We start from the raw sequence: 62,748 nt of genomic DNA on the forward strand, positions 1-62,748 counted from the left end.
GGGTAGAGCCATTAATATGTAAAAATTGTAATAAATATTGTTGTTGGGAGTGTTAGTGGACCATTAATAGTGGTTTAAAGATCTATTAATGATAATGTGCATTAACGAAACCTAATGAACCCATTGGGTAGGTATGGGTAGTGAACTTATAGGATTGGTTGAATAGAAAATGTGGAATTAATGTTGATTAATCCCTAAGAGTAGGATTATGATAATATTCTTGATTGTGATTTGTAGTATGATTCATATTGACATCATTCAAGCTTGTAAGAAACTTTAAAAGTTGGTATTCTGAGGGGTAAAGTTTTGACCTCTCAAAAGTTTGAGGTAAACGAGAAAAATGTAATTTATATAGTTGAATATTAATTGTTTGCTTATTGAAATGGTTAAAGTGAGATATGATTCATATTTTTAAATTTTGATATAATTTGGCATGTTTGAAATGGTAATGAATTGATGAATTGGTAAGAAACGATTTTAGAAAAATGGCGAACCTTATATAGGTTTGCATTTAGTGAGCAATAATTTTGATTAATGATTTATTATTATGAAATTGATGATAATATGGTATTTGGCATGTGGAGTGAGTAAGTATATGATTGTGGATATGTAAATCCTTAGTATATAGTTGATGATTGAATTGCATGAATATGTGTTATACATGCATCGTGTGATCATTGGCGGGAGTTCGCCTAGGGAGAGGAGTTAATGGTCAAATCCACGTGATATTAGTAATGACCATTAAAATTGAGAACTTGCCTTGGCACTGATCGTTGAAATCAGGAGGTAGCCCTTGTCTCATGGTTGATTCGAGACTGTCCCAGTTGTTCTATAAGGGAAAAGAATCTAACTAGTCTCCACTGATTCATGAGCAATATTAAGGTATGATACCTCATGATATTGGGAGAAATCGAATTACATAAGTGAGTGAGTTAATCCTGGCCCGGTAACTCCTCACAAGTAAAAGGCTGGGTTAGTTCGTGAAGGACATAACCACGTGATAGTCGCCAATTTCATGTCAAAGGTAACATGAGGGTATAAGGTTGACATATGATCATACATATAAATTCGGGTATATGGTTATTAGTATTATGGTCTAGTATATGTTAGGGGCGTGTGGTTGGTATTATTGCAATCCTATGTTATACATTATAAATTGATATGGTTAGATGTGTTTTTAGGCTCGGCCATATGATTGTTAGTCTTGTGAGCTGTGGCCATACTTACCATATGCGCTATATAATTATTATGTTTGCCTATTTGCATATGTTTATAATTAATATGCAACTGTATAGATTAAGTAAAACTTAGTTACTAAGTGATTGTACTCACCCCTTAATTCTCAATATTTTCAGGGCTTAGCTCATTGGATCTAAGTTAGGGGAGACACACAGAGGCTTAGGATTTGTAGAGTAATTATTTTGTATGCCTCTCTTTGTTGTTTTATGTGTATAAATGTTGACGCAATTGCCAACTAGGTTTTATATGATATTTTGTATTACTTGCATTATTATAGCATATAACTTGTGCATTTTGTGCCTTAGGTTAGTGAGTCTTGGTTGTAAACTTGTGGATAGGGTCAAATACTTGTGCAAGTAGAAACATGTGTATTTTGAATGACTTGAAATGGAAATGATGGTTTTGTGTAAAGTTTTCCTTCCCCTTATATTTTATGTAATTTGGGGTTAAATGATAATTTTGAGATTTAGGTGTTTTTGGTTGAATATGGTGTGTTGCATAGGTCCATTAGAGTCCATTGAGTTTGGTCAGAGGGTTGATATAGGCTTTTGGCACTTGTAGCTGAGTTAGGACACCAATATTATGTGTTTTGTGTAAAAAAATAGTAAAATAGGGTTTGGTATCCAACTTTTTATAGAAACTGATTTTGAGTGTGAAACTTATGCCATTAGAGAGCTAGGAGAAAGCTCGGTGTAGACGCCACAACTACCTCAATTAGATATCAGATGGAGATTTGGGACATGTTTAAAGTTTTCTCCTTGTGCTGTCAAATGACAACAGCTATTGTTGTCAAATTTGTGCAATGCACCACGGCATATGGCACAGAGGCAAGTGAGCTATAGCGCATATGTCTTAAGTTGTGACACATGGGATGTTTTCTACGCAAAACATAGTCTTGAGTTTTGAAACTCATTATTTTGGGTTCCTAAAGATTTCCAAGCTTCCATATTATTTTAAAACTCTGATTTGAGCAAATTCAGTAATTTTTAAAGATTGAAAATGTAGAAATTTGAGATTCCATTGTAAATGATTTGAGACTTGTTCTTACTTATGTAATTTACAAACTTGATAATCCTGTGAGTGTTTAATCCCTTAATTACCTTAATGTTGGAGTTTATTGTGATTTAGTAAGGGAAATCTTACAAATGAAAGCAACCTATAAAGAAATTAAACTTAAAGAAGTGATTATGGCCAAAGAGAGACCAAACATAAACATAGTGTCTGATTATTTCAATAGAAAAAACAATGATGATTTTTTTAGTTGAAATGCATTGTTAGAGATATAGAAGCATACCCTTCTGTGACAAATAATGATCATACTAGGGATAACAACATCTTTTTCATATAAATCTCCAGTATGATGCAAAGTGAATATTCAAATCCATTTAAATGAAAAGAGAATGCAGTTTGGAAAAAAATAAATAACACAAGACTGGGTTTCCATCAAAATGAAAATAACTCGTTAACCATAAATTCAAGTTCCAGACCCACAAACATAATCCTATAATTACTGAAGTAAGAAGAGGAAAGAGGGAGAGTGGGAAGGAGTGAACCAGAATCAAGTGTGATTGGGAAGAGAGGGAGAGAAATTGTTGGACTCATGATGATGACAACATTGACACCCACAAACCCATAATGACAGACCTACTATTGGGAATGTTAAGAAGGTCAAAGCTACTAGAGGTGAGGCAAATTGCATATGAGAATGCTGATTGTCGAGCTATAGTTACACTACAATAGTGAGATAGTAATGGAGACACAGTTGAGGCAAAACGGTAATGGAGACAACACAGAGCATGAGACACAAAGAAAATGGAGGAAACGGCATCCATTAGTTTTTTTTAATTTGAATCAAGGGCAAAAGTGTCATTTCTTTTAATTCCTTAATGATAGAAAAATTCCTTGGGACTCTAAAAAATTATGCCATTTCATGGGACCAATATGTCATTTAGATAATTTAAAGGGATTTACTATCATTTTCCCTAAATAGATAGATATTGGCAATTCAAGTTATAAATTTGATTACAATAATTAAGCTAGTAACAATCCCCATAAATATAATATATTTTACACTATCATTGTCTCATAAAAGCTAGAGAAATGACGGCAGAGATATTTAACGACAACAAGATGAAACCTAACTAATACGATGAACGGCGGTGAATAAGCCAACAAGAAAATTGCCTGCCAAACAATGTATATTTTATAGATGAATTCTATAGTATACTAGTGTGCTATTGATGGCATTAATGATAGTCAAAGATTTCTATCATTATAGCTGCTAATTACCTTGTTAATTTTCTATGTCTTCCTAATTTATCATAACTAGTGGTTGAAAGTTGTTGCCCATAATAGTCAGATCATGCTTGTTTGCAGAAGGATCACTTCCCATTGTGCTTACTAAATGTTAGGAGGAACTTAAGAGTGTTTTGTTGTGGAGCTAAACCTCTACAATACTCTTCCAATAGGGGATAAAGTAGCAAAAGAAAAGTAGTAATCATCGGCTCTAGCTGGGCTAGCCTTAGACCTACTTATCACCTCTATAATCAGGTCTTTCATCCTTTTTAATTTCCCTAGTTTTCTTGACATACGTTAAGTTGCTTCTCAATTTCTTCAGTCATTGTATTGGATTCTATTTCAGGGCTTTAACGTCACCATTCTTGAAGGCAACTACGGTTTCGGATATCCTGATACTACAATAATCTAAGGTAATTCTTCTTCCATGTTCTTGAAGAAAAATCAAAAGGCCAAATTTAAGTTATTTTGATATCTTGTTTTGTACAATTGGTGACTAAATTGACCACTTTATAATAGTTTTTGAAAGTACTCCATGAATTACTTACCATCTACATTTTTGGAAGGGATGGTGATGAAGTTGAAATTGAATATTCATTTTAAGATAGAGGACAGTGAATTTCTTCCTCTATATTTAATGAATGAATGCTCATTTCCCTTCTCAAAAGATCATTGATCAAGGTTTATTTTGGATTTATTTTACTTTTAGTTATAGTTGTCATGATCTAGATCGTTATTACAATTTATTTATTTATTTATTTATTATTCTTACGTTATTATCATGCCTTTCAAAACATATTTAACCTTGTTGATGAGTTGGGCATTAAGCCTTTCACTAATTAGACAAAATCTACACAATATTCTAAAGAAGGATTAGAGGTAATGATAATGCTATATGCCATCATTTTTTTTTTGCGATAAGCATTATTCATCACTTTTAATACATTAAAAAAACAAGACTTTCTACTCTCCTCTGTTTCTATTAGATAAATGTCTTTGTATGGCTTGAGAGAAACTGCATCTAATATTTCAAGATTTGCCTCAATTGCTTACTCTATTAGGAAACCTTATATTATAGCCGAGTATACGCATACTTCTTTTTAGCCTCATGTCTTATTTCTTAAAGTTGAATCCTTATATGTTCTTTATTTTATTTGTAATTTTTGTAGCTTCCTTTATTGGATAGGTTGACTTTTCTACCTTTAATGGCTGCAAGAATATTATACATGAAGTATATTTTCCTTTGACCCATAATGTTGGAATTTTAAAAATAGAAAAGTGAAATGGCTAGGGATTTATGTCCACCTACATATTTGGGTAATTTCGTATAAATATGAACTGCTAAAAGCCCATGACCTCCTAAGTCATTACCCATATTACTATCATATTGACAATGAGTGATACCATTATTGCATGAGAAAGAAAGGAGTGGAAGATAGTGAAAGAAGGGATAGAGAGGAAATAAAAGGAAATAGAGAGGAGAGAGATAGATTGATGAGAGAGAGAAAGTGTGGAAATAAAATACTCAATTCCTCATTGTTCTAAAGGCTTCTTTACAACCCAACCTAACCATGTATTTATGGCTAAATTGATCCTAATCAACTAATTAATTTTAACTATCGCTTACCCCTTAACTAACTCCTTCTTCATTTTTTTATTACATGACATGTTTATTATGTAAGATTGTTATCAATGGTAGCTTAGTATGTAACACAATTTGCTTATCACCATCTTTTCTGCAAATTAGACATAGTTGCTGTGTATTGTGTAGAGTATGAAGAATAAGTGGTATTGTTCATGATGCATGGATAACATAGCTTGTCACACACACTCTCTCTCTTTCTCTCTCTTTTTATGAAAGATTAATTACTACAAGAACCTACTTTTTTATGTAAAACCAATTAAACTTTCTGTATTATGATTCCAACGTTAACTTCTTATTTAATAACAACACTTGACTTTCATTGGAGGACTCATTTTTATGCACAGACATATACCCTTGTACTAATGCATGTATTCCAATTCTTTAGAGCCATAAGGGAGGAGAATGCCTGAGAGATATATCAAAATTAAGCATTACCATTTTATCTTTACTTTTGCTTCAATTGATGAAACTTATTTTGACATTTTTCTAACTTTCCATTTGTATATGATTTAATAAAAAAAATCATTTCTAGGGGTTTACTTACTTGATTGACTTTTACAATTCACTTCCCTTTCCTTAATATGCTTTTGTTTATGCTCAGTCTGCTTCCCAACTCATAATCATTTTTATTAATAAACAGAATGGAATTGCTTGATCAAGTACATTTTTCCAAGTATTACTTCATTATTCTTGAAATTCATTGACAAAACATCCTCCTCATTCTAGTGATTAACTTTGACAACACTGACACAACTTGGAGGAAATATGATTCAAGATTTTTTTTTCAAATTCAAAATAATTATCTAATTTGTCATTTGATTCATTTAGATGTTCAATTGGTAGTTATTACAAGGGATATTTTCAAATAATTTGGTTGCTCAGAGAGGCTTTATCATGATATATTAGGGTTATTAGTTCATGAGGACTTGTTTGCTCCAACAGAGCAATGTAGTGCTATTGCAATACGGGATTGCTAAATTTCATTATCCTTGCTAGCCAAGTTTGTAATTGTAGTTAGATATTAGGATTACCCTAGCAATAGATCATGAAATGTGATAAATCCTACTCTCCTAATTAATAAGAGAGTGGGGCAACAAAAACATCTAAAAATTAGAAAATATGTTTAAAAAAAGTATAGAAAAAGAATGGAAAGCAACTGGAAAGAAAGGTCAAGATATAGGAAAGGTTTCTCTTTATATCTTTCATAACTTTTGAGACTGGCTTTGAAACATGGTTCATAAAAAATTATATTTATGATCACTCATTTGTTTGAGGAGCATATAAGTTGCTAATAATGTAAGATAACATAAGATAACACCAAGAGAGCACACTTGTTATTTGACCATGCAATAAGTACATTGTAAACATTATATGTTCAATTTCTATTGTTCCAAAATCATTCATTACATAGTTCATATTGCCATTGTACATGTTTTACCTATTATCTACCCTTACATGTACTTTAGCAGAATGCCTGAATAAGTTTACTTGCTTTGTGAATCCAGATAGATTTTGATATAGCATGGCCTCGTGGAGTTATAAAAGAAAAGATTTTTGAGTTGTGGATGGATTCCTAAGGAGCTAAGGGTTGTAAATTTGTGAAAAATAAGAGAGTGATAGACTTAATCTTCAATAAGGAAATAGGCTATGTTTCAGAGGTAGTTTGTGGTGGGTGACCTATAAAGTTGACGTAGTGATCATGGAAATGGCAATTTCTACTCTACAACAAATTATAAATAAAAGGTATGGTATTTCTAGATTTGGTAGCTTTTAATAATTTCATCTATACTTATACACAAATCTTGCAATTATTTTCAAGCTTTTTAATTCTACGTAGCAATTTTTAGTGAGTTAACATTATATCATAAAGGTTTTAAATCCATTCTTATTTTTAACCTGTTTAGATGAACTTAAAAAAAGTGGATTTAATTTTTTTGTGTTTTTGCTTTAGGATCTCATAAAAGTAAATTCACTTATTAATTTTCTTCACACTATTTTTAATTGCCATTACTTTTTCTTTAGTCTAACATTATGTTCAAGGGAGGACTTTTTGAAGGTTTTAAACTTCAAAAGTTTTTAATGTTCTCATTGTTAAACTTTAGCTTGACCAGAAGGTTTGGAAAAATAAAACATTTTCATTTTTGCTACTTTTATATCACGTACTAATCAAAACATACCTCAAAACATTATCAATCTTCCTAGGGGAACCAGACATGTATTTCCTTCATTTCTTTTTCAACATAAAACTAGCACATGGCTCACAATAAATGATTATATATCTTACATTTGTGTTGTTTTCTGTTCAAGTGCCATTTATACCTTTTGGCAGTGTATGAAACTAGTTTGTTAGCAATTATGGCCTTGATTTTTGTTATCAAATTCTAGTTTACTAGGTGAAGATTTTGATTGCCACCAATGCTTGCTTCGAGTTTGACAACTCATTTGCATGGACATTCTTTGACTTGAATGTCATTCAAGATGAGCACCAAAGTGATTCTATGACATTTTTGCAAGCTAACTTTATAAGTATTCAATTTTGTTAGGTTCATATGATGTTATATTAGTTAATAGTTCTACTTCAAGAATGAAGATTAACTCCTATGTATGGATATTCTACTGTAGATCTAAATACATGCCATGATTGACTATGGTAGTATTATGCAAATGAGTTGTTGCCATTGAAGGATGAGTAGATGGTTGTGAAATTGAAGTCTTACCTCTTCAAGTATATTCAAGAGTTTGAGAATGCTAGCATGGTTGATAAAGAGATTGGTAGATATTCTAAATCTTTGTATGTGTCCTTGTTCTGAATAGGTGGATTTCAGAGTCAGTTGATCCAACTTGTATACATGGTCCATCCAACCATATTCATCAAGATATATAAGTTAGATTTTATAGTAGACTATAATTTTATTGGGGCAATCAATTAACATCTTATTATGCTAGTAGCATTTACTTGAAGTACTAATAATCATATTAAGATTTATGGTACATGGTAGAGCTGCAACCAGCTTGATAACAAGATCTTATTAACTATATCTATGTACTTAATTCCTTAATAAGCATTAAACCCATATTATTAATGATTATGGTGTGTATTATTTCATTATTTTTATCCCTTATGTATCAGTTGTACATGCATTTTGTTGTACTGATATTATCCTATAATGTTTTGTGTGAGAGCTATCCCACTTATAATAAGGATTGTGCTTATTTATAGTGATTCCTTCCTATAATTTCTTTCATATGGTCTAAATAATCCCTACTACTGGTGTCAATTACTTTCATAGGTTTATACGAGAACACATTACGAGGGTCTACCTCTTTCCTAAACTTGCCCATGGCAGATGATTGGGTTGTTAATCAACATGGCTCATGGCACAGGTTGAAATTTGATATCTTCCTTTTTGTTGGTTGCATTAATTACAAGACAAGAAGTTTGTACTTGTAAGAAATATAATTTTGGTCTGACAGGAAAAATCTTATGTGATAAGACTAGAAGCTACCAATCAAGCGGTGGACTATCTTAAAAGGGAAGCTTTGCTAGGATACTACTAGAAGAAATTAAATCACATATTCAAACTCTTCATAATGCTAATAAGAGCTTTCATGATCTCAAGGCTTAACTTTCCTTATCTATTACCTAATTATTGCCTCCAATGAGCTAATTCCCTATCATCCTTTGACATCTTGAAGGATCAAGAAAGAAAGAGAAAGCGAGATGTCTTATATGAATCTCACATGAGTAGGTAGTGGCTACCACAACTTGAGATAACATCACTTCAAACTATATACTTCAAATTAATTGATCATCCAACCATGTTTCAACTTTTAATACATAATTGTAACTATATTGAAGAGAGAGATCGCAAAATTTTGAAATACCTTTAATTAGTCAAGAGTCAATAATATAATTAACTATTACATAGTCATACATATGGCTCAGCTGCAATCTAGAGTTGCAGGATTAATCTTTTTTTTGCTAGTTGTATCAATTTGTTTTATTGTTAAAGGAATAATATAGCAAGTATGTCTATAAGTTGGAAAAGGAAAAGAGATGTTGTATAAATATATTGTAACATTCTAAATTTCAATCATTGAATCATTAAGAAATTAATCAAGTTTGATTATAGTAATTAAGCGATTTGATGTTGTGTGTGGCTAGGGAGGTCTAATAAATGTATTCAGTTGTGTTTCAACCATAATTATGGGTCCGAAGTAAAGACATGCCATCCGGGCATTAAAAGAAGGAGAAAACATGAAGGAAGTATCTCTGTCATCTGCCACAGTGTATAGATGACAACAAACTCTATGCCATGTGCCACAATGCGTGTTATGTGCATAGCAACACACGGCCAAATTCTCTAATAAATTGATCACAAATTGAGACAAAAAAAAAAAAGAGAAAGAAGAGAAAAATTGAGAATTTTGTCCTTACTCTACTAAGGTTTGCAGCATTGGTTGTTTGAGAGTATTTTGTGTTAGAAAACAGTCAAGATAAGTGCCCTACACCCTAATCTTCTATTCTCTTCCACTTAAAGTTTTTAGTTAGGGTTTGATAATGAGAGATGATTTTCGATCTATATAGGTTATGGGTCTAAATCTATTGACTTAAATGGAGTTAATGGAAGTTGTTTAGAGTATTTAAACTTAGAAATGATGAGTTTTGACATCTTTGATTGGTGAGCCTCAGTAATACCTGAAAATGAGCATTTAATAAGGATTAATAGGGGTTGTTAAGACATTAATGACATTAGAAATGATTAATAATGCTACTAGAAACTAAACAAAGTTATTAAACCTAATAGGTAAGCTTAAAGGTAAGAAATAAGGGTGTTGGGTGTTGTCAAAGTGAAAGTGTGAAAGTTGAAATTGTGCTCTTGGAAATATTGATGAGTTTATGATTGATTAATTGTAGATTGGGAATTTAGGCACCATTTTGGCTTAGGAAATAAAGCTTGGAAGCTAATTATTGAGGGATAAACCTTTGGCGTCTCAAAAATTTGAGATAACTGAGGGAACTCTATTTTGGATAGTTATTTATTAATTGTATGTTAATGTGAAAATAGGTTTGTGTACGTGAATGATTGATTATGTTGATGTGATAACATGCTATGCTATATTTGTTAGTGCATTCGTTTTGATTTGAACCAAAATGTGAAGGTGTATTTGAAATATATTTCAAGCTACAATTTGTATGGAAATGTGGAATTAATATTTGGCATGAAGATTTTGAATGATGATTAAGCATAATAGAATATAGATGATTGTGTTGATTTTAAAAGTAGTTAATATATGTGATATATAAGAAAATGAGATTTGATACTCTCTTAGGTAGTGCATGATCATAAGCCCAATGTTTTGATTTTGAAAATGATATTGTGAAAAAAAATGAGTAGACATTATGTATGACATAATCAGTTGGCGGGAGTTTGCCTAGAGAGTGGAATAGTTGAAATCCATATGATATTTTCAGCTACTTTTTAGTGCATAAAGGTATAGCTTTATCTCATAGTTTATTGAGGAATTATAACTATCTATCTCTATTAGTTTATTGAGGAGATTAGCTATACCCCAGACGTTCGAGAGTGGGGGAAGCCGTGGTCTGAGAATGAGTCCTGTGATCTTTGGCCAGGTCATACCTCATAATTAGTGAGCTTAGATAGTCTAATCACATAAACAAAGCCCTATTTGATATTATAGCCTATGGTTTTAGTAAGAAAAAATAAAGAGGGTATAAGGATGGTTTGATCATGCATATGTATCATATAAGGTGTCACATAATTGTTTTGTGGCAAGTCAAGATAATAAATTGAATCATTGTCATATGTCTATATGTCTTGTGGCAATATACCTTGTGATCGAGATGAGAATGAGTTAATTAAGAAATAATAATAATTTGTGTTACCTATATTAATGTGTATTTTGAGAAAATCATCATCAATCTCATATGTTTATTTAATTGATATGCAACTGCTTACGGTAGGCTTACCTTAGTTATTGAGTGACTAGACTCACCCCTCTTCTTTAACATTTTATAGATTCTAGCTCTGGTGCAAAAAGGAAAAAAGCTCTGGAGGCTTAGAAATCTATGTATTCATATTGTAGTATGCCTCTATGATTAATTTATTTTGTGTAATAGATTAAATATTGCCAATTAGAATGCATTTTGTTTACGCTTATACTATATAGTTGTTTGTGATATCTGAAATGTCTTTTGAGCCTTAAGATATTATTGTTGATGAGTTGTGAATGTGATTAGGGTCAAAAATACTAGTGCAAGTGTAGTAAGGTTATTTTAAATATGATATAGATGATTTTTAATGAAAAATGCTAAAAACATCAGCCTTCTGTTTTTGGTATTAAAAGGGTTGAGAAGTGAAATTTTGATATAGTAGTGTATTTATGCATGTGGTGTGTTGTACAAATAGTTCTTAGTCTAATGAATATGGTTTAAGTGTTAGGAATAGCTTTTGGTACTTGTGTAGGGTTTTGGATACCCCCTTTATTTAGAAAGTTGAAAAAGTTAGGAAAATGTTTTTAGGTGTCCAACTTCTTGGTATGACTTGATTTGAAAGTAAACTTGTGCTATTAGTGAGTTTATAAAAAGAGCTTTCCATAAACACCTAGATCATCTCATTTAAATATCAAATGAAAAATAGGGTACGTTAGAAGTTTCTCGAATTTGTTGTTAAATGATAGTAGAATTTGCTATCATGAGTGTGCAACACGCCATGGCACATGGTACATGAGCCGCAACATACTGCTCTGTTTTCAATAATTTGATATTTTTCAACTACTTTCACTTCTCTAAGATATCTCATGCTTTTGCGGCATGATTTTACTCTGATTAAAGATCTAATGAATGTATTTGACTTTTTTTTAAATTATGAAAATTTAGGATCCTATTATTTCAAATTACAATAATCTCTTTATGAGTTAACCCCTTGATTATCATGGATTTGGAATGTTAATTGTAATTAGTAAAGAAGGATGTTTCACATATCTTATGTTATTTACTGGAGACAGCCACTATAGTGAACTTCAAGCTCAACTAGAGATTCCATTCTTAGAATTATGATATTGAAATCAACATATCATTACAAAAGGATAAATTATAGTAGCTAAATTACATGTATCATATAGTTGAAGAATAAATAATAGATATGCATGATGCAGATCGTTATCTTAAAATGAATTAAAGCTTCTCATAAATGTAGACTAATGTTTGTATTTTTGCTCAAAAATAAAAGTAAAAGTAAAGGTTATTAAGCAATAATCATATCATATCATAAGCATATTATAATGAACGTCATAACAATTAGTTCCCTTTTTTTTTCTAGATGAGACCTTATTCCTCCATCTTTCTTTTGATTCATATCATCTTTTGTTTTTGATTTTCTTTTCTAGAAGGGGGGTGGGAATATATAGCAAGTCATTGGGGCAATGGCACATGGTCCACTACTCTCAAGCTTGTGTGTTTGTATGGTTGTGCTGGGGCACTAGTACTGTCATGGGTCTCACAAAGGATCGAATGTTTCCTATTAAATAAATTAAATAAAGAAAAATTAATATTTTGATCCTTCAAAATGAGTTAAAAGTTGAGGAATTGAGTAACAATGAATCATATTTGAAAGATTGAGTTGCAGTAAATTATAATTGAAAAACTGAGTTACAAGTGAGTTAAAGTTGAAGGATTAAAAATTAATTTTTCATTAAATAAACAAATAAGTAATGAGGCAACATTAGGATCTAGGATTGTTATGGCACTGGCCTTGCATGATCGCATTGCCATGTCTCCGTTTCAACTCTCATCTACTGCGTCATTCACCATTCTGACATTAATTGTCACAGACTGTACGTTTCTGTCTACTAAGAATACAAATATGACTCAGCGATTGAGTTATTATATTATATAAGATATTTTTAATCGAATTTTATCCTCTAATAAAATAGTTATTTGTTTTTAAATTAATCATGTCTTTTCATATTTATTCATATTTAATATGACATTTTATTGTAAAATAAATGTAAAATGATTCATTTATTATAAACACTTTTGGAAAAATAATTGCAATGATTACACTTTAATGGCACGTTTGGTTTAAAGAATCTATGGGAATCGAATGTAATGTAATGTAATGTGATGATGATTACTACTATTTTGTTTGGTATGCTTTTAAGGAAAGGAGATGCAATAGGGTAAAAATGTTTGGTTCAATTACAAAAAACATGGGAATAGGCTGTATTAATGAATTAAAAGACAAAAATACCCTTGTATATAAAAAATCAATCAAAACACTTCCCAGCTCTTTTCCACTCTAGTCCCCTGTCCTCTTCAATAGCTTGGCTATTTTAAATGTGTGTGTGTGTATATAATGCCATCTAAATATATTAAAACCAAATTATAATATTTAAACCAAACATTAACATATGTGCGTGCGCACGTGTGAAACAAATTACCAACAGGTACAATTTTACAGCAATGAAAATGCTTCCTACCAATAGCATAAATTTATTAAATATGAAGATATTCATGAACACTAGTGTAGCTTCTTCATGTAGCAATAAAATGTTTCCTATCAAGTTATCATGTGGAAAAGTTGTACAGCCACATCCAAGAGGTAGAGTATAGCATATTAAAATTAAAAAAATACATAATCAAAATATAAAATCTACCTACTTGTATATATATACATATAATCAGAACAAGAACACCATTAATAGCAAAATATATAAACATCTTTAAATAATGGATTATCAAAAGCAGGATATAAAAGTTCATCATATGACTTTACAAAATGTTGAGGTACTAATTAATTATGACCTCCTAAATATTGACAAATGCAATACAAGCTCACTCTATGGCTTTACAAAAAATGATATTGAGGCACTGTCTACAATCTCTAAAATATTAACAAAAGAAAGACTTAAAATACATACTACTATACTTTTATATAAATGAAGTAGTATGTATTTTACATAGCCCATGGTCCTGCAAAGCAATCCATATAGAAGTCCTATAGAGCTAAATATATAAAGGTCCTACACATTTGTTCAAGAAGGCTACGCACCCAAGTAGTCATCTTGTCTTTAGGACTATTGTGAATGCAACCACTAGTGATGGAGACTCAGTAATCTTCATATGAGCCTTGTTTATCTCACCTCATGTGAGTCCCTGTACTCTCATAAGTTGCCTATATATTTCCTCTGCTCTATCTAAATCAATAGGACCAATCCTTCTTGACTCTTTTCGCATTTCAGCAAATTCCTTACATAAATTCTCTGAGAATTTCATCATTGAGTGGTCCATATGAGAAGATGAATCCTTTATAGCTTCAGGAAGGACCTCTATAATATCACGATTGCTCCTTTGCTTTCGTTTTGTAGATGATTGGACCTCAATTGACTGCACAGGTTGTTGCTTAGATGCATCAACATTTGTATTTGTGTTAATTCCTTGTTCAACATTAATCTCATGTTCAATTCTATAATCCTCTTCATCATTCTCAGCAAGAGATGAAGGCATCAAGGCAGTCATTCTAAACCCCATATATATGTTAGATCTTCAAAGTGAGGTAAGCATTTATTCCTAAAATTTTCAGCTTGCTTCTTAACCTAAAAATGAAGAATAAATGGTTCATATATATATATATATATATTAAATAAACTAAATAAAAATAATAATATAACATATAAAATCTAACTTTATATAACAGTGACTCTATCACCTTCACATATTCAGCCCATACATGATCTTCAGCTGTCACACACTTCTTTTCAGTATCCCACCCAAAACTAGAAGTTTTTTTATTATTTACCATATCATATACAACTTGCCATGTCTTCTTAAATGTTCTTAACCTTGAAGCAATATGAGGGTTAGCAAGCAATCCATAACCTAGAGCCTTTGCCTCTAGCATCTCCTCTAGCCTGTTCAAATATCCCGTACTAAATCCTGTATCCACAACAAACTTTCTATTAGTTTTTAATTGGACCAAGCATTCAACAAGCATGTTGTCTTCTTGAACTGTCCAAACATTCTTGCTACCCTTACTAATATCTTCTTATGTTTCCATTCTATGTAATAAAAAGTGAGAAAAGAGCAATAAGAGTTTATAAGATCCCAACTCATAAAAGATTTTAATATATAAAATATAAGTCATGCAAATGTACTGGACATACTAATACAAATAAACTAAAATCATAGTAGCTAAAATATTAAAAGTCATTTCATTGAACAATTCATACTAGCCAAAGGCTTTATCTATTAGTCCTACGAGCTATAAATGCATTAAACATTTCATTAGCCATGTTTTCCCAAAAGGCACTCTAAGCATTTGATGGTTCCATGGTTGAGATAGGATTGATGTCCATTTAGGGACTCGATGAGTCAATTGCATCAAATTCAGCCTCAATAAGGTTATCTATATTGTCTCGCATAATGAGATTATGTGAGAGGCAACAAGCAAGTATATATCAATTTTGAGTTCGAATAGGATAATATGAAGGACTCCTCAATATTGCCCAACACATCTTCAAGATCCAAATGCCCTTTCGATGACATTCCTAGCAGATGAATGTCTTATAATAAAACACTCTTGTGGAGATTCAGGATGTCTTCCATCACGCCAATCACTTAAGTGATACTGTTGTCCTCTGTATGGGGCAAAAAAGCCTTCACAATTTGTATACCCCATATCAACTAGATAATAATTCCCTGCAAATAGCATATTATCACTATTACAACCCTTAAAATAAATTAAATTATATAAGTACAAAGCTGAAAATCATACCTTGATGAACTTTGAAACCATTTGGTCTACTAATTGCATCTCTTGAGACTCTGCTATCAGCTGCAGAGCCTTCCCAACCCAAAAAAACAAATATAAATTCACCATTTAGAGAGCACACACCAAGAAAATTGGTAGTTATGTCTCCTTTTCTATTTCAATACCTACCCTTTATTTGTGCAGGCACTTGAACCCTTATGTGAGTTCCATCCAATGCATTGAGGCAGCCCTATGATTATTTGTTCATTGATAAAAAAGAATTGACTTTAAAACTATGAAAACATGTGTTTTATGTTTACCTTGAACCACTTCCATCTCTCATCTGTTGAATCTTCAGGAATTGGCTTTGGTATCTTAAATAACTCATATTAGAGGCGAACAACTGCTTGTGCAACTATATTGAAATTTCGACTTATGGTTTCCCCTGACCTCCTAAATTCAAACTGAATAACTCTATTTTTCATATGGTGAGCAAGTATATGCAAGAAGATTCCAACTTGTTCATCCACTAACATATGTCTACTCGGTTTTAGACCACCTATGGTCTCTAACATGCCACAAAGTCAAAAAAATGTACATCTATACATCTTAATTTGGTTGAAACAAGTTATATCACTACCATGTACCATCTCCTTGAGTTGTCTTCTTTTTTTATGGAAATCAAGGGTGTATGACCGATCATGAATGTGTCTAGTGCTATATATAGCCACACTAAACATTATGTCAACAAGCATTTTTCGAACAGCACGCATAATCATAAAGTAGCCTAACATTGTATGAAGGATGAATTGCTGTCGGTCTTCATCCATAATTGTGCCCAACCAAAACAAGCTTATAGCACCCACTGCAATTTTATAATTCAAAATAAAACGCCCACTATAATATTATAATAATTTCACAATAGTATACAGCACCAACTAAAATATTATAATATATTATAATATTATATGCACCTACTTTTGTGTAGATCAAAAGAGTTGATGCCAGCAAATTGACATGAAGAACCATAATGAAGTGAATAAAGAATGAATTGATGAATAGCTATAGTTGTTGTTAGCATATTATTGTGCAGTAGGAATTGATGGCAACAAACTATTTTACAGAGTAAATCAAATAAAGATTTGCAAGCATCAGATTCAGCATTAGCATATTAAGTAGAGAAAATCAAATAAAGCAGATTTTGCACATATGAAGTAGAAAAAATCAAAGCTGACCATGAGGATAGATTGTATTAAATAGAGAACACTCACTTGCAAGCAGATTTGGCAAGTACGATTCTCTCCAGAAATTTTCACGCATAGGGTTTCTTTTTTTGAGCGATTCTTCATATATTTGGGGAAAAAGGATAATCTAGTCATAATTAAAAAATTATAAGGGCAATAATGTCTTTTAAAACCCATTACAAGAGGCCCGCATCCCCTTTCTTTGGGTCAGACTAGGTAATCCCATTGCAACCATTTAAGGAATGTTGTTTACATCATGTAATCCTGTTTACATTAATGAGTGCCAACCAAACGCTATGAATTCATGAAATGCAACAAAATATTAAAAATATTTTATATTTTTAATATTTAAATTTTTAGAATATACCTTACATTTTTCAATAAAGGGAGTATATAAATTTTTATAATTTATTTATATTATTTATAAGTATATCAATATTTTCTGTTTTTTAAATTTTTTTAATAGAAAATTTTTAAAATTTATTTGGATAAATGTTTCAAATTTTTTTATTTTTTTTAAAATAAAAATTGAAAAAATATCAAGTTGTTTTTATTTTATTTTTTATTTTTAAAATACTACATTTGATTATTAAAAATTATAATTATCTTAATTAATTTCTATCATAAATCACTACTATTAATGCTTATAATCATTATTATTAGTCTATTTTTAATTTTAAAATTGATTTTAAATTACTATAATCAAATGAATTCGCATTTTTTTTGCTTTGAAAAACAATTTTAAAAATTATACTCTCTCTGTTAAAAAATATAAAGCATTTTTTAAGAGTTAAATGTTCAAAATGTAAAATATTTTTAATCTTTTAATATGTAATCATTGTATATTTTAAAAATATCCCTATTGAACACAGGATATTTATAAGGATAAATATAAAAAGATATAATTAATTTAAAAATAAATATATACTTTATTAGAGAGGTGAGATTTAATTAAAAATATCTTATATTTTTTTAACTAAGGGAGTGTTACAAAGAATTTTTTAAAATAAAAAATGCAAACAGGTTTGGTTCTAAATATTTTAGATTTAATTATTTTTAAAAATTTTCTATTTTTAAAAAAATTAGAAATATCTTAAATTTATTTTCCTTTTTTTGTTTTCAAAATACATTATATTCAATTATTGAAAAATATAGTTTGACAAATTTCTATCATAAACTATCATGATTAATCTCTTACAATCATTACATTTAGTCTATTTATTAATTCTATAACTGTTTTTAAATTAACGTAATCAAATAAATTTTTATTTTATTTTTTAAAAATAATATAAAATTATATTACAAAATAATTTTTAAAACAAAAATAAAACAGAAAATAAACATGTATCTATTATTTATTTATAAATGATGAAAATTTTATTTTAGTCATAAATGTAAAATTTTAATTCATTTTATTTTGTAAATTTATAATTGTGCGCCAAGCTATCTCTATTATTTCGTATATTAAAGAAGAGATTCTTAAAAAAGTAAATTTTCAATACACGTGATTCAGGGGTTCGTTTGACCAAAAAAAAGAAAAGATTCAAGGGACTGGGGATATAATATATAGAAGAAAAACATAATTTTTAACTCCTAAACACACAATTTATTATTAGTTCCTATATTTTATTTTTGATTCTCTAAGTTCCTATAGTGTTCACACTTTAAGTTCCTACACATTCATATGAATGCTGACGTGGCATTAATAGTGTTAAATATGCTGATGTGAATAATAACACCGTTAATTATATGATGATGATGTGTATTGTTTTCTAGGAAAAAGAAAAAAAAAAGTTGATGTGTACTCTCTTTATTTTTTATCATAAGATACTTTCAATTTTGCATCTTAAAAAAGGTTGGTTTTTTTTTTAATATCATAAAAAATTAATATGTACTTTCATTTTTATCCTTTATTGTAAATAATAATACAATTATATTAAATATCTTTATGTTAATCACGAAAGAATAAAATTAAAAAAAATAGTTTAATTATTATACAATGTCTGATATTTTGAATTGAAAATTTTTCCTGGAATTTGTCCTGTAAATAGAACCTGAGAGAGTATTTTTTTTAATAATCAAAAAGTGAAAAAATTTATCCTAACTCTAAACTTAAATAATATATTTATATACATTAGACAACAATAAATCATCCCGAACATGACCACAAACTTGACTTTGGAATACATGATCACAAGAAAGATACCCCGAAGTACAAAATTGTAGCAAAACACGTGATATTTTCTTGTAGCTATCAACCCTACTTTTATATATATAATAATTATTAAAAAATACAAATCAACTTTTTTTTTTTCTTTTTTCCCCATAAAAAATACACATCAGCCACTATTGACATATTACCATATAGTTAACGATGTTATTCTCCACATCAATATAATTAACACCTTTAATGCCACATCATCATCCCTACAAAAGTATAAGAACATAAAATGTAGACAAAGAAAACTGTAAGAATTTAAAACACCAAAATAAAGTGTAAGGACTAATGACAATCGCATGCAAAGTGTAGGAATTGAAAGTTATGTTTTTTGTATTTTAAAAGACCTAATGTTCATGTTTTATATATAGGAAAAAGTCAATAATATCCCTTTAAAATATGTAAATGACAATTTAATCCTCAAAATATCATAATTCTACTAAAATCCTTGAAGAATTCTCTACCATTGATGAATTTATTTCAATAACCAAATTGCTCTTATTAAAAATAAAATGATTTACAAATTTTGTTTAAATAATCACAGCTTTTTTTTTTATATTCGCAATAACACAATAACAAATCGAGAATTTAACATGCGAAGATATAATTTGTTATTGCATTATTGTGAATATAAGAAAAAAAGTTGTGATTGTTTAAAGAAAATTTATGAATCATTTTTTTTTAATAAGGGAAATTTTATCATTTATATAAATTTATTAATAATAGAAAAGTTTCAAGAGACTTCAGTAAAATTATGACATTTTAAGACATCAAATTATTTTTTATATAATTCAAAGGGTTATTATTATTATTATTATTATTATTATTTCTTTTATATATACTAATAATAATAATAATAAATAATAAAATAGCACGTATCCGAGCATAATACTAGAATTATAAATATAAATTAATTAATAATTAACAACTAAAAACTAGCTCGTTTTGGAGTACAATAATAGTACTAGAATATGATATGAAATAAAATAGAAAAAATTTATCTTTTAATTTTTTAACTTTTAATTTACTTATAACTCAATCCCTTAATTATGATTCGTTGTAACTCAGTCCCTCAACTATGACTCATCTATAACTCAGTTTCTCAAATTTTGAATCACTTATAAATTAGTCCCTGAACTTTTGATAATTTTTTTTCAAATTAGCTTATATCTCACATCAATAAACAAGAGAGGGTATTTTATAATAATATATGAGCATTTTTTATCTCTCTTATTTGATAAGAATTTTTTTAAACAAGTATCGAATTATACGTGAATCAAAAGTTGAGAGATTAATTTACAGTGAGTTATAGTTGAAGGATTGAGTTGCAGTGAGTCATAGTCGAAAAATAGAGTTATAAAAAATGAAGTTATAAATGAGTTAAAGTTGAATGATTAAAAAATTAATTTTTTTAATAAAATAAAATAAGTAATTATCTGTACATGACAAAATAGTCATCACTTACAGGCTCGTTTGATATTGAGGTTCATCATTCGATCTCAGTCCATCCCTGCCCTCTGCCAATACATCTCTTCCGCTTCAGATCGGGGGAAAAAGAAAAGAGGTACGTTTCTCCCACTTCGGATCCTTCTTTTATCATTTTTTTTTTCGAGGCAGTTTTACAAATCTTCGATGATGGTAACGAGACAGCCCCTGAATCGGTTGATCGCCCAGAATTTAGCAATTCAGTTCGATCGGATGTATATGCTTTTGCTTGTGCAATTCTTGTCGATTTTAACTTTCTTTTATGATCTTCTTAGTTCGGTGATTCGCCGAAATTTTGGTATCATTGATCTGTTTTTATTTGTATTTGTTTTATTTAAGGTTTGAACACGCCTCCATCATGGAGCAAGTATTTTATTTTTCTTGGCCCCTATGGGGTTTGTTCACTTAAATAGTGTAAGTAAAGTGAAAGTTCATGGAGATCGAAGATTTGGTGTAGTTATTGGTAATTGGCAAGTTTCGTTGAGTTCAGCCTATTAGTTGATAAAAGCTTTTGAAATCCTTTCTAGTTTCACAACTAAATAAAATTTAGTATAATTGCAAAGTTTTGTAATCTTGGACTCGAAATTACATAGGAATTGTGTTCTACTGCTCACAATTAGTTCTTGAACTTGTTTTGGTATTGTGATTTTCATCTTTCTTTAGTCATAAGTCATCACTGAATCAGTATCCCTTTAACATTGCCTTTTGTTTTAAAATGGTCGTGTATTGATTTTTATATGTTTGCTCTGCTGTCTCATTGTTTGAAGTTCAACCATGGGTGTGGTTCAAAACAATCTTGATTTGGAGGAGGGAACTTTGGAGATAGGAATGGGTATGTATCATATCAGTTAACGACTTCTTCTTCTTCTTTTATTATTTAAATGTTAAGGCTCTTGGTACATTAAGTACTTATTAATATCAAACTATCTTTCTTTATCAAAAAAGATAGACGTAAATATTGATAAACTGTGACTTTGTCCTTATTCCCCCTTATTTATTTTTGGTTTCAGAATACAGAACCGTATCTGGAGTTGCTGGACCATTGGTCATTCTTGACAAAGTTAAGGTAATGTCTATGCTATCTTCTATCCTAATTGCACATGTAATTGGGCTTTATCAATACGGATTCCTTGGTTTCTTTATTCTATGATTGATTTTTGCTCTGACAAACTACAACAGGGGCCCAAATATCAAGAGATCGTTAATATTCGTTTAGGAGATGGAACTACTAGACGTGGGCAAGTTCTAGAAGTTGATGGTGAAAAGGCTGTTGTTCAGGTGATTGCGTATGGCATTTTATTGCCCATCATGCTTCATTTGGGAGGTTAATTTCATATAAAATGAGGAGATAGGTGTCTCATGTATTTGGGTTGATAATGTATTGATAAAGTATTATATTTTCCTACAAACTGAAAGGTACTAAGATATCTTGTTGCTTTTGTGATTCCATTGATGAGAGGAAATGACCTTCTGAGTGTTTAATTTTGCAATCCACCACTGGAATTAATAACATTCAATCTATTTTCTTAAACTCTTGGCCAGGTTTTCGAAGGTACATCTGGGATTGACAATAAATTTACAACTGTGCAGTTTACTGGAGAGGTACAAATTATACTATATCTTGTCAAAAAGAGCATAGAACAATGGTTTGCTTCAATGCACATTATATTATGAGATTTTCCATGAACTTATCTGGTCTGTTAATTTATTTTACTTAGATCTGCAGGACCTAAATAATGTGTTTACTGATATCTTGGGAGTTATATTTAAATGCAAAGATTTTCTGTTTATAGAGTTGCACCAATCAATGAATGGTCTATGAATATGTGCCTTTTGAATTATTATCTTAGAAAGGGGCGGGGGGAGATAGAGTTTACTATAATCATTCCACAAGTGTGTCATAACTGCTGGGGAAAAATGTAGTTTGTGTAGTATCAACACAAATTGCATTTCTCATAATTTAATATAGGCAATTGAGAATTTTATAATGATCATTGTTTTGGTATGGTACTTGATATATTTAAAGGAGACTTCAATATATAACAAGTTTGACCAATCTATGGGAAAAATATTGAGGAAAAGGAAACTAACTTTGGAAAACTGAAAGAAAAAATGTGGTTCCGATGTATCCTATTGTGCTTTTTGTCGCTGTAGTTTACTACTCTTGTATGTATGCACTTTCTTTTTTTTATTGAACGTGCTCATGTTCAATTTGTTGTAGCGGTTGATTTCTGTTGTTTGATGTTTTCCAATGTGATTTACTTTAAATCATTAGTTCGTCCCCTCCTATATGGGAACTGAGACTGATATAGACCCAGTTACTAGAACAAGAGACAATGGAAGGGCGAAAGAGAAGCAGGGAGATTCAGAGAAGGAAGGGAGAAGTGGAGATAAAAGGCAGGAGATATGTGAGATTAATTCAAATGAAACAAAACTGAGCTAACCCTTAGAGGGCTTTATATAGAACCCAAAAGACAAAGAGAAACTAAAAAAAGATGTTAAACTAAGAAAATCACAAAATGATGATTAACCTGACAACTGAAGTGTATTAAAAGAAAATAAATGTAACTTCCTAATACTATTTCTTATGGTTAAAGTATGTCTTCCACAACTTTTCATGAGACTTGTCTTTTTAACTCTTGGCTCACTTTGTTTTTCATTTTACTTGTGTAGAATTAAAAGAGTTTTACTTTTGACCCCGAGACTTCCCTCCTCATTCATGTTTGTAGGTGTTGAAAACTCCTGTCTCATTGGACATGCTTGGACGCATATTTAATGGTTCTGGAAAGCCTATTGATAATGGTCCACCCATATTGCCTGAGGCATACTTGGATATATCAGGTAATTGAGTTTCTTGTGGGGTTATCTAGTTTTTTTCTCCATGTTGCTTTACAAATTTACTGTTTGTTTTCTTAATATCTCCACTTAATGCAGGAAGTTCTATCAACCCTAGTGAAAGAACCTATCCAGAGGAGATGATACAGACAGGAATATCTACAATTGATGTCATGAATTCCATTGCCAGAGGTCAAAAGATCCCTCTTTTCTCAGCTGCTGGACTTCCCCATAATGAAATTGCTGCTCAGATATGTCGCCAGGCTGGCTTAGTCAAGAGATTGGAGAAGTCTGATAATCTTCTTGAGGTATAGAGGATGTATTAAAGTGCATTTACTCTAATATTTTATAGGTCTTCCACTTTCTTTAGATGGCTTCTACTTCATTCAGATCTTCCTGGTTTAACTGCACCGATGTTTTCCTGGCTAAGGCAATTTGGGCACTCGTTATGAGTAATTGAAGGAAACTTTTGGCTATTTTGTTTACTAATACTTCTTGTTTATGATTGGATTGCACTGATATGGAATTTATTGCTGGGGAATAAGCATATAGGTGAAAGGTTTAGGGCTTTATTTTTTATTACATTAGGAGGGTTTGAACCTTGGACCTCTTCCCACACTCTAGTCTATACCGTACATACCACCAAAACTTTTAGGGCTTCTATTACGATACTTGCATGTCTCAGTCTGCCTGAGTTGTCTAGTTGTTAAGTTGTTTCTTAGTCTTGATTCTTTTGCGAACAAATTTGGTCAGCTGAAATTGGGTTGTTCTAGATGATAATTTGACACTTCTGTCCACCCCACCCTGGCTGTGTTTTAACGCAACAGGTGGGGAACATTGCCCTTGAGTTCTTTTGTAGGATATGTTTTTTCTTATATCATCACATGAGGAATTGAAAATGTTAAATTAAAGGTCTCTCTCAGGAGTCATACTGTATTGATTCCCATCAACATTTATGATATATTTTTACTTGCTTGGCAGTCAAACATCTGACCTTTGGAGTATCTAGTTTTCTAGTGATTTATGGGGCTGATTTTAAAACTAGCTCCTATTACTCTTCTACAATTCATGAAAATTGAAAATGTACTATTAACTGGGAAGTTAAGTCTGTTATTTGTGGTTCTGTTGTAATGAAGATGCTGACAAAAATAAGTTGAAATTCTGTATTTTTCTTGTATTATTGCTCTCTCTCTCTCTCATTTATTTAAATTTCTTGAAATTAATAAACATCTTCTCTGCTTGCTCATTTTGTGAAGCTCATGACTATTCTACATTGTGTAAGATTGAGAAGTTAGTTTTACCATAACACATTTTATCATTATTATGCAGGGTGGGGAGGAAGACAATTTTGCCATTGTGTTTGCAGCTATGGGAGTTAACATGGAGACTGCGCAATTTTTTAAACGTGACTTTGAGGAGAATGGCTCAATGGAGAGGGTGACTCTTTTTCTTAATCTGGTAAACTTTTTAAACCAGAATACATGCGTTCTCTCTTCTCCTTTTAACTGTGAATTCTTCTTCAGAAATTATGTCTGTTTAGTTTACAAGCTAAATAATAAATGTCTTGTGTGAATGCTATCTTGTGATAAATGCTTGTAACTTCTTGGGAATATTATTTTTTTCCTTTAGGTTTCAAGGATGCTACTGCTATATTTCAATTCAAATATTACAGAACAAGACTGTACATGTATATTCTTACAATAGCATTGCATTCTGAACTAATAGTTTTTCTTGTTAAGATCAAAGAAGTGTATATCTTAATATTAATAAAAGGCGTACAATTTTTTTTATATATATATTTTTGAAACTGATCAGTGTAGATTTTTTGTTTTAATTTTTTCATCAAAAAGATTTTTAAAATATACCTTTTTGTATTTTGAGGAAAATAAGGTTCTTTGAGTAGAAAATTTAATTGAGACAGTGGTTCTAATGTTAAAATTCCAATTTCATAACTTGCATGAAGGAGCTAATCCTTAATTCTCTGTTCATTGGCTGATGCAATCAACTACAGGCAAATGATCCTACAATCGAACGCATTATCACTCCTCGTATTGCTCTTACAACTGCTGAATATTTGGCATATGAATGTGGGAAGCATGTTCTTGTGATACTCACAGATATGAGTTCTTATGCTGATGCTCTTCGCGAGGTAATGTACCTTAAATTTTAATTTATTAGAAAACAAGGCGACGAAAGGAAAGAAAATAAGATCTTGGGAAACCTCCTACAGCCTTTGCCCATATCTATTAAAGCCTTGGCATTCAGGAGATTGGGATTTTTATGGATATCCATCATTAGAAACAACACTGGATGCTGCTTTCTCTCTGTCTTGATGGCTGAAAAGCAAGTTATGAATACTTTAGAGTTTCCAAAGAGTAATTTTAAGAAATATTGGCTACCATTTTCTTACTGAAAAGCAAGTTATGAATATTTTAGAGGTTTCCAATGAGTAATTTTTCAGAAATATTAGCTGCCATTTTCTTACTCTAGAAGGCTGAGAAGTAAGTTATAAATATGGTGGGCAATTTCCATGACACAAGCTGCTGCTTTGCACTGTATCCCATAGGTATCTGCTGCTCGGGAAGAAGTACCTGGAAGGCGGGTTATCCTGGTTACATGTATACAGATCTTGCAACAATCTATGAACGGGCTGGAAGAATTGAGGGGAGAAAGGGCTCCATTACACAAATTCCAATTCTGACCATGCCAAATGATGGTTAGGAACCTAAATAAATATGTCTGCATCTGCTATATTGCATAATAAGCTTTTAATGTTGGCATAATGTTCCTTAAAATTTTGTACAGATATCACACATCCAACTCCTGATCTTACGGGATACATTACTGAGGGGCAGATATACATAGATAGGCAGCTGTATAACAGACAGGTAGGATGATAGATCGAAGCTTTGGTACTGATAACACAGTTTGCTGGATTAGTCAGCGGACTCAACTACTATAGAGAATTTGGTTTTGAAAGTATCCTGATATTTAACATGCAAATTGACTATGGGTGTGTTTGGATAAACATTTCACATTTAAGAAGCACTTCCTAACATTTGAGATGGGAAAAGTTGTTTGGATACCAAATGGGTAAGGAAATATACTTTTGGAAAAGTACTTTTTAAAGTAATTTGGATGTGGATTTGCAAAAGTAACTTGAGGAAAGATTTGAAAAGTAGATTTAAAAAGTAGGGTGTTGTTTGACCATGATATCACTTTTATCTGTTATTATTTTATTTAAAAAACATTGTTAATTTATTAAAAATATAATTATTATTTAAATAATAATAATTATTAGAGATCAAATTTTTAACATTATAGATTGAATAATTAATCTTGTTAATTTTAGCATTGATGTATGTTGAACTATTTGTATAATTTTTGTCCAATATGTCAAATTTTCTGCAATATGTCAAATTTTATGCAGAAAAAAATTATCATATACTCCATATCTTTTGAATCATGTTAATTTTCAATATTAATATATGTTAAACTATTTATTGTATAATTGTTTCAATATATCAAACTTTATATTTTTTATTTTTATTATTTAACATATCTAATTTTTTGTAGGCGTTATCTTTATTTTACCTATCGAAATTAACATTTTGAATTTTTTATATTGTGCAGATATACCCACCAATCAATGTCCTTCCATCACTGTCTCGGTTGATGAAGGTAAGAATAACATTCTTGTTTCTTCGATGTCAAGATCCTGTCAGGTAACTAGTTTGTGTTGTTTCGTGAATAAAAATCTAATTGTGCTGTCTATGGTATTATTCTGATGACCTCTGCAGAGTGCCATTGGTGAGGGAATGACCCGAAGGGATCATTCTGATGTTTCGAACCAGGTCTAATTGTGCTCGAGTATCATTTATTTTTCTTATTGCAAGTGTTTTATCATCTAGCCCGTGATATTTTGTTTGCTTTCAGCTCTATGCAAATTATGCCATTGGAAAGGATGTCCAGGCAATGAAAGCCGTTGTGGGAGAAGAGGCGCTTTCATCTGAGGACCTGGTCTCTATTATTTGTCTCATTCTTTTCATTTGATAAAGTTAGCTTGACCTTGAAGTGGTATTAATGAGTTTTCGTTTTCTAACAGCTGTATTTGGAATTTTTGGACAAGTTTGAGAGGAAGTTTGTTGCCCAGGGAGCTTATGACACCCGCAATATCTTCCAGTCACTGGATCTTGCATGGACTTTGCTTCGGATTTTCCCCCGTGAGCTGCTTCATCGTATACCAGCAAAGACTCTTGACCAATATTATAGCCGAGATGTCAGTCATTAATGGATTGGACTTTGCTCGAGCATTTATCCCCTGCTCAAGCAATTCTCCATGACCTTGGGAATTAATTTATTCCTTTGCTTTCTCGCCAAAAGTCGTACAAGAATAAAACTAATAAAGGTTAGAGTCTGGCTCGATGCATCATGTTTCAACGTCCTCTGTCAGATATAAAACCATTTAGATCTTGAGATTCTGGTGTCATATTTCCTTTGGGGAGGAAGTTTTAGTTGTGTTGTATTACAAATGGCGCTATTTGTATTTTGGATTTTCGTTGCAGTTAGGTTTTGGTGGATCGCGAAGCCTTTCCGTGTATGTTGCTTGTTTTATTATATTATTCATTTTGTAGTTAAAATTAGGAACATTACTATCAGTTGGACAATTCCTTGATGTGTTTTTTTTTTTCTTCATTTGGTTGTTGTTAATAAGTGAAAAAAGGTTTTAACATTTCCTGTCAATTGAGGGGGGAAAAAATCTGAACTATCCAAATTCTACCTGACCGTTCCAAATGAAATTTGCACATTGCACCCCTCCTCTTTGCTCCGAAGACATCATCTTCATTATCACCCTCAAGATCTTAGATCGAATCTGTGAGGAGTTTATATTGTTGAGTAGTAATTATTATTGTTTTTTGAGAATGCATTGAGATTTCTTTTTATAAAACTTATTTTAATAACCAACGCACAAAACAATGTCCTAGAAATTTGTTTGAAAAGATTACAAGATTTTTCTTTGATTTTATTTATGAGTTATTTTTAAAATTTTATTGATATCAATATAATAAAATTATAAAGAATAATTGTAAATGAAATTTTAAAACTAATCTTCACATGAAAAAGCAAAAAGTGGTCCAATTGATTTAATATTATTTTTTTATATTTCTCTCTCATATGTTATAGAAAAGTTACTCTCTTTATAGTGAAAAGTATAAAGGGTGTTTTGGAAATTTTAGAGTCATCATCATTGAATAACTAGCATTGTATATCACATTTTTCTTTTAGACTCTGACTAATATAGTGTAAAACACTATTTTTTTTTAAAAAAAATAATTTAACTCAATCATAGTTGGATTATGATCACCCAACACATTTTTTATATCAATAATTTCAATATAAAATATTTTATAATTGACTTCAACAATTTCAATATAAAATATTTTATAATTGACTTAAACTCACACAATATAACATTTCAGATAAATTTTTACCTCCCACATGCCATTAGGCTAAATCACATTTGTCCATCCTTATACTCCCAACAAGTAAAATAAATAATTTATCAATTTTCAACACAAGCCAATTATTTGGCTTCATAATCATGCCATTTTAACCAATCCAGAGTAAACCAAATATTAAAATTACAATCATCCAAAGTATACCAAAAATAAAAATAGTTTCAAAGGCATGATTACATTTATATATTCATATAATTGTCAATAAACAAAAAGTCCTAATATTGGTAATATAACACATTATAAATCATAAATCAAATACCCAAAAGAGACAGTGGATCTATACCACTAAGCCTCTGGGACTCCTCCACGTGTCACTCGTGGCTCTTCTCCTGAAAATTGTTAACCACATAATGAGATTCAAAAGTCCCAGTAACCATAGCCAATTTATGATAGTATATACAAACAGTTAAGTGTGTGCTTATTAAGTGAGAATTAAAAATAATATAATTCCAACAAATATAAGAAATATTACAATACACACAAATAACCATCCTTATATCCCTCCATTAACCTCGAGCCGTAGCCCTCACTCGGTGCTAAATTACCCGACCAAAGGTAGATTAGTCCGAGCCCTTACAAGCCACCTATTGAGCTCCAATAGGGGCGTATCACGTGGCACATAAATACAACAACGATAGCAAGTCTCCCAACACCTCCCACAATAATCAAAAAAATTCATAATAATATTGCACAATTATACAATATTATAAAAATTCATAATTTTCTCAATAATCACCCAATTAACATGAAGATATACTAATCACAAATTAAAAGCATGGTTACCTTGTGGCTTTTTCAATAAATTATTCCTTAAAATTTCTCTCCCACCATAATCTTCACTATAATACAATCTACAAATAACATATTATTATAAATATTAGTTTCAATTTTTTTGAAACTAATAAAATAATTCTAATAATAGAATTAAAAATATAATATAATTTCTAATCTCAATCTTAATACAAATCTAGAGTCAACACTATTAAGTAAAATTTTTAACTCCTCTTTTAATTATCAATAAACATTAATAATCTAAAAATCAGCTTCTAAACTAATTTCTATTATCAAAATTTTCTTTTTATTTTATAAATTCACACCTAAAATATCCAAAAATTAAAAATTGAGTCTCTAGCTTAGAATTATAATCCTATAGCCATAATAATTCATTTCTCATCCCAAATAATCATCTAAACCTCAATAAATCAACATATATTTTCAGATCTAGTTTAGAATTTGATCCATAAGCCACAAATTCAAAGATCATCAACAAATTTATACTCCAGAACATTTATTATACTACTAACAACCTCAAAAACCATATTTCTTCAACATAAATTCATCCCTCTTCCAAATCCTAAATTTTCTACCACCACAAACTCAGAAACCAAAGAGGAAGGATCACAAAGAAAAATTTTTAGAACACTTATTTAGTCTTAAAAAACTTGAAATCACACCCTAAATATCCTATTAAAAACTCTTACCTTGAAAACTCATATATCCCACACCGGTGACTCACGCTCACTCTGCCTCAGCTCGTGCACGAAGGAATGAATGAAGAAACGAAGGAAACAGGTGAGTCTTTATAAAAATTCAGTGAGTCCCACATTTTTTTATTATTTCTTCTTTCCTCTCTCTTCTTCTTCTTCTTCTTTTTAATATTTTATATGCATGATTGTTGTGCGGCGGCCAAAAGCAAATTTTGTTCTTCTTCTTCTTCCCCCCCTTTTTTATTATAATAATAATAATTTAATAATATTTTTTATTATTTTTTTAAATTTTTTTAATTTTTTTTTAATTTTTATTTATAATTATATCCTAAGTTAGATTTAATAATCATCTCCTACTAATTTGCTTACCTCTAAATATTTTTCAAAATTTCTATTAACCTAAATTAACTATTAAATTTAAATTGAGATGTTACAATTCTTCCCTCTTTTTAAAAATTTTGTCCTCAAAATTTGAAGTTAGTAACTATTAACTACTTACTTAATCAAAAAGACGAGGATAATCACGTCGCATACTGTCCTCGGTCTCCTAGGTAGCGTTACCTGGAGTCGTGCCCTTCCAAATTACTTTAACCAATCTAATGGTCTTGTTTCTTAATTGCTTGTCCTTGTAATCCACAATCATTTTTGGTTCAGCTCTGAATGTCAAATTCTCCTTGAGTTCAATCTCTTCAGGTTCAATTATATGGGAAGAATCTGGTTGATACTTCTTTAGTTGCGACACATGGAATACATTGTGTATACCAGCAATTTGGGGTGGTAATGCTACTTGATACGCTACTGGTCCAACTCGTTTTAAGATCTCAAAAGGCCCCATAAACCTTAGTGTCAACTTCTTAGCCTTAATAGCTCTTCCAACACCAGTTACCGGAGAGATTTTCAAAAATACATGGTCACCTACTTCAAACTCAAGCGGTCTTCTCCTCTTATCTGCATAACTCTTTTGTCTACTTTGAGCTGTGAGTAATTTTTGCTTGATTAAAGCAATCTTTTGGGTAGTCTCATCAACAATGTCCGGCCCCAAAATAGTTCTCTCACTTAATTCTGTCCAACACAGTGGCGATCTACATTTTCTTCCATACAATGCCTCATAAGGTGCCATCTGAATGCTAGAATGAAAACTATTATTGTAGGCAAATTCAGCTAATGGCAAGTGACTATTCCAATTATCTCTAAACTCAATGGCACAAGCCCTCAACATATCTTCAAGAGTCTGTATGGTTCGTTCCGTTACCCATCGGTCTGGGGGTGGTAAGCGGTGCTAAAACTCAGACGAGTACCTATGGCTTCCTATAATGACTTCCAAAAGTTTGATGTGAACCTCGGATCACGATTAGATACGATATTTGTCGGCACTCCATGCAATCTTACCACTTCTCTTATGTAGATTTCAGTTAATTTTTCAAAAGAATACGTGATATTGGTAGCAAGAAAATGAGCCGATTTGGTGAGTCAATCTACGATTACCCATATAGTGTCATGACCAGAAGATGTTCTAGGAAATCCTGTAATGAAGTCCATAGAAATGCTATCCCATTTTCACTCTGGAATATTAAGAGACTGTAGCATTCCGGCTGGTTTTTGATGCTCAATTTTGACTTTCTAGCAAGTCAAACAATGAGTTACACGTTTAGTTATATCTCTCTTCATCCTTGACCACCACCAACCACGTCTCAAGTCATGATACATCTTAGTTGCTCCTGGGTGAATGGTATATCTACTCTGATGAGCCTCCTCAAGTAGAATATTTTTCAATCGAGCATCATTAGGCACACATACTCTACCTTTATATCTTACGACATCGTCATCGGTTACATCAAAATGTTCAATCTTTCCAGCCCCAATCTCTACCCTAATCTTATTCAAATGATCGTCCTTCTGCTGTGCAATTCTGATTTCTTCCTAAAAATTATTCTCAAATTCAGTAATGTGTAGAGCAGCCAAACGATTCTCGACTTCTTCTACGTTTACTACATGGAAACTACTCCATAATTCATGTTTTCTGACCATCATGTGAGCAGTATGTACAAGCTTCCTGCTCAGAGCGTCGGCGACTACGTTTGCTTTTCCTGGATGATACTTCAACTCAAAGTCATAATCCTTCAAAAACTCAATCCATCTACGTTGTCTCATATTGAGTTTCTTTTGATCAAACAAATATTTTAAACTTTTATGATCACTGAAGACTTCAAAAGAAGAACTATAAAGATAATGCCTCCAAATCTTTTAGGCAAATACTATAATACCAAGCTCTAAGTCATGAGTAGGGTAATTTTCTTCATGAGGTCTCAACTGTCGAGAGGCATAAGCCACTACTCGATCCTCCTACATTAATACACAACCTAAACCTTTCTTAGAAGAATTAGTATACAAGGTATAAGGAGCAGTTGGAACAGGTAAAGTGAGCACCGGTGTGGTGGTCAACCTCTTTTTTAGCTCCTGCAAGGCAACTTCACACTCGTTCGTCCAAATAAATGGAGCATCTTTCCTGGTCAACTTAGTCAAGGGCATTGCAATTTGTGAAAAACCCTTAATGAAACGACGATAGTAGCCTGCAAGACCCAAGAAACTCCTAATCTCTGTTACACTTCGAGGTTGTTCCCATTTCATCACTGTATCTATCTTACTGGGGTCCACTGCTACCCCTTCTTCTGAAACAACATGGCCTAAGAACTTAACTTCTTTAAGCCAAAAATCACATTTTCTCAGCTTGGCATAGAGCTTGTGCTCTCTCAATATCTCCAAAACAATTTTAAGATGTCTAGCATGGTTCACCTCATCCCGATAATAAATAAGTATGTCATCAATAAAGACTACAACAAATTCATCGAGATAAGGCCTGAAGATTCGATTCATATAATCCATGAAGACAGCTGGGGCATTTGTTAACCCGAACGGCATCACCAGGAACTCGTAGTGCCCATATCTAGTCCTAAAAGCAGTTTTAGGGATATCTTCTGCTCTAACCCTCAATTGATGATACCTTGATCTTAGATCAATCTTAGAAAATACCGCTGAATTGACTAATTGGTCTAACAAATCATTAATTCGAGGTAAGGGGTACTTGTTCTTGATGGTTACCTTATTCAATTATCTATAATCAATACACAATCTAAGGCTTCCATCTTTCTTTTTCACAAACAGTACTGGTGACCCCTATGGCGATACACTCGATCTGATAAACCCCTTCTCTAATAACTCTTCAATTTGTCTCTTTAACTCAGCTAACTCTGACAGAGACATCCTATAGGGTGCCTTAGAAATAGGCCCCGTACCAGGTACGAGCTCAATTGAGAACTCAACCTCTCGTTCTGGAGGCAAACCGATCACTTCAGTAGGAAAGACGTCAGGGAATTCTCTCACTACTGGAATTTGATCTACACCTTCTTCAATCTCTGCCTTGATTGAGAAGAAAATTATAAAAGCTTGATAGCCTTTTTTTATACATTGTTCTACTTGAGTGGCAGACAACAACATAGGACTTTGGGACTCTACAAGGGTTACAGTAAGAGCTGAGAGTGACACACTCTTTTTCTGACAATCAAGTACAGTTCCATTTATAGACAACCAATCCATCCCCACAATAACATCAATCCTTGACAAAGACAAACAAATGAGGTCTTTGGTGGTCTTTCGATCCTCATACTCAACCTCTACATTTAGACATGCCTTAGCAATCCTTACAGTCAAACCAGCAGGAGTAGAAATCTTCACATCAAAAGGTAAGGTACACACAGGTAATTTACATCTTTTCATACATTCATCAGACACAAAAGAGTGTGTAGCACCTGAATCAAACAAAGCACAAACATCATTATCAAGGATTCAAATTATACCTCGGATAGTATTAGCGTTGTTAGCAGCCTCCAGTCCAAAGAGGGCATACACTCGTGCTGGCATTGTAGGTCTCTGATCATTACCCCTATTCTGATTTTGATAGCAGAATCGAGCAATATGGCCAGGCTTCTGGCAGATGTAACAAACCCAACAATCACCAGAATGAAACTTCCCACACTTACTGCATGCTTGATTACTAGTAGTACCAGGAGTAGGAGAAGAGGTTGCTGGGCTCCTATAAGACCCCTGACTCCCACTCTGATTCCCTCTGTAGCTTTGGCCCTTATGGTAGTAGCCTTTCTTCTTCTGATTTCTAAAGCCTCCAAAGACTTGACTGCTCCTCTTCTCTACTCCACTAATGGGTCTGGTGTGGATAGGGGGCTTCCCATGAGATTCTTTCCTCCTCTCTCTATCAGCTTCTAATCTAGCCTTTCTCTTCCTCTGAGAGACTATCTGAAGCTTATTGCACATTTTACTAAATGTTTTGATCTCAAAAGGGGCTAACTATTCCCTTAGATCAGGCCTCGCCTTCTCTAGCAATCGTTCAGCCATCTACTCCGTATCTTCATGTTTTTGAAGGTAAGTCGAGTATTTAGATAATTCTGAGAATTGTTCAATAAATTTATCCTCATCTCGATCACCCTGGCGGAATGCATGAAACTCAGCCTCCTTTTCTACTCTCAGTGCAGTAGGAAAATAATTCTTGAACAATATGACTTTAAAATCTTCCCAAGTAAGAGAGGAATCATCCTTCGGTCCTGATGTTTCCCACCACTTCTTAGCACTCTTCTGTAACAGGAATATTGCCAACTGCACCTTCTGATTAGAAGTGCACACAACTATACGAAAAATACTCTCCAATTGATCTATCCATTCTTCAACCACCGCTGGTTTAAGATTTCCATCGAAAGTAGGAGGATTAAACTTGCGAAAAGTACTCCAGATCTTTGTGATCGTGGATGTTTGTTGCTCAGAGTGGAGACTCACATTTTTCGAGCTAGTCTCATAGTGAGAATAGGAAGGTGAGCCTTCATCAGCAGATTGGCTCACATTGTATACCTTGGTATGGCTTCCTTCTTGTTGGCCATTTCTCTCTCGGTTGGCATTCTCCTTATATTGTCTTAAAGCGGCCAACTCTTCTTCTTGCCTCTTCATACGGTCATTAAGATTTTGCAGTAGATCTATCATTTGCCTCATGGTTAACTCATCCTGCCTTAGTTGTGACTGTATGGGCTCGCCCTGCCCCATTTATTGCTGTGTGGGCTTCGGTTGTGGCAGTGAAGGTATGTCATTTCCTATTAGCTCTATAGAATCACCGGCAATTTTACCACCTCTCCTAGTTTTGGACACCATCTCTCCCCTCCTAAAGGATGGAAGTCACATAATTAAGTCAACACTAATCTCAAGACAAGAAAAATAATGGAGAAGCATTATGATTTAATAATGTATATTGCCAATAAACTAAATTAATGTATAACAATTTTATAATTTATAAGAATTTGAAACATGTAGCTCTGATACCAAGATTTGTAGCACACCAAATTTTTTTTTTAAATAATTTAACTCAACCATAGTTGGGTTACGGCCACCCAACACATTTTTTATATCAATAATTTCAATATAAAATATTTTATAATTGACTTCAACTCACACAATATAACATTTCAGATAAATTTTTACCTCCCACATGCCATTAGGCTAAATCACATTTGTCCATCCTTATACTCCCAACAAGTAAACTAAATCACATTTATCCATCCTTATACTCCCAACAAGTAAAATAAATAATTTAATCAATTTTCAACACAAGCCAGTTATTTGGCCTCATAATCATGCCATTTTAACCAATCCAGAGTAAACCAAATATTAAAATTACAATCATCCAAAGTATACCAAAAATAAAAATAGTTTCAAAGGCATGATTACATTTATATATTCATATAATTGTCAATAAACAAAAAGTCCTAATATTGGTAATATAACACATTATAAATCATAAATCAAATACCCAAAAGAGACAGTGGATCTATACCACTAAGCCTCTGGGACTCCTCCATGTGTCACTCGTGGCTCTTCTCCTGAAAATTGTTAACCACATAATGAGACTCAAAAGTCCCAGTAACCATAGCCAATTTATGATAGTATATACAAACAGTTAAGTGTGTGCTTATTAAGTGAGAATTAAAAATAATATAATTCCAACAAATATAAGAAATATTACAATACACACAAATAACCATCCTTATATCCCTCCATTAACCTCGAGCCGTAGCCCTCACTCGGTGCTAAATTACCCGACCAAAGGTAGATTAGTCCGAGCCCTTACAAGCCACCTATTGAGCTCCAATAGGGGCGTATCACGTGGCACATAAATACAACAACGATAGCAAGTCTCCCAACACCTCCCACAATAATCAAAAAATTCATAATAATATTGCACAATTATACAATATTATAAAAATTCATAATTTTCTCAATAATCACCCAATTAACATGAAGATATACTAATCACAAATTAAAAGCATGGTTACCTTGTGGCTTTTTCAATAAATTATTCCTTAAAATTTCTCTCCCACCATAATCTTCACTAATAATATAATCTACAAATAACATATTATTTATAAATATTAGTTTCAATTTTTTTGAAACTAATAAAATAATTCTAATAATAGAATTAAAAATATAATATAATTCCTAATCTCAATCTTAATACAAATCTAGAGTCAACACTATTAAGTAAAATTTTTAACTCCTCTTTTAATTATCAATAAACATTAATAATCTAAAAATCAGCTTCTAAACTAATTTCTATTATCAAAATTTTCTTTTTATTTTATAAATTCACACCTAAAATATCCAAAAATTAAAAATTGAGTCTCTAACTTAGAATTATAATCCTATAGCTATAATAATTCATTTCTCATCCCAAATAATCATCTAAACCTCAATAAATCAACATATATTTTCAGATCTAGTTTAGAATTTGATCCATAAGCCACAAATTCAAAGATCATCAACAAATTTATACTCTAGAACATTTATTATACTAATAACAACCTCAAAAATTATATTTATTCAACATAAATTCATCCCTCTTCCAAATCCTAAATTTTCTACCACCACAAACTCAGAAAGCAAAGAGGAAGGATCACTAAGAAAAATTTTTAGAACACTTACTTAGTCTTGAAAAACTTGAAATCACACCTTAAATATCCTATTAAAAACTCTTACCTTAAAAACTCAGATCTCCCGCACCGGCGACTCACGCTCACTCTGCCTCAGCTCGTGCACGAAGGAATGAATGAAGAAACGAAGGAAACAGGTGAGTTTTTATAAAAATTCAGTAGGTCCCACATTTTTTGTATTATTTCTTCTTTCCTCTCTCTTCTTCTTCTTCTTCTTTTTTAATATTTTATATGCATGATTGTTGTGCGGCGATCGAAAGCAAATTTTGTTCTTCTTCTTCTTTCCCCCCTTTTTTTTATTATAATAATAATAATTTAATAATATTTTTTTATTATTTTTTTAAATTTTTTTAATTTTTTTAATTTTAATTTATAATTATATCCTAAGTTAGATTTAATAATCATCTCCTACTAATTTTCTTACCTCTAAATACTTTTTACAATTTCTATTAACCCAAATTAACTATTAAAATTTAAATTGGGATGTTACATATAATGCACTAATCGACAACATTAGTGTAGAAGACAAATGATCTCTCATCTTAGCTTAGAAGCTGAGTTGAATTGTTGAAAAAGAGAACAATTATGTTGTTATTTTTTTTTAAATTAAGATACTTTTTTTTCAAAATTAATGTATTCTATTTATTTTTACTTAAAAATTATTTTTATAAATAACCCAAGGGTCTTTATTCATCACCTACCACTAAGAGACATGAAAATTTTATTTAGGGTTAAGGTGCAAAACTACTCATCAAATGATCGATCAAGAGCATCCAGTAGCTTAAAGTGAAAAAAATAGCATAAATTACTCATAGCGTTAGCAAAGTTGGTGTAAAAGTAACCAAAATATTAACTTGCCCTAACACCATTAGTTTCTGGTGTTAAAGTCTCACAGTGCTAGTAGTTGTGGTTGCGCTTGTCACATATCAGTTTTTGTTGATGTAAACTAAAAAAGGGGGTAAAAATACCTACGAAGTTATCATTCAAGAACATCTACTAGCCTAAAGTAAGGAAAAGGATAAAAATACCCATAACATTACTAAAATTGGTGTAAAAGTGACTAATATATTAAATCCCTTAAATATTAACTGATTAGTTAATACCCAAGTAAAAGTTGACCATTTTTTTTGCTGATGTGGACAAAAAATATTCTTGGATGAATTTTACAGAGGTTGATTGGTCATCACAAGAGTACCCATAAAGTTAGTTTAATAAGTACAATAGTGACCAACCTGTCAAAATCCATTTCAAGTGTTTCTCATCACCATATATCCTACCTCCTTCCTCCCTTCTTCCCTCTCCACTCATTTTTCTTGGCTATAAAACTTGAGATTTAATACAGTAAGATATGTTGCATACAACCGAAGATTGAGAATGAAGAGGTTGTGACTCACTGCAAATACTGCAAAAACTTCATGAAGGAGGTTGTCTTTGCTCGTAACACATTTATGACTACACATCTCCTACGCCACCTACCTTAAGAACATTGGCACAACCTTAAGCGATTTCATTCATGATGAGGTTTGAAATCCTCAATTGGGTTCCGCCATTGCTACAAAGAAACAAGCAATTTAACTTGTTCAATTAAAATGACATATTCACATATGATATTCATATGATGACCTATCAATCTTCATAAAATTTCACCTGAGAATATATTTTGTCTGCATCAATGAAAAAATAGTCAATTTTTTCTTAGGTGTCAGCTAAAAGCTAACATTTAAGGAATTTGATGAATTAATTATTTTTACACTAATTTTGATAACATTATAGATGTTTTTATTCTTTTTTTACTTTAGGCTATTTGATGCTTTTAACCGATGACTTCATGGGTGTTTTTGCCCCCTTTTAGTCCATGTAGACAAAGATTGACATATGATAAGCATAGTTAGTAGCATAGTTAGTATTTAACACTAGAAACTAATGGCGTTAGGGTAAATTAATGGTTTGGTTACTTTACACCAACTTTGGTGATGTTATGGGTATTTTTTTTTTTTTATCATTTTAAACTATTGGATGCTCTTAACCAATCATTTGGTGAGTGTTTTTGTACCATAACCCTTTTATTTGCTATCAAGACTTGAGAATTGTGGCTTGAAAGAGAGAGAGAGCACTAGCAGGAATATATAGCATGTCGTGCAAAGGCAGAATGCACTGGAGAAGATCAAATCTATCTTGTGGCTGATGCAGCATTAATTTGTCCATGGGGATACGAAGAGAGATAGAGGAAGATTGTTAAACTGGAGTTATGGATTCAATTGCAAGGTAGGAGTTGATTTGAATGAAATGTAAAGAGAGGGGCTGAGTCAAATGTTCACCAAGAAAATCTCATGGAAAATTACTTTTTGCTAATAGTAGCATCACTAACTTGAATACTCTCCTCTTAGTTAGAATCTTGTAGATGAGTGCATGTTAATGGAACAGTGAGAGGGCTCATGTGGAGCAATTCTGCAAAATAGTGATGGAAGTTGGATAGCGAGCTTTTATGGTGAAGTTATCCCTCTTTATTAAGATCATGCCTATATCAAAAGAGGAGTTCAATTGTGCAAGGAAAATGATTGATGTTTCATTTCTTTAGCCTTTCTCTATTTTTAAAATGAATTTTACTTTCTACTTCCAGTGCGAAGGGAAGGTACTGAACTTTGAAGGAAGAAAAACTCATCACAAGTCAATAACACATGTGAGTAGTGAATACTGATTACCAATGGCGGTTGTTTTCTTTTCTAAGGGTATTATGGTCCCTTTGAATTTAATTTCCTTCTTGTTTTCAGTCAAATTTAACTACCTTTTTAATAAATACTTAGGACGACCGAGTGTATCACATTATTTGAAATTTGTCCAATTAAAATGCTTCAAGTAATCTAAATAAAATATTGTATGACATTTTTTAATTAATTTTATTCCTATAATAAAATGCATATTTAATTTATTACTTTTTCTCTATCTTTTATCATTAATATCAGAATCAATTTATATTTAATGACATTTAAATGTCATGTTGGTCATGTATTTGGATAGACTATAAATGACATGATGCATCCAGTCTACATAAGAATTTCTCTATCTTCTTTTGGAAAAATGTTTTAAATTATTATGAATATTATATGATTATATGAGTGGGTGATCATAATTTTCAGTACTTAAGATTCTTCATCTCCCTTAACCTTCCAATAGATGACATAGAAGGAGTTTCTCGAAGTTAATGTCTTATAACTTTCAAAAGTTGCATACTATACTAATTGTTATGATATCCTTTATTCATTTGTAATATTAAAGGTAGGTTTTAATGGTTGAATGCCTATATCCTTTATTTATTGAGATAATAAGTGAATAAAATATACTCTCTTATTTCTTATCACAATTCCTCTTATCATATTATTCTCTTTTCCTACTCCCCCCTTTATTCTCATAACATAAATATTAAGCTATTTGGTGCTTTAATATAATTTTCTATAAAGCGTAGCAAAAAATGAAAAAAGGAAGAATCATATCTAAACTCTCTAAAAAATTATTTAAAAAAATTGTCTTTTCTAACCTTTTTGTACTTTAAATCTTGACTTGTCTTTTTTATGAAAAAATATTTAAAAAATTAATACAAAATTATATGCTGTTAAAATAGTAATAAATATTTTTTTAAAAAATGATAAGTTTGTTCTTGTGTGAAAATAATTATTATTATCTTTTTTTTTGAATGAGAATGGCCACAACAAGAACCATACAAAAGATAATCATCAAGTCATTTTAGCACTCAAAAAGCTATCACACCCTAAGGGTGGAACGTCTAAAATCTTAATATCTAGACTATCACTTAAGGCTTATTGTGCAAGCCAATCTGTGCAATTATTGGCTTCTTTATAAACGTGATCAAAAGTGATCATTCAATCTCTCATAGTAAGGTCTTTGATCTTTGTGATTACTTCAAAAAAAGGATGATTGTCATTGAAATCATGGTGGATAAGCGAAAGAGTTTCAAGAGAGTTTGAGTAGACATTGACTTTAAAAAACTTGTTATTCCAACAAAGGTTGAGCTCTTCAAAAATACCCAAGAGTTTAGCTGATGTGATAAGATAATAGCCAAGATATTTAGAAAGGCCTTTTATCCAATTTCTTTTTTCATCATGAATGATGCCTCTACAAGCAGCAACTCCATTTATGTTGATAAAGCCATGAGTGTCAAGTCTAATCCAACCAGGTTCAGGAGGGTGCCATCTAACTTGAGATCTATCATGACCTATTGATATAAGATTGGTCTTTAATTGAAGCTTCAAATCATTGATTATCATTTCAGTGAAAGTAAAAGCAATGTCTTTGATAAGGATGTTTCCTTTAGAGTAGACATATTTGCATCTTTCTTTCCATATGTTTCAGCCTATATGAGCAAAAACCCTCTGCCATGAAATTCTCCTTGTGGATGGACCTCCTACATTGTTCTTAGTGTTCCATAGTAACCAATCCTACAAGGAAAGAGAAAAGAAAACATTTAGTTTAGAGTGCCTAACTAAACCCATCCATACCTCCCTAGATTTTATACAATCATAAAGGATATGGATTGAAGAATCAAGAGAGTTACAACCAAAAGGGAAAACTCTCTTGTAAAGACTAGAGCCATTAGAGTTGACAAATTATGTATGTAGGTGGTCCTAAGGAGCTTTCCAAAGAAAGGATTTAATTTTTTCATAGGTAGGCCATTACCATATTGCCGACCAAAACTCATGTTTAATGTCAGTACAATTCTTCTCGATGGCTTTGTAAGTAGAATTAATGGAGAAACCACCATCAGTAGAAGGTTTCCAAATAAGAATTTCATTATCTCCTTGAAGATTAGATGGTTGGACAAGTAGTATTGATTGATCACTTTAGGGTAAAGATAGCGATTCATCATGTTGATGTTCCATCCTCCGGTAGTAGATTGAAAATCAAAAACTTTAGTGTGGAGAATATTGTCAACTTTTGGGAGGGCATATGTGACAAGGGGCTCAAGAAAAGGCAACCACTTATCATACCAAAAGGATATTTGATTTCCTTTTCCAACCTTCCATCCAACATGAGATAAGAAACTATTTCAAACTTTACAAATACTAGTCTAGGTGTAAGAAGAAGAGCTAGATTTGCAACTATAAGGATAATGGGTCTATTGTATTTATACTTGTTGCAAATGATCTTGACCCAGAGACAATTAGGCTTATATATAATATGCTAACAAAGTTTCATGATATAAGCAATATTTTGGCTCTTAAGATTCTTAAATCCTAGGCCACCATAACTCTTGTCTTTTATAATGTGATCCTAAATAAGGGTGTTCAAAACTAATCCAAACTGATCACACCAAACCAAACTAAACTGATATGAACCAATCACAACCAATTATAAATGAGCTTTGGTTTGGTTTTTATTTTGACAAAACCAATTGGTTCAAATTTTTGCTTCTAGAAACTTGAACCAAGTGAAACCAAGTATTATTATATTTATTATATACATTTTTATAAACTTGTCAAAGTTTTTGTTTTCCTTTTCAAGTTTAGTTATTTGTAAATCATTAATAAAAATAAGTTACAATTAGTTAAATGTTATTTATAACTGATTAAGATAATTTTTTTATTTTTATAATCAAGTATTTTAAAGATAATACATTGATATTTAATAGTAAAATATGCTAATTAATTGCTAAAAAATATTTTTTTGTGCTTAAGAGAAAACATGAACATATATTGGTGATTATGAAGAATATCTCATTAAAAAAGTTCAAACTTGATCCAAACTTAAACCAAACCAATTGGAGGAAAAAATCAAATAGGTCCCAGATTATAGTGAATCGATTGGGTTATTTCGGTCTAGTTTTTTCCTCAAAATCAAACTAAACTAAACCTATGAACACCCTTAATTCTAAGATAGGAGATGTATAACATCCTAAATTTTATTTCTTAGTTCCTTAGTAAAATAATCAGGTTAAATCTATTAACTAGAGTTACATGATGGTTAATGAGTGCTAAGATAATGTGGTGTGTAGTTACAAAGAGCTAATGAATGTTTTAGGTGGTAATTTCAGCCTTAGGATTGGGTTAGGAGTGAATCAAGCCACCCAGACATCAAAAAGTAAGAAACATAAAGAGAATTGATTGTATGCCATATGTTGCAACGCGTGCACTACAAGTCATAACACAGGAACTAGTCAAAACACAAATACCCCTCTTTGTACCACATGCTACGGCATATGAGAATAGACGCCATAGCACACAGTACATTTTTTGTAGAAAAAAGATGTGAATTGATGCAAAAATTGAAAGAGAAAAAAAAGAGGAAACAAAGGGGATCGCTTTTGCTCTACTAAGGCTTCAATTCCAAGAAGGTTAGAGGCATTTTAAAGCTACTAAACCCTAAGAGTAAGTCTCCTAACTTGTTCTTCTCCCTTCCTAATCCATGTTCTTAAAGTTTTTAATTAGGGTTTTATAATGGGAGATGATTTTTGATCCATCTAAGTTATGGGTCCGAACCTAGAGTTAATGGCAGTTGTTTAAGATATTTAAACTTGAGGATGGATGAATTACATGTTTTGGTATTTATGGGTACATTAATGGCCAAAAATGCCATTTATTATGGTTGTTGGAATTAGTTGGGAGGCCATTAATAACAATGTGAGAGTTTAATAGAGCTATTGGGAACTAAAGAGTTAATATATCCAATAGGTAAGCCTGAATGTGACAACTAAGGGTAGTGGGTATTTTAAAAGTGGAAAATGAGAGTTGGAAATGTGTTTTCAGTAATGTTAATTGAGCTTAGATTTGATTAATTATAAATTAATCATGCAGGCACCAAATTTGACTGGAAACTAAGCTTGAAAGCAAGTTATTGAGGGGTAAAATTTTTACCTCTCAAAGGTTTGAGATAACCAGAAAATTTTACTTTGGATAGTTGTTTGTTAATTGAATTTTTAATGTGAAAATGAGTTTACTTGCATGTATACGTGAATCTATAAATGTGAAAGCATGCTATAAATCATATGTTAGTATATTAATCTTAATCCTACATAAATGTCAAGTTGAATTCAAAGTGAATTTTTGAACTACGAATGTGCATTGAAATGAGCAAGTTATGATATGTGATATATGAGGTAATGATGATGTGGTTGTATTAGTATGTGATTATGACATGTGAGGCTGAATGAGAATTTCAATTAGGAACAAAATTGAGAATGAAAGTGGATAATGTTGTGAAAATAATACTAATACTCACTTAGGTAGTATATCATCATAAGCCCCATGTGTTGATATTGAATTAATGAAATTGTGAAATGAGTGAGTATCATACATTGCATGATCAGTTAGCAAGAGATCATGTAGTGAGAGGAGTAGATAAAATTCATATGGTATTTATAGCTTCCTTCCAATGCACGAAGGCATAGCCTTATTCCACTATTTTGTTGAGGGACTAAAACTTAACTATTCCCACCTATTTATCAAGGAGATTAGCTTAGAGTACACCTAAAGATTTGAGAGTGAGGGAAGCCATGGTCTGAGAGTGAGTACTACGATGTTTAGTCGAGTTACACCTTACAATAAGTGAGATTGGGTAGTCCAGTCGCACGGACCAAACCTTGATTGATATTATAGCCCATAATTTTAGTTGAAGGAAATAAGATGGGTATAAGGATGGTTTGATTATGCATATATGTGTACCCAACGTGTTAAATGGTTTTTAAGTTTATGGCAATTCATGGTAGTAAGTGTGCCATTGTCACATAGTTATTTGTGTTATAATGATGTGCATGGAATTAATAAATTGAGTCATTATCACATGTCTATATGTCTTGTGGTAATGTACTCTTGATTTAAGATGAGAAGTCTGATAGTTAGTTAATTTATGAAATGACAACTTTTGTGGCATGTAAAAGTATATTTTGGGTAATCAACTCCATTTATGTGTATTTATTCAATTGATATATAATTACATAAAGAAAGTATTATACCTTGGTTACTAAGTAGCTAGACTCACCCCTTTAATTCTAATACAGACAAGGAAAGGGCTCCAAAGGCTTAGAAATCTAGGGTTCCTACTGTATAACTTCTTAACTCTAATTATTTTTGTGTAATATTTGGTATACTGCTAATAAGGTTGTATTTTTACATGCGCTTACACTATTTTGTTATCTATGATTTTTGGAATGTATTTTAAGCCTTGGAATGTTGTTGATGAGATTTGTGAATATTGTTAGGGCCAAAAAACTAGTGCAAATATAGAAATGCTAATTCAATCATAATTTTAATTAATTATGGTTAAATGCAATACAAAGACTTCCCCGTCTATTTTGTTATTAAAGGGGTTGAGAAGTGAAAATTTGTTATGATTGCAATTATGAGTATATTCTGAGTATTAGGAATTACTTTTAGCACAAATGTGAGATTTTAGACACCCTTGAATTGTGAAAAGTGAGAAAAGTTAGAAAAAATATGTTTAGATGTCCAACTTCCTTGTATGACTTAATTTAAAAGTAAAACATATGCCATTAATTAGTTTATAAAAAGAGATTTTTATAGATACTTAGATCACCTAATTTGGACGTCAGACAGAGAAATAGGGAACATTAGAATTTGCCCCAAGTTGCCATCAAATGACAACAAAATTGCTATCTAAAAACATACAACACGCCATGCCATGTGACATAGAGTAGAACAACCATAGTGCATGTGCACACACCGCGGCACATAGTCCTATTTATTAATTCTTGATATTTTTCAAATTAGTTTTGAGTTTTTTTCACTCTTTTGAAGTATCCCATGCTTCCAAAACATTTTTCTACTGATTTAAGGTTGATTAAATGATGTTTAAGTAATTTGTAATTTATGAAAACTTGAAATTTTATTTCTACAAATTACAAATTTGGTAACATAATTTAGGTTAATCAAAAGATTACCTTAGATTTAAGTATTAAATATGATTAGGTAAGAGCAGATATTTCAAGATAAGGCTTTTTAGTACTATTAGATGAGTCCCAAAGGAAGTTTTGAGAATAATTTTTTCAAATCATTAATGACATTGTAAAGAAGAAGCATGGTCTGTATGGTATAGTTAGGAAGACTAGTAATGATCGAGTTTATGAGAATAGACTTTCAAGCAGTATTAAGAAATTAACCCCTTCATATAGATAGCCGAGAATTTATTTTCTTGATAAGAGAAGGAAAAGTTAGCTTGAAAGCTCTTTCATAAAGGATAAGAATCCCTAGATATTTGCCAAGATTTTTAGTAAGCAGAATATATAAGTCATTACTGATTTGCATAGCTCCATTAAAATTGACATTCCTAGAGCAATAGATTTTAAATTTAGCAATTTTGATTTTTTTCAGAGGCATTGTACAAGACAGTAAGACATTGATGGATGATATTGGCTTGATTAAGATAGGCATATATAAAAAGTAATAATTCATCAGCCAAAAATAGGTGAGAAATTAGAGGTCCATTAGTTATTAGTCTAATGGGCTTCAATTTCTTATTGTTAATACTACTTAGAATACCATGACTTAAGCATTCAATGCAAAGAACAAATAGATAAAGAGATAAAGGGTCCCCTATCTGATGCCATAAGTAAGAGTAAATTCCTATGAAGGATCTTCATTCCAAAGGACTTTCATTCGTGAGGTAGATATAGCTGCCATAATGAGCTTCCTGAAATGATCGTTAAGACTAATGGCAGGTAGGGTATCATCGATAAAGTCCCAAGAGAATCTATCAAAAGCATTTTCCAGATCAATCTTAAGATTCATGAAAACATGTTTCCTGGTCTTGTTTCTCATAGTATGGATGATTTTTTGGGCAATAATAATGCTATTGCTATTTTGTCAGCCTTGAATAAAGCTACATTAGGTGTCTTCAATCAGATGATTCATACATCCTCTAAGATGATTAAAGAGGATTTTAGTGATAATTTGTAGCTCACATTGTAAAGAAATATAGGTCAGAAGTCTTTTATTCATGTTATTTATTCATTTTTAGGGATAAAGTGATGAAAGTATCATTAATTTCACCAATAGTGTTAGGATCCCTAGAAACTCTTTTGACAAGACTACAGATATTATTTTTAAAACTAGTATGAAGGCCATTTAGGCCTTGAGCTTTAAAGGCTCCAATGTCAAAAACATGATTTTTAATCTCTTCATTAGTAACTTATTTGTGGATGGAAAACAGGTGAGCAGAGGAAAGGGGAGGAAAAGTTCTAACAATATTTAACTTAGGTTTTCTATGAACAGCTTCCTTGAAAAGATTTTTGAAATAGGAAACAACCATGTTCTCGAGAGTTTTGTGGTCTTGCATCCAATTTCCATCTTCAAGAGATAAGACTTGGTTCCTTTTTCTTCTAACTATAGTAGAGACATGAAATAATTTAGTATTACGATCACCCCATTTCAACTACTTGCAACTTGAACTTTGGAAATAGATTAATTCTTCTTAGAGGAGAACTTTGTTTTATTCTACTTAAATAGATTTTTCAAGCTTTTTGAGGAAGTAATTATCATTTAAATTTTTATTATAACTGATTGCCTTAAGTCTTCTAAGAATCTCCCTCTTCATAGCAGTGATACTACCAATATTCTTTTTATTCCATTAAGATGCAGAGTTTTCTAGCATCTAAGTAGTATGCCACCGAAAAGGTTTATCAAACTAACATCAGTCATATTATCAAGTTTGATTCTTATTTGTCTATAATCCAAACCAAATTTAAGGAGGTGAAAACTATTAGCATTAATAAAAGAAATCCTCCATTCAATATTGCAAAAGGCTCAGTCCAACATCTCTAGAAAAGTTTAATTCAAGAAGTTTAGAGGAATTAATACAATGCCTGAAGGATTTCACAGACCTCCAATTAAAACCACCATTGCTAGTTTTGTCTTCAAAAGAAAGGTAAGCATTGAAATCACTAACAAGAAGCTGAGGTTCTAAAATATTTCTTGCAAGCTTGATGATTGAGTCCTAAAGTTGATCTCAATTATAAGGATTAGGATTACCATAAATACAAGAAAGAAGATAGGAGGTATTCTTTGAAAGAATATTGACCTTACAATGTAAAAGCTGGTCATTAGAATAGATGTGATCAATATTACCATATCATTGTTCCAGGAAATCCATATTCCTTTGGCAAAGCCAGTGGCTTCAACATGAAGCCAATAAGAGAAACCTAATTTTCTAATAATTTTGTTAGCTTTTGTACCACTAGCTCTAGTTTCAACTAGAATAAGAATTTAAGTGCTATAGTATCTAGTGATTTTTTTAATTTTGGAAGGAAAACTTTTAGCACAAGAGCATTTACAATTCCAACTAAAAATGTTTATGAAAAGAGAGAAAGAGGGAAAAAAACCTGCAAAAGAGTTAGACATTAGTGTCAAACTATATTTCTTCAACCTAATTATCGTTGAATTCATTATCTTCTAGATCATCATTTATAAGCTCGTTTCCAATTTCTTCATCAAGTAAATCATCATCTACTTCCACATCTACATACTAGTTGTCCAACTCTCTCAATATTTGAATGTTGGTTTTTCTTCACCAAATTGTGTTTTAGGAACGATATTAGGAGATGATCTTAGTCAGGGGGTTTATTTAGTTTATGATTAGGGGATGGAAAAGGTAAAGGGAGATTAGGTGTATCTAAGAATCTTTTATCAATGTTAAGGTCATTCCAAACATTAAGGTTGAAAGAGAAAAGATTTTTATTTTTTAAATTTTTATTCGTGGGTAATTTGTTGGTGAGTTCGTTAATGGGCTGAGCTGAAGATTTAATATTTCTTTTGCTTCCTTTTATACAGAGTGGATTTACTTGGTGTGCTTAGATTTTTCATTATTAGGTTACTACTCATATTTCTTCATAATGTTGGCATCAATAGAATTTGGGCCTTCCTAAATAAAAGTAGGCCTAGCTTGAAGCTTCTTATTTCCTTTATTCATAACCTATGATGACTCCTTCTCCACTGAACCTTCGGTTGCCTCTTCAACATCACTTACTCGTTTCATCAAGTCTTTATCTATGTTGGTAGGTCTTGTTCTTTTAAATCTCGCCATCTCCTTCTTTCACCATTCTTTTCTGACAACCATACTAGGTTGCTTCATAAATGTGGCCTTAAGTTATAGATATTTGTGAAGGCATATGCTAACTTTGCTGCTATTCTCCTAATCAAGATTAGCTAAAACATCAAATCAAGATTTGGTTGAAGGATTCATACCTTAGTTTGTGTGATTTAGTCAACCGCAATGCTGTCCGAAATTTCTATCCATTAGATACCTTGCTTTGTCTGTTGATTACCTTGGATATCTTGGACGATAAGGGTTCTTTGCCTTCATCCATTCACTATACTCATCCTTTATTATGTTTTACGATGACTCATTGACGCTAGCACTATGATGGTTGTTTGAAATCCCTTGATCTTTGAGTGTTTAACTATATCTTTGGGCTTGTTTTACATTGCCCTCTTGTTAGAATTTGATTGCATCTCACTTGAATTTTTTTTTGCAAATTTTTTGGATTGAACAGGCAATTGTTTCTATTATGATCGTAGCAACCACACCCAAAGCAAATTAGATTAAGACTTTTGTACTCTATATTGTAAAGTTCATCTCTAGTAAGTAGTCTTAGGACTAATTTCTTTTGCAAATTGATTTCCACACTAATCCTCACATATTTGCTTGTCTCTATTTCCCTTGCTTCATTTTTAGGTTTTGCTTCTGAGAGTTTATTAGTGTCAACCTTTAAAGTTTTCTTAATACAGTTGCCCATTGTTTAAAGGATCTCCTTATAATAGCATTGAATAGGGATATTAGTTAGGTGAACCTAAAGAGAGACTTTACCGAGGTCGTTGGTGTTGGGATTGAAATTAGGAGACCAATATGCAGTGATCGAAAATTGTACACAATCCTTATTGATTATATGCTTATAAGCTTTTGGATTCTTTATTCTGACAATATAGTAATTGTTCACTAGATCAATCAACTCAAAATCCTTAATGCATCACATCTTGGCTAATCTTGATTTGAGTGATTTTGGGTTGAGCTAAGGCTATTCAAGAAAATTCAAAACCTAGTTTGACCTAGTCTGAAAAAATGAATTGGAAAAAAAGATTGGACTAATTAAGCTAGACCACGCCATCAAGTGAGACCAAGTTAGAGACTGCCATTGGAGACCATATGGTTCAACTCGATCCAGGTGAACATATTTTCTAATATTAAATATATTATTTACAAGACCATAAAATGTAAAATAGTTTCACTTAGAATTTTCCATTTATTCTTATTTTTGCTTGCCCTAATTTTAATCCTCATTATCGCACAACACATCCATACGCGAGATAAGAGTCTCTCATTCTTTGTTTTATTCATATGCATCACCTCTTTGCCTACTTGAGCGACTAAACTTTAGGATTCATCCGCGTTATGTCTATGTTTGCTCCTCACTTCTCAACAACTTTCTCCATGTTCTTACACAAATGCACTCTGCAATGAAATCTAGTTCAAGGTTTTAGTTTTTTTATTTTTCTTCTTCATCCTCTTAAAATATTTTACAAAGATGGTGTAATTTTTGGCTTTTTTCTCTCCATTTTGGTTTTTCTACTTCCTTTACAACTGTGTTTTTCATCTCTAATTTCTAGTTTTTTATCTCTAAATTTTGGTTATTCTATTTTTTTCCTCTGCAACTACTTCCTCTAATCTGTAGAAATAGTACTGTCACGCATCTGTCTTTCCAATATTTTATCCAGACTAACCATCTCAGTTGTGCCTCATTCTTTTATTAGTAATGCCATAGAGCTAGACAATTTGATAGGCTAAGTTACTATTAAATCATATTCATGCCTTATAATTGTAATATATGTATCTAATTCAATCATGGATTTTAAAAATTTTGCATTAGTACCTAAGGCATTATCCTATTTTTAACAACATTGACTGTCTAACATTCAAAACATAGGATAAAATATTATTAACAAAGAATTCTCTATTGTTATAGTTTCTTGAAAAAAAAGAAAAAGAATCGAATGAGAAAATATAATGTTACATTATATTTTATTTTATTTATATTATAGTGAATACAATTCGATAAATATTTTCTTTATCTCTTATTAGAAGAAAATTAAATATATTCATCACCCACAAATATAGTCATGATCCTTTATTTAAAAAAATCATTATCTAATGGACTAGTCCAGTAACCCGATAGATCAAGTCCAACCCAATCTAGATATCAGGTTCAACAAAGACTGGACTAGTCCTTAGACTAAAAATTCTAGCCTGATCTTCATTCAGATAAGACTTGGGATTGGTATCTAACTCGATCCAGTTTGGTATTTTTATAACCCTAAGTTGAGCCATATACTAAGAGTATTCATAACTAAAGCATCCATCCATGATAAGAAAATATTTTTCCATTCATCATTTGAAATTGGGACCATCAAGTACTGATTCATGAGTTTCTTGGTTGTTTTTAAGGGATTTCATTATTTATTTAACTCTTTAATAAGAGCATCATTTATGTAACAAGTATTGCTTGCCTCCTTGATTCCATAGCACCCATTGTAGCCTATTAGAGATTCTTTATAAGATATTGGACCTTTGCATTCAAAATTTCTTTGAATATGTTGGCCACGTTTACTGGTATGTTGGTTTCTTATGGATTGTCATAACTATATTCCCCATTTGACTCATTGTGTTTTGTTGAATCTGATATGATGGTGATTGTGGCATTGTTTGCCCTTTATCTATCATTTCTTCATCTAACTTCAGTGCATTTCTATTCGGTAGATCTACTTCTTCTTTAGATGTTGGAGGATCTAAGGTTTCCCTTTAAAAAGTTAGCAGAGAATTTTATGATATTACATTTTTAGGAAAGACTTACCTTAGTGATTGGGAGTTTCAAACCCTCTTAGATCCTTCACAATGTCATACTTTAACAAACCTCAAGCTCTCTCCTTCTCCCTCTCTCGCTTTCTCTTATTTCTTCTTTCTATTTTTTATGTTTGTTTATGTCTTGTTTCTATAAAGAATGGGCTATGCGTCGTAGCGCACGCCACACATATCATGGCATGTGCTATAAAGAAGGCTAGTTCACATTTTCTATCCTTATGTACTATGACACACCACACACACATGCTATACCATATTTTTGCCCTAAATTTTCTTTCTCTAGGGCTAAAATTGAGCCTACGAATTTAAAACTTTACCACTTAACTTTAAACCAATCACAAAGCTCTAATTTAACTCTCGATAACCTTTTTATTACTATTGAGCAAGAATCAAACCCCTCAAATTCCACCGATTCAATTTCCCTATAACTCATTTCGGAGAAATTTGTGTAGAATGGAAGGTAAGAGTTATACATAGCTTAACTGACAGGTAATCAATCTGAAGCACCTTTTAATGGCCTGAAATAACTTGCTCTAGCTTCTCAACCTTTCTTCTCTCCTTCTCTCATGTATGTCCAAATTTTCACTTCTGAAAATCACGAGATTTCATGACTTGAGAAGTGATTTTTTATCTATGCGCCGTGGCACATGTAGTATAAGCTGCGGTGCGTGGCACAATGAGATTTCTTCTTACCACGGGCACTTGCTTCAACTTAAAATGCACTTCTTTCACCCGTATCTGCTCATACTACACACTAACAAGTCAAATCATTAAGTAATCATCTGAATCTCTAATCCCACACTAATTACCACTTTACCTTCAATTAATAACTAATCACGGGATTAAGAAATTCAGGATGTTACATTCATTACTTACAGGAGTTATTTGTGTCATTACTAATTCTTAATTTTATTTCAAGTATTATAATCATGGTAAAATAAGTTGTTCATTTCCTACACTGAAATTGTACATTTCCATAAATGAAGTTATTTATTAACCTATAGGAATTATTTGTACCATTATTGAATCAAGTGTTGTAATTATGGTGAAACAAGTTATTCATTTCTTATACAGAAATTGTTCATTAGCCTATAAGAATTGTTTATCCCATTACGACAAGTCATTAAGGCTATTTCTCTTTAAACTCCCAGATTTTCAATGAACATGCATTGGAACACAATTTAAGCTTTCAAGCTGATATTCTAACAAAATTGACAGACAATAGCAATTCAAAATAGCTAAAGGATCACCTTTCACATACAATTAATTACAAACGAGGATTATTCATCATAATTACAAATCTTAGAATGCAAATATCCAGATTTCTTGAAGATTTGGATTTGTCGCAAGAATTCTTCGATGGTTTGTCACAAGAAGTCTTTGGCTTAAGCGTACAGATAGTGGTTTGTTGTAAGAAGTCTTTAATGGTCTGGACGAACACATTAAAGCTTCAGATCGGAGGGATGTAGAGGGTGAGAGGCACAGTAAACAAGGCAACTTCTTCTGAGAGAGAGAGATAGTGAAGGAAAAGGGAATCTAAAGAATTTTTTTTAATTTAAAGGAAGGTTAGTTTTATCATTTCCCTTCACATTTTAATTTCACTTCAATCCCCTAATATGAAGTGAAGTTTTAGAATTTAAGGGGTCTTCTTTTTTATTATTTTGATCAAGAGGTCATAAATGAAATTTTTCTTAATTAAAATATTTGCATAAACATTATCGAATATAATAGCCCCAAGAAGTACCAAACAAGCAAGGCAGTCATAAATATCATTTGACTTTGTTTCAAAAAAAATATTATTATACTAAACATAAAAATTTTAAAATAGAACAACTTATTTTTAGTATTTCTTATTTTTTATTATTTTTTAGTTTTATTTTTCTTTGAAGTGGGTGCTACTGCTTCCATGATCAAGTTCTACATAGTATATATTCAACTAGCTTAATTTGATAAAAAATTCGTGAGTTTAATTGAATTTGGATCTAATTTGAGTTTATAAGTAAATTGACACAATTTTGTAAGTTAAAAACGTAAAAATGATAAATTCACAAAATCAACTTACAAGTTAATTGAGTTTGTATTTAGTTTGAATTTACAAGCAAGTTTACATGATTTTATAAGTTAGAAACATAGAAACAATAAATTTAAAAAGCTAATTGTAACAACCCAATTTTTAATTTCATGATTAACTAACCTAACTAGGGTAATTAAGTAAGTTGAGGTGGTGTGTAGCCAAGGAGGTCTAATAATCATGATTAATTGTATCTCAGCCTAAATTGTGATCTGGTATCAAGTTGAGCCACTATGGAATCAAAAGGAGAAAAAAATGAAGAGTGATGTTGTTATGCCACACGCCGTGGCATGGAGATCATCCGCCACGGTGCACAGACACTTCTAATATGAGGGAGGACCTTTCTGTGCCATGCGCCGTGATGCATTGTGCATCCACCATGGCCCATGGTCATTTTTTTACAAATATCAATCGTAAAAATAAGACAAAAAAGAGAGAAGAGAAAAGAAGAAATGAAAAGTGCACCAAGCTTTGCTAGGGTTTACATGTGGATGATATTGAGAGTATTTTGAAAGACACAAACACCCAAGGTAAGTATCACACTCATTAATCTCCCTATTTCTTTCACATTTATGAGTTTATAGTTGGGGTTTAATAGTGAAAGTGAATTTTCAGTCCATATGGGTTATGGGTTAAAATTTATTAACTCAAATGGAGTTAATTGAGTATATTGGAGTATCTAAACTTAGTGTAATGAATTTTTGGTGTCTTAGGTTGTTGGGCACAATTAATATTCAAAAATTTTATTATCATGGGTGGTTGGAAGATTGTGATGCCACTAATGAAAATTTAATGATTTATTAATATTATTATGGCCTAAAGATAATTAATAAACCTAAGAGATAGGCTCAAACTCTTGTGAAGTGAGTATTGGGCAATTTAGAATTGGAAATTGAGGGTTTACTGTTTGAATTGGTAATGTTAATGAAATTCAATTTGATTGATTTGTTTTTGGCTCTTGGTCACCTTTTTGGCTTGGAAATTCAAGCTTGGAAACTATAACATTGAGGGTAAACCTTTGACCTTCAAAAGTTTGAGGTAATAGAAGGAAATCCTACTTTAGGTAGTTATATATTAATTGATTGTAAATTGACTTCTAAATGTGAATGTTGCATGTATGGGTTGATTTTCAATATGAAAAGTATGTGTTAGTTTCAATAAGTGTATGAAAATTGAATATGTATAATGTTATTATGGTTTGAAATGCAAATGCTAAATCGATATGTTTTTGAACTATAAACATGCATATGTCTTTAAAAAGATGAATGCGATGGTGTGTTGTAAATGAGTAGTGAGTGAGTGATTGATTTGATAAAGATGAGCAATTGTGATTGAAAAATAGGTGTATGTTGTAATGTTTGCGTTAACATTATCAGGATAACACTCATACACCGTTGTAATAATTAGGATTAAACAAAATCCCATAAAGAAGTTACTACAACTCAAAGGTTTAAAAAAAATAATTAGTTTTAAAATAATGGGATCCCAAGAAAACCCTTTTTAAATATTATTATTTGAGCTCAAACTATAGTTAAAAATCAATTTAGAATAAATATGGAAGCATAGAAATCAAACCTCATCAAATTAGGCTAAAACAAGCCACTTTTGAAAAATTCTGGCTTGTCCGCTGTGGCGGATGGCACAGAGGGATGAGTCCCTCGAAAGCCCCATGGGTCACGGCGAAACAACCATGTGCCGTGGCGCACACCTCCTGTCATGACAGCAGACAACCTTTTGAACTTCCGGAGCGCGCCGTTTCACCATCCAATGTCCAATTTGGGCAATTCAAGTGTCCACACGATGCTCTTTGATCCCTCTAGCTAATGGTACTAATTTCGCACTTAAATAATTATCCATTTAAAAGATGAACACTCAAATCCAAAATGATTCATTTTTACATCAAAACACACACAAAGGTGTCCAACTCATAATGCCAATCGCCATTAGTCCCAGGGACACTTTGACCACCTCAAATAGACCACACACAACATTACAATTCATTTATATCACACAAATAAACAATCACGCTCAAAATGACTACTAAACCCCAATTCACAATAAAATAAAGGGGTGGATAAATTTTAACACATATGTCAATTGGTTATTTTGGCACATAAATTTCTTCAAATTCTTTACTTGTAATGGTAACTTGGCCAAGCACACACAATTAATCTACAACATCAACCTTAGACCAAGATACACACACTTATTACAAATTCATGCAAGTGATATCCCAAAATAATGCCATGTTTCTATATTAGCAGTATATAATGGCAATATTTGTTACAAACTAAAAAAAATAGAAGAGCTATACTATGATGCTCTTCACTTTTCAATTGTCCCTTCCTTTCCCTTACCCCTACCGGAGCCCTCACCTGTAAAATATAACCACGGGGTGAGATAAACATCTCAGTAACAGGATATTCACGACTATTAATTAACATGCACAATCATAAGAGAGTAAAACTATAAAACTTCAAAATATACTTTTAGCATATCACCACATACTCTTTCATCAATAAAAATTATTTACCACTAGCATAGTCATTCTACCACCCGAGCTGCCATATCACCCCGACTGAAATCATAGGCTCTTGGACCAAGTGCATATTCACATTAATCTGAGCACACCTTTAGTGGTAGAATCACCCAACCAAATATGTCATATCCCACTTTCAAACTACGATTTTCCTCTATCACACATGAATCAGGGTATTGTTACTCTAACACCGCATCATTGATGCTAAGGAGCATTACTCTCCAACGCCGTATCCCGCATGGATACTAAAGAGAAAATCTCCCAACACCTTGCCTCACTAGACAATAAGGAAATACATGCCATATGGACTTTCACTGCTCCTTCCTTCAAGTGAACTCCCACCTCCTAACATGATCATGCCCATACTCAATATATATATCACATATACATTTTAATTTTCTCAACCCATTCATATATAACTTCCATCATCCTCATCATTTGCAAATAGATTTTTCATGCACAAAACCACATTTTGCAATATGCAAGATTATTAAATCTCAAATAATAGATTTAACATATATATTCAATATAATTAAGCAATATAATCGAATAGTGTAAATCATTTCATTACCTCAACCTTTTTTTAAACAAAAGGGTTACTGTGGCTCAACGTTAGCTCCACACGTTCTATAAGTATGATATAGCTTAAGCAACACTCAATCTACACAATCAAGTGACAATCATCAATTATCACTCCGGATAACTCCAAATTCACTAGGTTCTAAGTGTCTAAAATACCTAAATTCTTTTTCTAACAACATCAACCATTCCTAAATACTCTAACCATCCTATTAAACATTCCAACACACCAAAATCACTAACCAATATCCTACATTTTTTCAAAATCTTCAAATTATACCAAGGGTTCGTCCAAACCCTTACCAAAAATTTTCAATCACCACAAAACTCATAAACTTAGGGTTAAAGGCTTGATTTAACTCCCAAGATCTTAAATAAATTAAAGGGTTCAATCTAAACCAAGGAAACCAAAATAAGAACCCCCTATTGCCTCAAATGTCCAAATTTTTGCATAATGAGGGAGAAGAGAGAATGTGCAACTTACCTAATGGTGATTCAAGCCCTAAATACTTCCAAAATAGCCTAGGGATCGTGCCCTAGCAGACCAGGAGCTCCTCTCCATCGCTCTCTTACTTTTCTTTCTTTATTTTCGATCCTTTTTTATGAACTAATAAGTGCTAATTTTGCACGTGCATCATGGCACATTGACACACCCACCGTGGCGCATGGCATAGAAAGTCTCACAAAATTTTAAACTCTCTTTCGTGCCATGGCTTGCTCAAACATAGCCCAAGTCCTCTTTTAAGACTATCCAAAGATCTAAAAACTATACTAGTCTCCTATAAACCTTATTAATTAATAATTTATCTAAATTGACCAATTTACCCTTAGAAACATCGATAATTACTAATTGAGAAACTTAGGATGTTACATATGTGATATAAGTGAAAGATAAGAAATTGGCGTGCGCTTGGGTAGCGCTTGGTCATGAGTTCAATATATTGATTTTGATAATGAGCAAAGAAAAAAGTGAAAAAGAGTGAGTATTATTTATGGCATAATTAGTGGGTGGCAGTTCGCCTAGGGATTGGGAGTAAAGAAAAATTCATATTGTATTTAGGCTGCCCTCCAATGTAGGGGGTATAGCCTTGTCCCAGAGTTTGTCGAGGGACTAGAACCTAGCTATCTCTATTGGTTTAATGGGGAGAATAGCCTAAGGTATGAGACACCCCAAAGAATCGAGAATATGGGAAGTTATGGTCCGAGAGTGAGTCATGTGATCTTTGGCCGAGTCACACCTCACGATTAGTAAGCTTGGATAGTCCAGTTACATAAATGGAGCCCTATTCAGTGTTATAGCCTACGGTTTCAGTCTGAAAAAATAAAGAGGATATAAAGTTATTGATCATTGCCAAGATAAGTATATGACGTGTCACACGTGTTGAGTTGTGATAAGTCATGTGAATAAGAGGTCATGTCACATTATTTGAGAATATGACGACAATGTACCTAGTATATGTGAGATAAAGAAGTTATTAAATGAGAAATGATGGGTTATGATATGTGTGAGTATGTTTTAAGTGCTTGGCTTCATAAGCATGTGCTTATATTTATAATTGATATATAATTGTATAGGGTAGGTTTTACCTTAGTTACTAGTAGCTAGACTCACCCCTTTCATTTAACACCTTTCAGGTTCTAACTCTAGTGCAAAGAGGGAGAAGGCTCAAGAGGCTAGGAATTAGCATATTCCTTTTTGTATGCCTCTAGCTTAGTTTATTTTGTGTAATAGAATATGTTTTCCAATTCTCGGTTGCATGCCATCTCACTTGCACAATTTTATTATTGTAAATGTTTGATTTGTATTTTGGACCTTGAGTATCTTGTGTATGTTGAGATATATATGTTTATAAGGCTAAAATATTAGTGCAAGTGTAGAAATGGATATTTGAACATGTTTTGATTAATTTGGGTGCAATGCAATGGAAAATTTGCCTCCCCTTTTATTTTTGTAAAAAAAAGGTTGAGGAGTGAATTTTGGTTATATTGTAGTTTAAGTTTATATGACGTGTTATACTGATAGTCCTGAGGCTAATGGACATGGTCCAAGTGTTAGGAAAGGCTGTTGATACTTGTTAAGGGTTTTGGACACCCTTTTTATGTGAAAGTTGTGAAAAGTAATCAAAATGTATTTTGATGTCTAACTTCCTAGTGTGACTTGTTTTGAAAGTGAATCCATGCCACTAGCTAGTTCATGTTAATAGCTTTTCGTAGACACCTAGATCATGTCATTCAAACGTTAGATGGAGAATCGGCGTGCATTAGAAGTTTTTCGATTCTATTGTCAAATGATAGCAAAATTTGCTGAATTTTCATGTAATATGCCATGGTGCAGAGTGCACGAGCCACGGTGCATTACCCTGTTTCACAACATATAAATTGTTTTTCAATTGTTTTCATTCTTTTTCACTCCTTAAGATATCCCATGCTTCTGAGACTTGTTTTTTACTTTGATATAAGGGACTTTGATTGATTTAAACTCCTTGTTATTAAGAGAACTTGGAATTCCTTGAATTTAGACTAAAACTTGGTAATCATTTGTAAATGTTAATGTAACATCTAGAAAATTTTAACCCTGATTTACTAACCTAATGAGGGTAGTTAGTGAGTTAATGAGATGTGTGGCTAAAGGGGCTTAACTTGGCATAATTGATGTAATTTCGACCCTAAAAGTGGGTCCGAATCGATGGCAAGCCACCCGAGTAAGGAAAGAGGATGAAAAAGTAAAGAATTATTTTCTGTGCCACACACCGTGATGCATGGTTAGTCTACCATGATGCACAGAGACAATTTAAACATAACGGGCTCCTCTGTGCCATGTGCCGTGGCAGAAGACAGCGTGTGCCACGGTGCACGACCAAAAATCAGATAAATCAGTTCATGAACTGTATGAAAACAGAAGAGAAAAATAGGAAGAAAATGAAGAGCTCGATTTTGGCCCTGCTAAGGCATGATATTTGGTTTTATTGTTGATAGATTGAAGCTTCCAAACACCTAAGGTAAGATTACAGTGTCTTTTTCTTCCTTTCTCTCCTTATTTGTAATGATTTATGGTAGGGTTTGAGTTGGAAGATGGATTTTTGGTCCATGGGAGTATTGGTTCGATTTCATTGCTTAAAATAAGTAAAATAGGAGTTGTTTAATGTATTGGAACACCACATTAATGATTTTAAAAGTGGTTGGTCTATAAGAGCATTTAATATCCGAAAACTAATATTTATGAGGTAGTTGTGAGAGGTTAATGTGCATTAAGGATGGTTTGAATCATTATTAATGATATGAAATTTAATGAGCCCATTGGATATGATTGGGTAGTGATTATGAGTTGATTAAAATAGAGTGTGTGGAGTTTTATGTTAATGAAACTTTAAGAGTTAGACAATGATGATATTCTTGTGGTATGGATGTAGAAAGGTTTGTTTTTGATACCATTTGAGCTTGTTAAAGCTTTAGAAAGTTGATATAGTAAGGGATAAACTTTTGACCTTTCAAAAGTTTAAGGTAATTGGGAGAAACTTAATTTTTATAGTTGAATGTTAATTGGGTTTGTGAAATATAATTTATGAGTTAAATTGATGATGCATGTTAGTAAGTGCTTGATTTGTAAAATGATTTTTGAGAAAGAAAATCTTGATTCTACCACCCTTGATGTTTTGCAAAATTGATTGTGATTTATTATTATAGGTGGAGAATTATGTTATATTATGTGTTAAATTGTGGAATATTAAGTTATGTGAGTTCATGTATTATGAATCATTTATCAAAATGCATATTATGTAAAACATGTGCATGGCGTGATCATTGGTGGGAGTTTGCCTAGGGAGAGGAGTAGATTGGTTAAAATCCACATGATATTGGCAATGACCGTTGAAATTAGGGACTAGCCTTAGCACCGATTGTTAGAATCAGGAGATAACCCTTGTCCCATAGTTATTTTGGGACTGTCCCACTTATTCTATGAAGGACTCAAACCTAACTAGTCTCCATCAGTTCATGAGGAGGCTAGATTAGGGGTACGACACCCCATGATTGTTAGTATTAGGGGAAACTAAATTACATAAGTGAGTGAGTTCACTCTAGCCCAGTAGCTCCTCACAAGTGGAAGGTTGGGTTAGTCCGTAAAGGACATAGCCACAAGATAGCCACCGGTTTCATGTTGGAGGTAATAGAAGGATATAAGGTTGGCATATGATCGTGCATATAAGTCCGGCCGCATGATTGTTATTTTTACAACCCTGAGTTATGCTTTTGCAAAATAACATGATATAGTGTTTTGTGGCAAGCCTGATCACATGGTTGTTAGTTTTGTGAATCATGGCCTAGTGTTATGTGATATATGTGTTTGTTTACCTAATTACATCTATTTACAATTAACATGCAACCGTATGGGCTAAGTGACACTTGGTTACTGAATGGTTGTACTCACCCCTCAATTCTTAATATTTTCAAGACCTAATTCATCGAATCCGAGTTGGGGAAAACATACAGAGGCTCAGGATTTGTGGAGTAATCCTTTATATGCCTCTTTTTTGCTACTTACATGTGTATTTGTTAATGTAATTGCCACCTAGGATTGATTAACATGATTTGTGCACTACTTGCATGATTTTGTGTATAACTAGTATATTTTGTGCCTTGGGTTAGTGAGTTTTTAGTTGTGAACCCGTGGATAGAGCTAAAATACTTGTGCAAGTAAAAATATTTGTATTTTGAGAAATTTGGAATGAAATAGTTGATTTTGTGCAACTTTTCCTCCCCCTTATTGTTTTGTGAAAATCGAGGTTGAATGGTGATTTTATGAGATATACGTTTTTGATTGTGTGTAGTGTGTTGCATGAGTCCACAAAAGTCCATTAAGTGTAGTCAAAGGGTTGGTGTAAGTTATTAGCATGTGTGGTTAAGTTGG

The 62,748-nt window shown here is 32.0% G+C and overlaps 1 pseudogene; it reads left to right on the top strand.

The window, feature by feature from the left end:
• The first annotated feature begins 21,033 nt into the window (after nt 1-21,033).
• Nucleotides 21,034-28,465, top strand: LOC129310358 (V-type proton ATPase subunit B 2-like; annotated as a pseudogene).
• The last annotated feature ends 34,283 nt before the right edge of the window (nt 28,466-62,748 follow it).

The sequence above is a fragment of the Prosopis cineraria genome, unplaced genomic scaffold (genome assembly GCF_029017545.1).
Source record: "Prosopis cineraria cultivar Desert tree isolate PC_DT_omini unplaced genomic scaffold, ASM2901754v1 PC5, whole genome shotgun sequence".
Classification (NCBI taxonomy): Eukaryota; Viridiplantae; Streptophyta; class Magnoliopsida; order Fabales; family Fabaceae; genus Prosopis; species Prosopis cineraria.